This window comes from Scyliorhinus torazame, chromosome 26 (genome assembly GCF_047496885.1).
Source record: "Scyliorhinus torazame isolate Kashiwa2021f chromosome 26, sScyTor2.1, whole genome shotgun sequence".
Taxonomy (NCBI): Eukaryota; Metazoa; Chordata; class Chondrichthyes; order Carcharhiniformes; family Scyliorhinidae; genus Scyliorhinus; species Scyliorhinus torazame.
The window spans coordinates 20,097,110-20,169,198 of record NC_092732.1 but is presented as its reverse complement, the minus strand read 5'-3'; the positions used below and the strand labels follow the sequence as shown (position 1 = coordinate 20,169,198).

Here is a 72,089-nt window from a genome sequence, read left to right as displayed (position 1 = left end):
TTCTTCTCTCTCCTTTTCCTTTTCCTCTCTATCTTTCTCTTTCTTTTTCCTCTCTCTCTCTTTAGTATTCAAGCCGCTTTAACTCTTTCTAGTGTTCCGTTTGTTTAATTTGCAACTGAATTTTTGCCATTTCCAATGAGTCAAACGGTACCTCAGGCAACTTTAAATGCTTAACCACAGTCATAAGTACAACATCTTTTCGCATTTTGTCAGGTAATGTTAATTGCAATGTTTTCGCCGAATCTAACAGTCTGCGGTTAGTCTCGTTCCATAATGTACTAGATGTGACCGTCTCCATCCCCACAAACCTCTGAGCCTCTGAAAGAGCCATTGTCCACAACACACTTAAACTAAAAATGCGCACCGGAAAAACAACAATCCTTCACTATATTTAAGTCACAAAAGCCAATCCTTCCATGAACTCAACTTAACCTTTTAAATAAACATTGGATCACTTAACACCCCTTACTTCAAAGATAACCCCAAAAACCAGGGGCTGGTTTAGCACACTAGGCTAAATCGCTGGCTTTTAAAGCAGACCAAGGCAGGCCAGCAGCACGGTTCGATTCCCGTACCAGCCTCCCCGAACAGGCGCCGGAATGTGGCGACTAGGGGCTTTTCACAGTAACTTCATTGAAGCCTACTCGTGACAATAAGCGATTTTCATTTCAAATAGTACAACTCTAAATAATCCTTCCGTTATTCCTTTCAACATCCAAGAGGCTTAACACCTTTAAACAGAAACACATCAGGTTAAAGGCATTACTTTTATGAATATAAATTACCCACATGATCCAGAGATAGTCTTTCATGACAGAGATCACAGCATATCCAGCTCACTGCAAACAAAGACACCCCCAAGCTCTTTCAAACTGAAACTAAAAACTGAAAAACGGCTGATCTAAAGCCCAGCTCCACCCACACTCTGACATCACTGCATTTTTTAAAGGTACATTGCTTAAACATCCTTTTCTTAAAGGCACTCTTACATGTTAGTGTGGCCTGACTATAGTCCTATAGAGCTGCAACATGACTTGCCAATTCTGGCCAGTCTTAATTCACTCCCGGATATCTGTTATTCTATATATGAACCACCCGAAACCCTCGATTAGGTTCCAGTCTGTAACTCGCTCCCAGGTATCTGTTTGTATATATATAAACCATACCGTACCCCTTGATTAGATTCGAGCTTGTAACTGACTCCCAGTAATCAGTAATTCTATATATAATCCACCCCAAACACTTAGGTACCAGTCTGTATTGCACACAGACTGTGTGTCTATGAGTTGTCTATGAGTTTCTGTTTAAACCTTCCCAAAGTCCTCGATTCGATTCCTACTGGAACTCCTGGTATCTCTTCTTCGACATGTAAACCATGTCACGATAAGATTGCAGTCTGCAATTCACCTCCACATATCTGCGATCCTATGTCTAATAATAATCTTTATTGTCACAATCGGGCTTACATTAACACTGCAATGAAGTTGCTGTGAAAAGCCCCCAGTCGCCACATTCCGGCACCTGTTCGGGTACACAGATGCAGAATTCAGAATGTCCAAATTACCGAACAACACGTCTTTCTGGATTAGTGGGTGGAAACCGGAGCACCAGGAGGGAACCCACGCCGTCACGGGGAGAACGTGCAGACTCCGCACAGATAGTGACCCAATCCGGGAATCGAACCTGGGGCCATGGCACTGTGAAGCACCAGTGCGAACCCAATGTGCTACTGTGCCATCCATTCATTCCGCCTCGATGCCCTCAATTGGATTCCTCTCTCGAGCTCAGTCCTGCGTGTCTGGTTTTCGATATATAAACCATCCTGAAACGCTCGATTAGATTCAAGATGTTACACATTCACGGGTATCTGATGTAGAATAACAGGGGGCAGCACGGTAGCATTGTGGATAGCACAATTGCTTCACAGCTCCAGGGTCCCAGGTTCGATTCCGGCTTCGCTCACTGTCTGTGCGGAGTCTGCACATCCTCCCCGTGTGTGCGTGTGTTTTCTCCGTGTGCTCCGGTTTCCTCCCACAGCCCAAAGATGTGCAGGTTTGGATTGGCCATGATAAATTGCCCTTAGTGTCCAAAATTGCCCATAGTGTTGGGTGGGGTTGCTGGGTTGTGGGGATAGGGTGGAGCTGTTGGCCATGGGTAAGGTGCTCTTTCCAAGAGCCGGTGCAGACTCGATGGGCCGAATGGCCTCCTTCTGCACTGTAAATTCCATGAAATGAGAATCCCAACTGTGCCGAATGAGACCATTCGGCCGATCGTGTCTGTAAGGCTCAGTAATCTCCTCCCTAGCTTCCCAGAAAACCTTAGGATAAAACCCATCCGGCCCAGGGGACATATCTATTTTCACACTTTCCAGAATTGCTAACACCTCCTCCTTATGAACCTCATACCCTTCTAGTCTAGTAGTCTGAATCTCAGTATTCTCCTCGACAACATTATCTTTTTCCTGTGTGAATACTGACGAAAATTATTAATTTAGCACCTCTCCTATCTCCTCGGACTCCACGCACAACTTCCCGCTACTGTCCTTGACTGGCCCTACTCTTACCTTAGTCATTCCTTTATTCCTGACATATCGATAGAACGCTTTAGGGTTATCCTTGATCCTACCTGCCAATGACTTCTCATGTCCCCTCCTGGCTCTTCTTAGCTCTCTCTGTAGGTCCTTCCTAGCTAACTTGTAACTCTCGAGCGCCCTAACTGAACCTTCACATCTCATCTTTACATAAGCCTCCTTCTTCTTGACAAGTGTTTCGACTGCTTTCGTAAACCACGGTTCCCTTGCTCGACCACTATCTCCCTGTCTCACAGGTATATACTTATCAAGGACACGCAGTAGCTGTTCCTTGAACAAGCTCCACATTTCCATTGTGCCCATCCCCTGCAGTTGTCCTCTCCATCCGATGCATCCTAAGTCTTGCCTCATCGCATCATAATAGGCTTTCCCACAGATATAACTCTTGCCCTGCGGTGTATGCCTATCCCTTTCCATCTCTAAAGTAAACGTAATCGAATTGTGGTCACTAACACCAAAGTTCTCACCTACCTCCAAATCTAACACCTGTCCTGGTTCATTACGCAGTACCAAATCCAAAATCGCCTAGCCTCTCGTTGGCCTATCTACATACTGTGTCAGGAAACCCTCCTGCACACATTGGACAAAAACGGACGCATCTAAAGTATTCAAACTATAGCGTTTCCAGTCAATATTTGGAATGTTAAAGTCACCCATATCAACTACCGTGTTACTTTCGCTCCAATCCAGAAGCATCTTTGCAATCCTTTCCTCTACATGTCTGGAACTTTTCGGAGGCCTATAGAAAACCCCTAACAGGAAGACCACTCCTTTCCTGTTTCTAACCTCAGCCCATACTACCTCAGTCGACGAGTCCTCATCAAACGTCCTTTATGCCACCGTAATACTGTCCTTTACTAACAATGCCACCCCTCCCCCTCTTTTACCTCCTTCCCTGAGCGTACAGAAATATGTAAACCCCGGCATCTGAAACAACCTATCCTGCCTTTGCTCTATCCATGTCTCCGAAATGGGCACAACATCGAAGTCCCATGTACCAACCCATGCCGCAAGTTCTCCCACCATATTCCGGATGCTCCTGGCATTGAAGAAGACACACTTTTAACCACCTTCCTGCCTGCCGGTGCACTCCTGCAGCTTTAAAACCTTACTACAATTCAGGTTCCGAAGCCCCTGCTGAAGTAGTCTAAAACCTCCCGAAGAGCATTAGCAAATCCCCCCCCCCCCCCCTAGGATATTGGTACCCCTCTGGTCCAGGTGTAGACCATCCCGTTTGTAGAGGTCCCACCAACTCCAGAATGAGACCCAATTATCCAGTAATCTGAAACCCTCCCTTCTGCACCATCCCTGTCAGGAATCAGGAAGTTCAAACTTAAGAGGAGCATTTTGAGAGGAGTACGGAATTAAATCTTTAGTATGGACAGTAACATTCGGAATGCATTGTCTGCAAAAGTTCACCAATCCTAAAAAGGCTCGCACCTGCTTGTAGGAAATGGGGTCTGCTGTATAGGAGTAATGTGTTCCTGAGTAAGGGAGCGATCCGTAGCAATTATGAGGAAACTCAAAAATTTTACCTGCCGTTGGCCTTTATGAATTTTAGTGGGCGGGATCACATATCCCCATGAATGGAGACGGATGAGCAGGTAAATGGTATCACGCTGGTTAGCGATGAAGTCAGGGCTGGCAAGGAGTAAGTCATCAACATATTGGATGATGTTGGAGCCACCAGGAGGTGATAATGTCGCTAACTGGGAGTGCGAAAAGGGTTGGAGAATGAATGAAGCCCTGTGGGAGCCTAGTCCAAGTGTATTGGTTGCCCCTAAATGTAAAGACAAAAAAAATACTGTGATTCAGGGGCGAGGGGTATCGCAAAAAAGGCATGTTGAAAATCAACAGGGGTGAAAACAGTTGCTTCCGGCGGGACATTACTAAGGATGGTCGCCGGGTTTGGGACAATAGGATGTAAGGGTTCCACTATCTGATTAATACGTCGAAGGTCTTGGACCAAACGCCATTCGGCTGGCCTTCCTATCTTATGAACTGGAAGAATCGGGGTGTTACAGGGCGATTGGTATGGTATCAAAATTCCGTGTTGAAGGAACGATTGAATCATGACCGAGGCTCCTTCTTCAGCCTTGGGGCGCAAAGGGTACTGTGAAATCGAGGACAAGGGCTGTCGGGTTTAACTTTAATAACAACGGGAGGGACATTAGTGAGACCAACTTCGTGTTTGGAGGCCGCCCATAAATCTGTGGGTAGTTCAGAAGTCGCAGATCGGTCTGGGCGATGGTGTTGTAGTGTGCCGATGATGTAGATGTACCTTGTCGTCGGGGTGCTGGACAATCCCTAGCGTAGTGCCCTGTCCGTTAACAGTTGAAGCAAGTGACATTATATTTGGCAGGAGGACGACACGGAGGAGCGCTGTCGAAATCCTCCGTGTGTGGAGTAAAGGGGTAAGGGGCCTGTGAGCGGTAACCAAATTCAGGAGGGTCCGTGCAATCTTCGCGACAGTAGCGGGAATCTGTCTGAGAGTTCTGACCTTTAGGAGCTCTTCTTTGAGAGGGACGTTGGACGAATTTCGATGTAATTTTGGGTGAAGTGTCTTTGTAACAGGTCTCACGGTTGCGGCCATTGCTCCAATAATAAGACACAGCACGTTTCATTTGAGGTTGAGAATTGTCAGACCAGTCCATGTTATTAGTTTTAATACTGGATGCTACGCGGTCAGTAATGCATTAAATTGGGGAGACCGTGTGCCTGCATTGAAAGCAATGTCCCCGGAGTAAAGAGTGTACACTCCACAAAAGCGGTCAAAAAATTCTGGACCATCTTCCTTAGAAGTGGGGGTACATTCAAGGAGTTTGGCGATGTCAACGGGTTTACGGAGAGCCCGTTTTAGTGCGGGGAACATTAAAGTACGCTGATCGTCCTCCGTTTGGTGTGCGGCGCTGAAGGCCGTCCACGTGTCCCCATGAAGTCCTAATTCATTTTTCCATCTTTCCCCTAATTCTGGGGGAAGGGATGAATAAATCAGAGAATATTGATCACGTGTGGTAGCACCGTACATGGTCGCAGTTCTCCTTAAAAACTCAGTGAACCCCTCTGGGTCATCTTTGCAGGAGGGACATTGGGCCATGGTCAAACATAGCTCATTGGGTTTAAAAGCCTGCCACATCTCAATGAATGGGTCGTCATTATCACCAGCGTGGGGGTTAATAACACTCTTATTGGGATAATTTTCAGGGGGGGGGAGGGAGGTGGTGGCGGAACCATTCCCTCCTCCTTCGGTTGGAGTGATAAATCAAGAAAAGCCTGATTAACAGAGGTGAAGGGTTGTTCCATATTCACGGCTTGCGTACGTGGCCGAGTGCGTGTTGCTACGGGGGATGCGTCAGCAGGGGTTTCATTAGCAATGGGACCATAAGGGGGAGACTGGACTTGGGACGGTGGAATTATAGGATCGGGGAGTGCAGGATGAGGGTGGGGTCCAGGGGTCAAATCCTCCTCCTGTTCCGTATCGCTTGAATAGGGAAATATCGGCATGCCAGAGCATCTGGGAGGATCCTCCTTTCGTTTAATCTGATGGGCTAGCCCTCCCTGCATATTGGTTGGAGATTTTTTATTTTCGCCTTCTTGTTTATGCTTTCTATCCCAAAGCTCACATTCCTATGGTAAAGTCTCCCAATGTTTTGCTTTACCATCGACACAATCATCAATCCCTTTTGTACGGGCGTTATACGGGCGTTATCTCTCCAACTCATTAATAGTGATTGTTCGTGGCGCTTAATGGACTGTTTTTTCCACTCTGAAATTAAAAATTTCCATTTGAAGCCGGCGTTTTTCTGCCAAATGATTTTCTCAGCCGAAATGCAATTATCGTAGTTCCAAGTGCCCGCTAGTGGGCAAATATCGTTACCCAATTGTTTGTTCAGCGCTGCAGATAATCTCCGGAAATTACGTTCTTGAGAACGGTTTTCGGAACACATAAAAAATAAAGGGGAATTGCCCCGGTTTTGTCTAAACTCTGTCCCATAATGTCAAAAAAATGTGCCCCTGGCAACAAAAATGATCAAAAGATTCCCTGGTACCAAATCAAATTGCAGGGTCCCTCACCCAAACTTAAACCTGTATAACAAGAAGTCCCTGACCTAGGGCTCACCACAATTCGGGTCGCTAACCCTAAGTATTCTACTAACAGTACAATTTAGATTCGAGCACCGTCACCTGTTTAGTTACTTCCGTCAGGGATGAGAGGTCGAACTACCAATCCGAGAGAGAGAGATAGAGACCAAGGTTAATCTTACCTTGTGCCGGCGTCCGTCTCTTTCCTCCGGGTCTGGCTCGATCACTTCTTCAGTCCCCCACGGAATTTACTCAGGATCTTGATAACTGCTCGCTTGCGCCAAATGCTAAAGTCAATATTTTCCCATTTCTGTAGCAGAAAGATTCAACACGCTCGTTAAGACAAAATAACAAAGCTTTATTTTCGAAAAGACTGCATGCAATACTGGATGAAACGAAGTCAGAGAACAGTCAAATACACTGCTGAGTCTTTCGCAAGTTCCACGCTTTCGCAGAGAATTAGCTCAATATTTATACATTATCATGATAATTATCATTATCAAGCTTGTGTGACAACAGTTTAGTCAGGAATTTGATCGGAAATACAAACGGAACCATTGAACAGACCTTTTTGGGTCACATCGCTCATAACATTATCTTGTCTTTGGAGGGAACATTGAAAGGTCGGAATAGAATTATTTCTTCCTGAACTTATCTTGTTTAATTCCTACGGCCCTGGGTTATGACGAGTTCGTTTTATCAGGATTTGCCGAGGTCCGGTGTTTTGGACTGGCTCGAACTTCGCTGATCTTTCCAGACTTCAAGTTATGCAGAGTTGGCCTTATCAGTCTTACAGTCTGAAATGGTTAGGGCAGCATTTCTTACAGGGGACTGGTGAACTTTGAGCATTCTTTACATGGGCCTGGTGAGCTGGAATGATTGGTTCAGCCTTTCTTACATTGTATCAAACATTTTGACCAGTCTTCCCATTGACCAGTTTTCCCATCATGCCATTACGTAATTCGTACCATATCGACCCCCCCCCCCCCCCCCACTCCCCGAAGAGCTGCAGCAAATTTCCCTCCCAGGATATTGGTGCCCCTCTGATTCAGGTGTAACCCGTCCTGTTTCTACAGGTCCCACCTTCGCCAGAATGTGCTCCAATTATCCAAGTAACTGAAAGCCTCCCTCCAACACCATTCCTGTAGCCACGTGTTTAACTGCACTCTCTCCCTGTTCCTCACCTCGCTAGCACATGACACTGGCAGCAAACCGGAGATGACAACACCTCAGGAGGGCTAGAACGGGTCACGAAAAGTAATTGGCAAATAGGGTTAAGGAAAATCCCAAGGCTCTTTACACATACATAAAAAGCAAGAGGGTAGCCAGGGAAAGGGTTGGCCCACTGAAGGATAGGAAAGGGAATCTATGTGTGGAGCCAGAGGAAATGGGCGAGGTACTAAATGAATACTTTGCATCAGTATTCACCAAAGAGAAGGAATTGGTAGATGTCGAGTCTGGAAAAGGGTGTGTAGACAGCCTGGGTCACATTGAGATCCAAAAAGACGAGGTGTTGGGTGTCTTAAAAAATATTAAGGTAGATAAGTCCCCAGGGCCTGATGGGATCTACCCCAGAATACTGAAGGAGGCTGCAGAGGAAATTGCTGAGGCCTTGACAGAAATCTTTGGATCCTCACTGTCTTCAGGTGATATCCCGGAGGACTGGATAATAGCCAATGTTGTTCCTCTGTTTAAGAAGGGTAGCAAGGATAATCCCGGCAACTACAGGCCGGTGAGCCTTACTTCAGTGGTAGGGAAATTACTGGAGAGAATTCTTCGAGTCAGGATCTACTCCCATTTGGAAGCAAATGGACGTATTAGTGAGAGGCAGCACGGTTTTGTGAAGGGGTGGTCGTGTCTCAGTAACTTGATAGAGTTTGTCGAGGAGGTCACAAAAATTATTATTGCAGCTAGGGCAGTGGATGTTGTCTATATGGACTTCAGTAAGGCCTTTGACAAGGTCCCTAATGGTAGTCTAGTACAAAAGGTGAAGTCTCACGGGATCAGGGGTGAGCTGGCAAGGTGGATACAGAACTGGCTTGGTCATAGAAGGCAGAGTGTAGCAATGGAACGATGCTTATCTAATTGGAGGGCTGTGACCAGTGGTGTTCCGCAGGGATCAGTGCAGGGACCTTTGCTGTTTGTAGTATTTCAATGATTTGGAGGAAAATGTTACTAGTCTGATTAGTAAGTTTGCAGACGACACAAAGGTTAGTGGTATTGCGGATAGCGATGAGGGCTGTCAGAGGATACAGCAGGATTTAGGTTATTTTGAGACTTGGGCGGAGAGATGGCAGATGGAGTTTAATCCGGACAAATGTGAGGTAATGCATTTTGGAAGGTCTAATGCAGGTAGGGAATACACAGTGAATGGTAGAACCCTCAAGAGTATTGGAAGTCAGAGAGATCTATGTGTACAGGTCCACCTCACTGAAAGGGGCAACACAGTTGGAGAAGATAGTCAAGAAGGCATACGGCATGCTTGCCTTCATTGGCCGGGGCATTGAGTACAAGAATTGGCAAGTCATGTTGCAGCTGTATAGAACCTTAGTTAGGCCACACTTGGAGTATAGTGTTCAATTCTGGTCGCCACACTACCAGAAGGATGTGGATGTGGAAGCTGTAGAGAGGGTGCAGAAGAGATTTACCAGAATGTTGCCTGGTATGCAGGGCATTAGCTATGAGGAGCGGATGAAAAAACTCGGTTTGTTCTCACTGGAACGACGGAGGTTGAGGGGCGACCAGATAGAGGCCTACAAAATTTTGAGGGGCATAGACAGAGTGGATAGTCAGAGGCTTTTCCCCAGGGTAGAGGGGTCAATTACTTGGGGGCATAGGTTTAAGGTGAGAGGGGCAAGGTTTAGAGTAGATGTACGAGGCAAGTTTTTTACACAGAGGGTAGTGGGTGCCTGGAACTCGCTGCCAGAGGAGGTGGTGAAAGCAGGGACGATAGGGACATTTAAGGAGCATCTTGACAAATACATGAATAGGATGGGAATAGAGGGATACGGATCCAGGAAGTGTAGAGGATTGTAGTTTAGTCGGGCAGCAAGGTCGGCATGGGCTTGGAGGGCCGTAGGGCCTGTTCCTGTGCTGTACATTTCTTTGTTCTTTGTTTGTTTGTGAGACAGAAGGTACGAAATATAGGCCAGTTGGCTTTACATCTTATATGGGGAAAACATTCGACGTTATTCTTAAAGAAGGCGAAGAATGACACTTCGATCAATTCAATGAAATCATTCAAAGTCAACATGTTTTATGCAAGAGAAATCAAGTTTAACCGACTTGTAGATTACTTTTGGACAAGTATCATGTGCTGTGAATAAAAAGATTGGTGAGATACTTTGAGAAGAGATTTGATAAAGTGACGCCACACGGTATTACCGAAAATAAATAAATAACAAAACTGATGCTTTTGGGCAACATGTTGGCAAGTGTAGACATTTGGTTGGATAAAAGGAAGCATGGACTCGGCAGAACACGTTGGCAAGATGTAAGGTTTGGCTGTCAAAGGGAACTGTTCTGGGACCCCGACTGTTTACAATTGATACAAATGACTCGGCTGAAATGTTTGGAAGGGTGGTTGCCAAAATTACTGACAACTCAAAGATATGTCGGAAGGAAAGTTGTGAAGTTGACAAATGGAGGCAACGACAAATAAAGAGAAATTAAGGGTTTGGGCAAAGATCTGTTAGCTGGAGAATAATGTGGGGAAAATGTGAATTGATCCAGTTTGGGAGGAGAAAGAAAAGAAGAACACATTATCAAGATGATGAGAGATTTCAAATATCTGAGGTGCGATACATCTGGGTGTCCTGGCGAATGAATCACAGTGTGAAGGCAGAGCAAGTAATTGGGAAATCTAACAGAACGTTTTCATTTACTGAGAGGAGGCGTATTCAATGAAAAAGTAGTGAGTTTACACTTCAGTTGTACGAGCGATACCACATTTGGAATACTCTGGACAACATTAGTCACTTTAGTTCAGGAAGGATGTAAATGCGTTGGAAGTCATTCGCAGAAGTGTATCAGAATAATGCCCGTAATTTGTCCCATGACGAACAGTTGGAATGGTTATATGTATCATATCCACTAGAGTTGAAAGAGCAAGAGGCGACTGTATTGAAATGTATCAGATCCAAAAGGGTATTGAAAGGGTGGATGTGGAGAAGATGTTTTCTTTTGTAGGAAAATCTAGAATTGGGGGGGGGGGGGGGGTCACTGTTTAAAAATAATGGGTCGTCCGTTTAAAAGGAAAATTAGGATAATTTGTTTACTCTGAGAGGGTCGTGAATCTTGATAACTTCCTTCCTTTCAATGGCGGTTGAAGGAGTATCGTTGAAACTTTTTAAGGCAGAGATTGGAATGTCCTTGGTAAACAGGGAGTTGAGAGGTGATCAGGAGCAGGCCTTATGCAGAACTGAGGTTACTATCAGGTCAGACATGGTTTGATTAAACTGTGGAGCGGAATCGCGCGGTGGAAAAGCGCATTCCTGCTTCGTCTTCGTATTTTCGTCCTTAAAACAGATAGAATTCCGAAACGATTACCACAGTAACTGTTGGAAAGATGCGTCCTCTCGTCAGGGAATATTGAAGTAGGGAACACAGTTTCTGCAGTAAGAGGGGGACGAGGATGAATGTCTTCTCTCAGTGGCTCACTGGTGTTTGAAATTCCCATTCCCACAGAGGAGTGTGGCGGGGGTCATTGAATATAGTCAAGGCTGAATTAGAGCGGGTTGAATTAACAATGGAGGACAGGGTTGTAGGGAGGCAGACAGGAGGATGGAGATAAAATCAACAATCAGGTCAGCTATGATCTTGTTGTATAGCAGAGCAGACTCGAGGGGCCGAATTGCCTCTTCGTGTTGCAATTGGCTATGGCCATTTAGTCTCTGCTCAGTTAAGTAAAGACAATCGGAATTATTAACTCATCTCAGAATAAAACATGAAGGAACGTGGGAAATTTAAAGCATCAATACATTGGTTATGGCTTTGGGAATAAACTGAATTCTGAAACAGTTATAAATACAGAGAGAACACAAAGTACAAAACAACAAAGACAATTACAGCACAGGAACAGGCCCTTCGGCCCTCCCAGCCTGCGCCGATCCAGATCCTCTATCTAAAACTGTCGCCTATTTTCCAAGGATCTACTTCCCTTTGTTCCCCTCCCGTTCATATATCTATCTCGATACATCTTAAATGACGCTATCGTGCCCGCCTCTACCACCTCCGCTGGCAAAGCGTTCCAGGCACCCACCACCCTCTACGTAAAACACTTTCCACGCACATCTCCCTTAAACTTTCCCCCTCTCACCTTGAAATCGTGATCTTATGTAATTGACACCACCACTCTTGGAAAAAGCTTCTTGCTATCCACCCTGTCCGTACCTCTAATAATTTTGTATACCTCAATCAGGTCCCCCCCCCCTCAACCTCCGCCTTTCCAACGAAAACAATACTAACCTGTCTTCATAGCTAGCACCCTCCATGCCAGGCAAGATCCTGGTGAAACTCCTCTGCACCCTCCCTAAAGCATCCACATCATTCTCGTAATGTGGCGACCAGGAAAGCACGCAGTATTCCAAATGTGGTCTAACGAAAGTCCTATACAACTGCAGCATGACCTGCCGACTCTTGTACTCAATACCCCGCCCGATGAAGGTAAGCATTCTGTATGCCTTCTTGAATACTCTATCGACCTGCGTTGCCACCTTCAGGGTTCAATGGACCTGACCTTCCAGTTCCCTATGTACATCAATTTTCCCCAGGACTCTTCCATTGACCGTATGGTCCGCTCTCGAATTGGTTCTTCCAAAATGCATCACCTCGCATTTGCCTGGATTGAACTCCATCTGCCATTTCTCTACCCAACTCTCCAAACTATCTATATTCTGCTGTATTCTCTGACAGTCCTCCTCGCTATCTGCAACTGCACCAATCTTAGTATCATCTGCAAACTTGCTAATCAGACCACCTGTACCTTCGTCCAGATCATTTATGTATATCATAAACAACAGTGGTCCGTGCACGGATCCCTGTGGAACACCACTAGTCACCCTTCTCCATTTTGAGACAATCCCTTCCACCAATACTCTCTGTCTCCTGTTGCCCAGCCAGTTCTTTATCCATCTAGCTTGTACACCCTGAACCCCATGCGACTTCACTTTTTCCATCAACCTGCCATGGGAAACTTTATCAAACGCCTTATTGAAGTCCATGTGTACGACAGCCGTTCCCTCATTAATTAACTTTGTCACTTCCTCAAATAATTATATTAGGTTTGAAAGACAAGACCTTCCCTGCACAAAACTATGTTGCCTGTCTATTTTAGTCTATTTTCTTCCAAGTGTGAATAGATCCTTTCCCTCAGTATCTTCTCCCACAGTTTGCCTACCACTGGCGTCAAGCTCACAGGTCAATAATTCCCTGGATTATCCCTGCTACCCTTCTTAAACACTTGGACTACTTTAGCAATTCTCCAGTCCTCCGGGACCTCACCCGTGCTCAAGGATGCTCAAATATATCTGTTAAGGCCCCAGCTATTTCGTCCCTCTATTCCCTCAGCAACTTGGGATAGATCCCATCCAGACCTGGGACTTGTCCACCTTCATGCTTTTTAGAATACCCAAAACTTCCCCCTTCCTTATGCCGACATCCATCCCTAACCTCGACATCCGTCATGTTCCTCTCCTTGATGAATACCGATGCAAAGTACTCACATAGAATCTCACCCATTTCCTCTGACTCCACGCATAAGTTCCCTCTTTTGTCTTTGAGTCGGCCAATCCTTTCCCTAGTTACCCTCTTGCTCCTTATATACGAATAAAAGGCTTTGGGATTTTCCTTAACCCTGTTAGCCAAAGATATTCCATGACCCCTACTAGTCCTCTTTATTGCGCGTTTGAGATTTGTCCTACTTTCACGATATTCCTCCAAAGCTTCATCAGTTTTATGTCGTCTAGATCATATGTATGCTTCCTTTTTCATCTTAGCTAGTCTCACAATGCCACCCGTCATCCATGGTTCCTTAATCTTGCCATTTCTATCCCTCATTTTCACAGGGACTTTTCTGTCCTGCACTCTGATCAACCTTTCCTTAAAAGAATCCCAAATTTCAAGTGTGGATTTACCCTTAAACAGCTGCTCCCAGTCTACATTCCCTAGCTCCTGCCGAATTTGGTTATACTTGGCCTTTCCCCAATTTAACACTCTTCCTTCAGGAGCACTCTCGTCTTTGTCCATGAGTAATCTAAAACTTACGGAATTGTGATCGCTATTCCCAAAGTAATCACTGACTGAAACTTCAAGGACCTGGCCAGGATCATTCCCCAATACCAGGTCCAGTATGGCCCCTTCCCGAGTTGGACTATTTACAGACTGATGTCAGTGATGAGCTTTAAAAACACTTCGCTTACTGGCTTGTCGCTGTGGGGTCTGTTCATTCGGTTTTCTGAAATAATAAACGCAATTAGTACTTTAAACAATGGACATTAAACAAGCGTTCAGACAAATATCGGTGTTAATCATCAATATTCACCCGATCAGCCACAATATGAATTTCAAATCCAAATGAGGATGAATATTCTAGGCAGAATCATCCAGGCAGTTCCGGCAATGGATGAAAATGTACAATCCTGACAGAGAGAAAACAATTAGTAACTGCTGCTGGGTCAAATGATTCTTCATGGGAATATCTCAGAGGAAACATGACCCAATTCTGAACTCAAAGCAGGAAAATCTGTGCTGAAAATTCTCTTCAAGACTCCTCAGGAACCCAGGTCACGGAATCTTCAGCAGAATGGTGAGGAATGGAAGGTGGGAGACAAGAGCGAAATGCATTCCTGTTGTTGTCTGGTGGCAGGAATCACTGGCAGCATGAGTTACGAAATTAACTGTGCTCAGAGTTTGACCTTTTCTGCAGAAATGCTTGACCTTCCATGGCGAAGGAGCGGGGGAGTAGAACTTGCAGCAGAGAGCTGGTCTGGCAGCAACGAGGCGCATTGGCGGTGACCGCAGTTGTTTGCTTTGAGCGTTAAAATTACCTCGCCCACAGCCCATTTGGTCTGAATATCAGTCCCCGAGATTGTGACCACTCTCTGCTTGAGATGGAAAATATGTTCGAGCCAAAAGCGCTCTGTGGTTTTCCTGTTTTTACAGTTGAGGCGCTTCACCCACAGAACTGCCTTCAGAGGTCACATACTGGCATGCAATGTGAAACTGCAGACAGAATGCGGGGTTACCGCCCAGAGTGGATGCAGCTAAACAGAGAACAGGCTGGTGTACGATCATGCTCAGTAATAGTGTGTTTATTAATGTTATACCAATTTCCTATTTCTCTGCCCTTACCGGGATTTCAATAAAATTAACTGATTCCCAATTTTATTCACAATTGCACAATGCCTTCATCAGCGTCTCACTGGGATCGCACTGTGTAATATCGAAACACACAGAACACGGCAACACAGGAAGGGAGATGGGAACAAGACACCAATTGTCTTCCTAACCGCACACTGGCTTGGGACTTTATCGCCATTCCTTTCCTGTTCCTGGATCAAGCGCCTGGAGAAACAAGCCAAAGGTTGGTGTGCCGACACGCCATGGACTACAGAGGTGAACAAACCTGCCCCTCATCCCCTTATAAAAGAACAATGAAAAATACATAATCGGTCAGGCCCTACGGCGCTCCACCGTTCTGACCATGATGCCCAAACAAAAAAACTGCTGTCCTTAGTCGTATCCCTCTATTTCCCCTTCTTCATCTATCCATCCAGATGTCTCTTAAATTGTGTTAATGTGCCTGATTTCACCACATCCTCTCGCCGCGAGTTCCAGGCACCCACCGCTCTCTGCATGATAAACTCACTCCGCACATCGCCATTAAACAAAACTCCTCTCACCTTGAACCTGTGGCCCCTTGTCATTTGCAAGTCCACCCTTGGAGAAAGACTCTGAGTTTCCACCCTATCTATTCCTCGCATAATGTAGAGACAGTTATGGATGGGCAATTAATGCCGCCCTGACCAACGATGATCACATCCTATGAACGAACGAATATAAATTGATGACCTCTTCCTTTCATCAGAAGATAAATGCAAATCTTTGCATTTACAAAGAAATACATGGTACAACTTTCACTCTTAATTTTCCCCCACTAATGTGTTTCCATATTGCAGCTTCTAAGACATGTTCTCTGCCCGGAATGTACTGAATTTCCATGATAATGATATCCAAATATTTCCTGAGGCATATCTTTAGGAAAATGTGTGGCATAGCATTGGGAGTCGACCACAAGAAACGTTTATTGGCGGCTTTACGAACAGATGGCATGCAGGCTAAATTTACTCGAGTATCTCCCCTGTTCACCGTTTAATAATGTTGTCACTATTTTACCCAAAGGGGAAATGCTTTTAACTTAACCCTTTTGCTTGAAATTTTATTTTAAAGAGAAGCCACTCACTCAACAACAGAATGTGCGAGTGTGAATGCGGCTCAGAATCGAAATCCAACCCAGTTGAAGAGAGGCCCAGGGTTCTGACCTGTTCCTGATGCTACTCAAAAGATTGGTTTATTCGACCTGTGAATAATTCCAAAGCAACGCCCATTTCCATGATCATCTTGGTGATATTCACTAGAAAGACACATAGAAGGCTACAGAGGAAAATGATTCAAATTCTGTTGAATTGTTTTTATATATGGGTCCTTGTTTGGAAAACTTGTACTAATTGCAAATTTCTCGTCCCCTCCCTCCCATATTGGCAATGGAGCAAACACGATTTACAAGAGTGTGAGCTGGGCCGAAATGTCATAAATAACTAGAAATAGGGAACAGGCTGGGAATTGTTTAACTGGCGAAGACAAGGCTGAGGGGCGGATTGTTAGATGTCTTATAAGTTGGATCAGCAACATCATCCCAATGACAATCTGGGATGGATCACATTGAGTGAATTACTAACTGCTGTATTCAGCATAGATCCCTGCAGTTATTATTCCGCCCCGCCTCTGAACTACAGCCAATCAGATTGTTGTGAGCTCTTCTGTCCCTTGTGAGCTGTGACACCCAGGCGTCACGGCAGCGCAAATGAACGTCACATTCACCAAGACACTGTTCACAGAATGGTGTCATACTTTCCAGAGCACAGATCATCATCGTTTCCACCGGATCTGGCCCTGAGCTCTGGTCAGTCCGCGGTCACTCCGGCCACAGTAACAAGCGAGTGAGAGCGAAAACGGGGAGCAGGCTCCGACTCAAGATGGCAAAGGAACATTTCCCCCTCATACTCATTTTCCTGGTTCTGCGGAGTTACGGTGAGTAAACGGCGGTAGGAAATTTAACCGGAATTCCCTCCGTTCAGTAAAATGCGAGAATGATTGTTTCCTGAGATAAAACTGTGATCCAGTGATCAGGTGAAGGGATTTCACCAGTTAGTGTCAATATGTTTACTGCTTCCTCCTATAAACCGAAACAGAAATAAATTGAAGAATAAATCTCACCAAAAACTCTGTAAAACTACAAAGAGATTGTTCTTTAATTATAGCTGAAGCGTTTCAAAGCAGATGTTTCCAATCTCTCAATAATCATTGATAACGTAACAATAATCTCTCTGGTTACAGATTCCGAGACCTCTTTGTCTCAGAAGCCCTTCCCAATGACCGCTGAAGTCGGGCAGATGGTGGAATTAACCTGTCATTACATTTACGAAGTGGAATTGGAGTCTAGCTATGGCTGGTATAAACAAGGAGTGGATGAAGCCCCGAAAGCAATCAACATTTCATCCTGTAATGGGGCCGATTGTAAGTTCATTTCTAAAAAAGGCAACAGCAAAGAAGTCCTGATTCTGGAAATCCGCAATGTTCAGGCGAATGACTCGGGTTCCTACTACTGTGTTCATATAGCTAGCTATGCACCGCTCCAGAAAGCAGCTACATTATTGGTTGGAGGTAAGAGAACGAATGAAATGAATTCTGATCATGCACAGTTTTATCATTTTGTGTGTGTCATAGAACATAGAACATAGAACGATACAGCGCAGTACAGGCCCTTCGGCCCACGATGTTGCACCGAAACAAAAGCCATCTAACCTACACTATGCCATTATCATCCATATGTTTATCCAATAAACTTTGAAATGCCCTCAATGTTGGCGAGTTCACTCCTGTAGCAGGTAGGGCATTCCACGGCCTCACTACTCTTTGCGTAAAGAACCTACCTCTGATCTCTGTCCTGTATCTATTACCCCTCAGTTTAAAGCGATGTCCCCTCGTGCCAGCCATTTCCATCTGCGGGAGAAGGCTCTCACTGTCCACCCTATCCAATCCCCTGATCATTTTGTATGCCTCTATTAAGTCTCCTCTTAACCTTCTTCTCTCCAACGAAAACAACCTCAAGTCCATCAGCCTTTCCTCATAAGATTTTCCCTCCATACCAGGCAACATCCTGGTAAATATCCTCTGCACCCGCTCCAAAGCCTCCACGTCCTTCCTATAATGCGGTGACCAGAACTGTACGCAATACTCCAAATGCGGCCGTACCAGAGTTCTGTACAGCTGCAACATGACCTCCTGACTCCGGATTAGATTCGATCAATCTTGACTATGTCTCAATCTGTGTCCAGACAGTTCCACCTACAAGACGGCGGTGCTGATATTTGTGCCACGGGGTGAGGCGAATTCGAGTGAAACCGTCCCCTTGGTGTGTTGGGTCAGTGGACTTTCTTCGAACCGGATTGCTATTTTCTGGAATATTTCCGGCCTGGTAACCGAGGGATCGAGCGTTCCCGGTACAATGTCGGAGGACGGGACCTACAGCATCACCAGTCAGATCATGGTGCCGATGGAAATCTGGAGTAGTGGCGCTGTCTGTACTTGTATTGTTCAACTGGGGTCTCGAATCAAAAAATGGACAACGAGCGTGTCGTTCCCCAAATCAGCAGAGTCAAGGACAGGTGCGTTGGCGATCTTCACAATGATGGTTTGAATTCAAGTTATAATCAAGAAGAATGATAACTGGAATATAAGACTCTGAAGCATGTTACATAAAAACAAAGGCTCTCCAATCTTTACCCCGATAGCTCTGTCACATTTTCCCTTTAAACTAGAATCTGGTTTCCCTTTTCGAAGTTATTGAATCTGCAATAGCCGCCCTTTTTTCGGAGTAGACTTTGGAATGGACTTGTGACCAGTCCTATGCTGGATGGTCTTTACAAACAGAAACCAGACAAAAGTTGAAATTTTTGTCTAAAAATGACTTGTTTTCTGAGACATTCAGTTATTTTCTCTGAATCTCATTTTCCAGAACCCATCATCCGTGAACATCTGTGTTATTGGTTGAATCCTGCTTTCTGAGACATACAATCTTGTAGAACATTAAACTCTAGGTCTAGCATTTCACAGAAATGTCATTTTCAGAAATTATCCCAAGTGTATCGCACAGGTTTTACTTGGGCAGGGGAATCGGAGCTTTATTGTCACAAACCATTGACAGGGGCAGGGCGATTACTAATGCATGCAAAGCTCTTGACATTAGCAATAGGGCAGAACGTAGAACAAGAAGGGAGCTGTGATGAACATTAACAAAACTCTGGTTCAGCGTCAACTGGAGTATTAGTCCTATCTGGGCACCAGACTGTATGGAGAATGTATTAGAGACAGTGCAGAAAGGATTCAAGGCAATGGTGTCAAGGGCGGGAAAATTAATTCCCGTGCATTACCGATATACACTGATGCTGTTCTCCTCGGAGAAGAGAAGTTTGACCAGATATTTGATTGTTGCGTTTACAGATCAGGAGGGATCTGGGCTGAGTACAGAGTGCAAATCTGTACCCCGTGACCGAAGGATGGAGGGTCAGACGGTAGAAAGGTGCTGTGATTGGGAAAGTAATTAACTGCAATAATTTGGAGAACCCTTCTGTACACCGAATGTTAATCATTGGAACACACTGCCTGAGAGTGTGGTTGAAGCAGTTCAATCGTGGCGTTCGAAAGGGAATTGGAGAATGGTGAGAAATGGAAGAATGGGCAGGGGGAAGAGGAATTGCAGGCGAGTGGAATAAAGCGGGTTGTTGCTGCAGAGAGGTAGCAGAGAGTTGGTGGGCTGAATGGGCTCCTTATGTGCTGCAATTAGTCTCTGATTCAGTAATGTTTGGAGATGGAAATGGGGAGATAAATTAATGCTGGAAGACGTCCGCAATTATTGATTTTTTAAATTGAGGAATCGAGTCTAAAAGCAAGGGAGATGTGTTAATGCGCCAGAAAGCATTGGCTGGTCACGTTCACAGTATTGTGATCAGCTGCACACAGCTTTTTCGGGGTGGAAGTCACAAGTCTACCGAGAGAGCCGGGGAGATTTGTTGGGAACTGGCCACTTCAGTTAATGTGGAGAGACTGGAGAAACTTGGACTCCTGTCCTTACGGACGAGAAGGCTAAGAAGAGAAATGATCGAGGCGGTGATCAAAACCAGAACGTTTCGATGGAGCAACGAATAGGAACTGTGTACAATGGCAGGAGGTGAGCAGTCAAGGGGACACAGACTGAAGATAATCAGCAAAGAACTGCGCATCTTTGGAGAGTGTGATTTACAATGAAAGTTCATGAAATCTGGAACACGCAGCAAAATCATATTTACGAGTTTTTTTTCAGAAGGGGATCTGCAGAAATATTTAATGGGGAGCAATGTACAGGTCTATGAGGGAAAGCCGAGGGAGATTGACCCAATTTGGATAGAACTTTCAGAGTTGCCACGAGGACAAAGGGCAGCATCATTCACTGGCTCAGTTTTTCCACTATAGCATCAGGTGCTGTTTGCATCATACAAACTGATGCACTGTGAGTGTGACAGCATATTAATTGCACTTACCTGTAACGCACCGTCATGTAATCTCTTTGTCTGTGCTTGGCGGAGTTCGCCTAGGTATTAAAGAATGCAATATGAATTTAAATATTATGTTCTTCAACAGGCCTGTCAGATAGTTGATGTCCATGGTCTAACGTTGTGCACTCGAATACTCTAGCCATTTTCTTATTCGGAGATATTTCGAACACCTTTAACATAGTTACTTTTTCAAAACACTTCAACAGAGCGAAACCAAAGGGCGGCACGTTAGCACAGTGGTTACCACTGTTGCTTCACAGCTCCAGGGTCCCAGTTTCGATTCCCGGCTTGGGTCACTGTCTGTGCGGAGTCTGCACGTTCTCCCCGTGTCTGCGTGGGTTTCCTTCGGGTGCTCCGGTTTCCTCCCACAGTCCAAAGATGTGCAGGTTAGGTGGATTTACCATGCTAAATTGTCCTTCGAGTCCAAAAAATGTTCGGTGAGGTAACTGGGTTAAAGGGATAGGCTGAAGGGTGCTCTTTCCAAGGGCCGATGCAAACTCGATGGGCCGAATGGCCTCCTTCTGCACTGTAAATTCTTTGATTCCATTTCACGTTTTTCACTCAGTTCCCCGGGCTTTACTTTCCCCTTTCGCTCCCAAGGTTCAGATTCCGATTTTATAACTGATTTCCCAACTGAGAATGCCAGGAGATAGGGATGTGGCAGAGAAAACTGAGAATGCCAGGAGATAGGGATGTAGCAGAGAAGCAGATTCTAATTGTTTTGTCTCTGCAGGATGGTGCAGTCGGACGCTTCCCGCTTTCATCGCTGTCCTGGCGGTTCTGGTTCTCTTGTTGATTCTACTTCCCATTTGGATTTGTAAAGGCGGCAGATCAGGTGAGGAATCCTGTTCATGAGGGACATTGCCATGATTGCGTATCAAATGTCATTCCATTCTCCTGATTTTATTTTGCTAATTATAGTTTCTTCTTTCAGGAAAATGGGGCAACAAACGCCAAAATGAAAAGTAAGTGGCTGAGACATTTGCAAACTACATCACGGACACTCCCTTTGTGTTTAGCATTGTTTGAAGTCCAGTTCAAAACAAACTCTGACTTCAATGTTTCATGTTGACATTCTGTTCAATATTTGAAGATGAATCGAAAACTGCTGTACAATTAATTATTTTCTCAGCTACTTCTGGGACCTGGGTCAGGATTTGGATGGCCTAACACTTCATTTATACTTCTTGTCCTTGTTCAGTTTCAGTTTGAGCGAGACAACACAAAGACAGGGGCGGAAAGAGCGGCAAACGGGTAAGTTCCATTGGAACATTGGTACAGATTAAATATCAAATGGCAGGTATTGCTCTTATTAGCCTTAGTTTTATTCGCTCTAATTCTGTCACCTTTGCTCACGAGTCGCCATGTATCTTTCTGATACCGCCACATAGTTCAAGTTCAAGTTATGATTAATAATGCAGCACACCGCTTAGTAAGAATTAAATCAACGCTCATTTATTATATACAGCAATTAATACTTATACAATAATGCTATTTCTAGACTAATACCTACGACGAACAGGCCAATACTTAACTTTATGAATGGCCCACCAGGTCAGGGAAACGAATGGTCTTTCGAATTGGTCCTGAGCCCACAGGATTCAAAGGCTGATAAAGGTCGATGGTTAGGAGTGTCTATCGGGTAGCGATCGCTGGAGTCAAACTTACAGTTTCTTTGTCGAAGGTTCTTGCGAAGGTTGCGAGCAGGAAGAGAAGGGTCGATCTGAACTTGGCCCCTTACTCTTATAGTTAGCTAGGGTCTTCCCGCCTCTCGGGGCGGACTTTGACCCTGGTTCCAAGTGAATGTACTTGGCCCCAATCACTCGGTTCGATATGCTCCAATAATGGGGCATTCCTTGATCGGGGGGTGGTTGCCCACCTTTCTTTGTTTTAGCCTCTCTTGGTGCCGAGAGGTCTGGAGTAGCTTTACAATGCTAATGTCTCGCAATTGTTCCCGGGGATGGCTGTTCACTATGCAGATGGCTGGATTGTTGTGATGTTAATAGCTTCATGATTTGATCAGTCTGGCTTCCCCCAGAGGCGAATCCACTGTTTTACCTGCAGCCTTCCGTTTGTGTCCTGTTGGCTGATTTTCCCATCAGCCTCTGCCGTTCGCCATTTTGGATCGGGGTTTGATCAATTTAATCGGGAAGCAGCCATTTTACTTGGCTACATTCCCTCCTTGTGATCCTAATGCGAAGCGTGAATGATCACATAAATTTGTTTCTTCTATTCCCTGACCGGGGGTGGGGGTGGGGCGGGGGGACACCTGCTACATGGCCACTGCTCTGACCCTAGCTATGCACAAAAATTTTACCTAAAAATTCTAAGTGCGCTATGTCAGGCAGGGACATGCATTAAAAATTAAAAACTAGGAACCTCTAATTTTACCTTAATACACTATACTCACGAAACATTGCATTATCCTATCTTCCTAAAACATACAACAACAATCACAACATTTAATGTACTCTTTCCTGACTTGGCTCAGGATCATACATTTTTTTTTGTTCATGAAAAGTATTGTACATCTCTTTATTTACAGTAATAACGCAAGTGAATGCTCTTTATTATTTTTTTTATCAATCGCGGGGGTCTGGGGTCTGGTCATAACCGAATATAGTGGATCGGATCCGATATACCGGGGTTCGCGAGCGGTCGGCTCTCCTTCGCCATTTGCGGAGGCACATAGTCTGCACTGCACAGCAGAGTATTGCCAACGCTAACAGTGCTTCAATTACGTACGACAGGGAGTATCAAGTTATGAACTTGGCACACCAGGATTCTGCAGCGTGGCTGGTGACTGGGCCCTCGGTACTGCGGGGCAGTGAAACATTAACGGCAGGGGGCTTTGGAGTAATGGGGTCCGCGTTCCCACGCAACCAAATGTTCATCATAAAAATTTTGATCACGATAAAAGACGTCCTCCTGGCTGTCCTCTTTCTTTTTCTTTCCTCGTGTTCTGTTTTCCTCCGGTCCTGGAGCTTCTGGAGTTTTGTAAAACAAGCATAGTATCTGTAACTACCTTGGTATAATATCCGGTATTTTAGTGTGTCTGTCCTTCTTGGGGCCAATTAAACCCTTATAATTGGTCACTATATGTGACTCCCCCATTTTGTTTTTTTCAAAACAAATGTTAAGACACGGCACACTTCCCCATGGTGGACCAGTGCTAAGTTTATCATCCAAATGTTCCTGGATGTCAATATCATGAGGCAGCAACCCAAGGGTCGCCCAAATAAAGAAAACTGTTTTGAAAGGAAAAGTTCGAATGAGGTGCGTATGGGCCGCGACGGGTAAGATTTGGATGGAGTCCCTGGTTAGCACGGCTACCAATACCGTATGTCCCCTACCCGAGCGTTTTTGACCAGCGGCGGGGGGGGGGGGGGGGGGGGGGGGGGGGGGGCGTTCCCCAGGCAGGGCGGGTCTCACGCCGGTTCTCCACTGTCTGAGCAACCGACAAGAACGGGCAAAAATGTAGTCATCATGGTGGGGTTGCTGCTGTGATTCTACCGTCAAATTGTTTCCAATTGGATTCTCATTCAAAATTTCTTGCGTTCTCCCGGAGTGGTTTTCCACTTCTAGATCGGGTCCCACCAGAGTCGCCAAAATGTTGCTCTTATTAGCCTTAGTTGTGTTAGCTCTAATTCGGTCACCTTTGCTCACGAGTTGCCAGGTTTCTTTCTGATACCGCCACTTGGTTCAAGTTCAAGTGATGATTAATAATGCAGCACACCGCTTAGTAAGAATTAAAAATCAACGGTCATTTATTATATACAGCAATTAATACTTATACAATAATGCTACTTCTAGACTAATACCTACGACTAACCGGCCAATGCTTAACTTTAGGAATGGCCCACCAGGTCAGGGAAACGAATGGTCTTTCGAATTGGTCCTGAGCCCACAGGATTCAAAGGCTGATAAAGGTCGATGGTTAGAAGTGTCTATCGGGTAGCGATCGCTGGAGTCAAACTTACAGTTTCTTTGTCGAAGGTTCTTGCGAAGGTTGCGAGCAGGAAGAGAAGGGTCGATCTGAACTTAGCCCCTTACTCTTACAGTTAGCTAGGGTCTTCCCGCCTCTCGGGGCGGACCTTGACCCTGGTTCCAAGTGATTGGACTTGGTCCCAATCACTCGGTTCGATATGCTCCAATAATGGGGCATTCCTTGATCGGTGGGTGGTTGCCCACCTTTCTTTGTGTTAGCCTCTCTTGGTGCCGAGAGGTCTGGAGTAGTTTTACAATGCTAATGTATAACAATTGTTCCTGTGGATGGCTGTTCACTATGCAGATGGCTGGATTGTTGTGATGTTAATGGCTGCATGATTTGATCAGTCTGGCTTCCCCCAGAGGCGAATACACTGTTTTACCTGCAGCCTTCCGTTTGAGTCCTGTTGACTGATTTTCCCATCAGCCTCTGCCGTTCGCCATTTTGTGTCGGGGTTTGATCAATTTAATCGCGAAGCAGCCATTTTACGTGGCTACACAGGAATTCACCGATTGATAAGTGGACTTACCGCCATCAAAATATTCTTCAATCATCTCATTCCTATTGGTGCCAGAAAACGGCCAATTGTGGATTATTAAATCTGCCGCTAATATACCAGATGGGCAATGGATACGAGACAGGGCTTGTCCAGCCATTGGCAAATTGGACTCCATTGACGTTTTATCTGACAAGTGATGCATTGAGGGGCCGTTGATCGATTGGGGGAACACAGGCTTGTGTGTGAAGCTTTTGGATTGACTCGCATTGACAATTAGGGCCAATTGCGTTAAGGCCATTGGCGCATTGATTCGTTATTGTCTTCGTCTATCTCCAGCTGAATATCTATTCGCCGGAAGAACATAATATTTAAATTCATATTGTATTCTTTAATACCTAGGCGAACTCCGCCAAACACAGACACAGAGATTACATGACGGTGCGTTACGGGTAAGTGCAATTAATATGCTGTCAAGCTGCCCAGATAATTGCTGATTTTTGGAATAATGTGCACCCCAGCCCACGCTAGATATTTCACGTGGTTGGCAGAGCACATTCTAGAACACATTCATTTGTTTCAAATCACACTCGTCGCTTTAACTAAAATTAGAACATATTCCTCTGCGGGGGCAGGAGTGGAGGAGCGAGGGTGTTGTGTTGGGACTGGGGAGCAGGAAGCTCTCAGTGTTGACATCAATTCCCTCAACAAACATCCAAATAAAATAAATTCGCTGCGCCGTTATTAAATGTATGTTCTTGGAACACTATTGATTCCGAATAGGCTGCAGAATACCTTCATTGAAAGCTTTGATGAGTATTTTGAAAAGTTGCTGTAAAACGAGCAGGGTCTTGCATAGCCGTGAAAGGCGCAAAATAAGATCAGTGTGGGCTGTGCGACCTGATTTGGAGGTTGAGGCAGAAACATTTCATAAGGCACCTGGATCTTCACTTAAAGTGTTGGAATGTTTAAAACAACGGATCGGGAGATGGGCAGTGTGATAAGAATGGCCAGCGTGCTTTATGTTTCAAGTTATTTTGTTTAGGCACTGACAGCATGGTCTAAATGGCCTGTTGATGTGCCCCCACCCCCTTCTCTGCGATTCTTCGGTGTCAGTCTCTTTATTGTGTCTGTGTTTCTGTCTGGATCTGGATGTATCTGCCGGACCCTATAGATAGCACACGGGGAAACATGATCATCAGATTCGCTCTTTAACAATAAATATATCGAATCAAAGTAACAGTGACATCGCCCCAGTTGTCTGGTTATACATTGACGATGTCTGCTTTAATTTGCTTTCCAATTTCACGACTCTATCGCATATCATTTGTGCAGACAATTATTGCAGATACACATTAAGCTGCACCCTCGCAGATAGATATAGAGGGCACTGGAAGAAGATTCAACAGTTGTTTTCAAAAGGGAAGCTGTGACATGTTTGAAGGGAGGAGAATTGTTCAAGATATGGGGAATGTTAAAGTGAGGATTGCACATAATGACTAGCACTTTCAAGGAGCCAGTACGGATTGAATGGACAGAATGGTATCCTTCTTAGTTGTCTCGTTCTGTCACTTCATTAAAGTCGATTTCATTTCGGAATAATTTGACATCTATGTTATCTATTTTTGAATGTCAATGCTTCATATATTTCCCAGTCTCAGGGCGGACCTCTCTATGCCTCCCTGGACTTGGCCGCTTTGGAAAAGAGATCAAAAAAGAAGGCAGGTCGCAAATGAGAACCTGGACGATTTTTCCTTAATGAATCCTGGAGGAGACAGGATATGCCGAACAACCCGAAACTAAATGGAACTAAACATAGAGCCAAGGAGACTTCTATAAAGCAGCTAAACTCTCCCCGTGCATTGGGCCAAACACTGACTCCTTTGTTCAGTGTAGAGGATAACGTGTTGAGAATCATTTGTGATAATCCGCTGTAACCATGTCGCGAAGGTATGGCAGAATTGTAGAGCAGTCTAGTCACAGTGAGAACTCTCTGATGATTGGATAGTTCCAGCTACATTTCATTTCAAATGTCGATATGTAAATATAAACAAATTGATCGACCATTAAACGATGTTTCAATACGACCAATAATTGACAAATAATTGAATGTCATCTGCGATTTCTGTTGAGCTGAAAATATCAGTTCAGGATTCAGATGCGTTTCACGGGCTGAGATGTGAATTGGGGAAAGTGATCAAAGTAACAATAGCCCCAGATGACCACAGGCTGCTTTCCCCTTAGAGTGGGAGCTGACTGGTGGTGAGTTAACCTAAGGATCGCCACACCTCATGCGAGCGGCAATGGGCCAGGAGCCGGGGCCTTCATGAACAGCCTCAGCCAGTACGGGAGTTTATCTTCGTGAACAAACTGTTGAGCCAGATGGTGCAAACAGGCCTTTAACAGTCAGAGACAGATGTGGAGAGTGATGTATGAAATATCCCATGATTCCATCTTTCCTTTACCCAGGAAGTATTGATTGAAACCAACATGTCAGAGGTGGAAAATGCGTAGAGTATGTTTAGAAAGAAGGGATGCATTTGAAACTATGCTCTCGACAAGTGGTAGATTTCCTCGTTATGTCAGGACGAGTTCTGAACTAATTGTTAGGAATTCAGTCCATCATCTTAGCCCGATATTCAGATTCCATCTCGATGGACTTTTGTGTTGTTCTGTCTGGATATTCCAATTTATATCTCCATTCTGATTACTCCTGATGGGCAGATACTTTGTTACACTGAGTCACAACAAAGATATCTCCCGATATAAAGAAACTCTTTCGATATCAATCTCCCAGAAATTTCCCAACCAACATCTTGGTGATTGAAATTAACGCATAACAGCATTCTAATTGTTAATGTGAATTTAGATAGTGCGGCAGGATTAGAGGGAACGAATGGCCAGTTGCTTGCTGGAAATGGCCTTGCGATATTGCGAATGATGTAGAGGAATAATAATAATAGCGTTTAATTTCCCATGCAAAAGTGTACAATTGTATTTTGTTTCACATCAAATATAGCAGTAAATACAGTTCAAAAGAGTAAACATTGCTTGTATGCCACCATTCATACTTTTGCGAATATATGTCATGCATCCATACCACACACGCAGAACACATTTCACTAAATATATATGAAAAACAGCAAGTTAAGTTATAATTATGTTATTGAGTGCGCATGGTACTGGGATCAAAATATCCCTTGAGCCGATTGTTCCACGCCACAGGTATTATAAAGCATCGGCTCAAAGAGTGAGACGGACTACCGGTGATGGTCTGAACTTTCCCCTGAGCTACTTTGTGAAACAAATTTTTGAGCTGCGTCTGCTGTCTACCAACGGTTTTTCCTGAAGTGTTGTCAATTCTCGCGAGCTTACCTTTGCTGCTCACACTGAGGTAACCATACCAACTGCCATGTTGACCGTTAAAATGCTGTCTACCAGACCGTTGTATACCTTCTCTGAAGCATTATGATTCATTTCAAACACTTTTAGTTTCTAATTAAAAGCAAACACTGGCGGTGTTCTCTGTGAAGCTTAGCTTCTGGTCTATATATGTTCCGGACACTTGAAACACACTTCAAACTCTGCCGGTTGATCATTAAGATACACAGCGTCACACGTATGTAGGCCATGAATATACAAAAGTAGTGCTTCTACAAATCTGAAGAGAATTCAATTGGCGCGATTTCTGAAGAATAGTCACACATTCAAAGTAGAATCGAGGGTGAAAGTGGTAAATGGAAATTGGTGTTCAATTTCATCATTGGAAAGTCAAAATAACTTCTTAGAGTCATAGAAAAGTCACGGTACAGAAGGAGGCCATTTGGCCACATTATCCATGCCAGCCCGAGGACACTCAGATTCCATTCGTCATCCCACTATCTCCCGCCAGTCACATGTATTCTAAATACAGAGAGGGTTGACAATTCATTAACATAAAGATAGCTGTAGGAGATATCTTGGTCAGATAATTATACGTGGACATGGACTCTTAATTATAAAGCGATGACACAAAAGTAGTTTAATAAACGAGTGGTGTGTCCCTCCGTATCCCGCCCTGTAAACATTCCAGTGGATAGCAAAGGAATTGGATTCCAAACTCCTCACCAAGCACAGGAACAATCCTGGCAATTTAGCCTTTGCTGTAATAATGTGGGAGGTGATTAGGCAGCTGCTTGGGATGGGAAATTTCAGTTCGGTCACAAATGTACCTAAACTCCTGATTATTTAAGATTGAATCTCAAGTTTTCGCCGTGCAGAGTAAATTGGAGCCATTTCCACCCACCAAGGAGATCCCTCAGAGCTCCTTCCTTTCATAAATAAATGACAGAATCACTGTCATGGACACCCGCAATGATCAGAGCAGAGAGTCGATGTGTCCATACAAAGCCGTGTATTTTGTCATTAGATTAATCCCGGTGCTGCCGTTCATTCAAGCAGGTCGGAGATGCTGCCAAACAAGCCTTGTGATTGTGCACCTTTTAGGTAGTTCACTCAGAGAGTCTGAATTACCGGAGTCTGGGAAAAAAACTACCAGAGATACAATAACTGTGAGAGACAAAATCATTCACCAGTATTTATGTTGTAGCAGGGAAAGAGACAATATTCCCAATGAAGGATAGGGTGCAAGAGTAAACTACAAAATAGCCCATTCCCTCATCAATGAATCCAATTTGAATCAAATGCCAAGAGCAACAATTGAATCAATACCAGGACAAAGAGGGCAAGTTACACACTTCAGGACTAATGGAAAATATAGTCACGAGACCAGACTCGGATTTAAACAGCTTCAGCCGAAAAGCCTCATTTTAATACTATTTATAATAGTGCATGTTGCAATGTGGGGAAAGCTGCTCCCAAGTTTCGACAGAGCAAGAGCTCAAAATCAACAGTGTGTCAATGGCCAAGGTCATGTTTTTTTAATTTGTCTGTGTTCAGGTCCAACGAGGGTCTGAACACAGACACACACCGTTCTTCTGCTCAGAGGGAACATTGGTTCTATACAGGCCAGAAGGGCAGGCAAGACAATTCGATTTAATATCTCATACCAATATTATGGAATAATGGTAAGGGAGTGATTTCCTACACGGACGATATCAATTGCCCATCCCCTGCAATTGGACAATTCTGAATGAGGAATGAAGAGGTCTGATGCGGGAAAGAGTTGCTGCAGCGCACTAAATATTCCCTACCTGCATTAGACCTTACAAAATGCATTATCTCACATTTGTCCGGATTAAACCATCTGCCATCTCTCCGTCCAAGTCTCCAAACGATACTAATCCTGCTGTATCCTCTGACAGTGCTACACTCTGCCTTCTATGACCTAGCCAGTTCTGTATCCATCTTGCCATCTCACCCCTGGTCTCTTGTGACTTCACCTTTTGTACCTCTCTGCCATGAGGGACCTTGTCAAAGGTATTACTGAACTCCATATAGACAACAGCTACTGCCCTACCTGTATCAATCATCTTTGTGACCTCCTCGAAAAGCTCCAACAAGTTAGTGAGACACGACCTCCCCTTCAGAAAACGGTGCTGCCTCTCGCTAATACGTCCATTTGCTTCCAAATGGGAGTAGATCATGTCTCGAAGAATTCTCTGCGGTAATTTCCCTACCACTGATGTAAAGCTCATCGGCGTGTAGTGCCCTGGATTATCCTTCCTGCCCTTCTTTAAGAAAGGAACAACATTGTCTATTCTCCAGTCCTCCGTGATATGACCTGAAGACAGTGAAAATCCAAAGATTTCTGTCAAGGCCACAGCCATTTCCCCTCTAGCCTCCTTCAGTATTCTGGGGTAGGTCCCATCAGGCCCTGGGGACTCATAACAAAGAACAAAGAAAAGTACAGCACAGGAACAGGCCTGTCGGCCCTCCAAGCCTGTGCCGACCATGTTGCCCGTCGAAACTAAAATCTTCTGCACTTCTGGGTCCGTATTCCCATCCTATTAATGTATTTGTCAAGATGTCCCCTAAACGTCACTGTTGTCTCTGCTTCCACCACCTCCTCCGGCAGAGAGGTCCAGGCACCCACAACACTCCGTGTAAACAACGTGCCTCGTGCATCTTCTCTTACCCTTCTTCCTCGCACATTAAACCTTTGCCCCCACTAGCAATTGACCCCTCCACCCTGGAAAAAAGCCTCTGACTGTGCATTCTCTCTTTGCCCCTCATAATTTTGTAGATCTCAATCAGGTCGCCCCTCAACCTCCGTCATTCCAGTGGGAACAAACCGAGTTTATTCAACCTCTCCTCACAGATAATGCCCTCCATACCAGGCTACACCCTGGTAAATCTCTTCTGCACCCTCTCTAAAGCCTCCCCATCCTTCTGGTAGGGTGGCGACCAAAATTGAACACGGCACTCCCAAGTGTGGCCTAACTAAGGTTTTTTACAGCTGCAGCATGACTTGCCAATTTTTATGCTCAATGCTTCGGCCAATGAAGGCAAGCATGTCGGATGCCTTCTTGACTACCTTATCCATCTGTGTTACCCCTTTCAATGACCTGTGGACCTGCACAGCTAGATCTCTCTGACGGCCAATACACTTGAGCTTTCTACCATTCGCCGTATATTCCGTACCTGCATTAGACCTTCCAAAATGCATTACCTCACATTTGTCCGGATTAAACTCCATCTGCCATCTCTCCGCCCAAGTCTCCAAATGATCTAAATCCTGCTGTATGCTCTGACACTCCTCATCACAATCCGCAATACCACCAACATTTGTGTCGTCTGCAAATTTACTAATCAGACCAGTTACATTTGTCGCCTCAGCCAATTTGTGATCGTTTGTACTGCCTGATAGGACAGTAAGAAGTCTTACAACACCAGGTTAAAGTCCAACAGGTTAGTTTCAAACATTAGCTTTCGGAGCACTGCTCCTTCCTCAGGTGAATGCACAGGAAAGCCAATCAGGAGCACCATCCTCTGACTCACAGAGGCTGAGCCAAACAGGGATATTACGGACTGAACGTTCTATCAATCAGAGATTCGACTTTCGGACTGACAGCTGCTGTGGTCAATCAGATAATCTGATTAAAGATTGACAGCTGTCGCAGCTAATCAGAAAGTCCGCCTGCAGGTCGACAGCCCCTCAGCCAATAATAAACGCCTCATCTGCCGCAGCCAATCAGAGGTGCCCCTTTTAGACTGCTAGCTTCTCCAACCAACCAGAGACTCCGCTTGAAGACCGTGAGCTGTTGCAGCCAATCAGGGGGCGCGCAGTTCTCGCTCACTCTCTTTAATGTCTCTCGATCTCTCATATTATCTTCAACTCTCTTTATGTTCTCTGAACCTCTCTTTAAATTCTCTCTAACACTGTTTAGGTACTTTGATTTAATTTGATTTATTATTGTCACAATACAGTGAAAAATATTGTTTCTTGCATGCTGTACAAACAATGCATACCGTACATAGGGAAGGAAAGAGAGACAGCAGAATATAATGTTGCAGTTACAGCAAGGTGCAGAGAAAAGATCAACTTAATCTCTTTCTCACTCTTTAAATTCTATTTAACTCTCTTTAAATTCTCTTTCACGCTCTTTAAAGTCTCGCTCACTCTCTTTGAAATCTTTAGAATTCTTTAGATTATCTATAACTTCTCTCTGTCTAAACTCTCTTTTTCTGACTATCTTTCTAGCCCTCTTTCTCTCTCATTTAACCCTCTCCCTCTCTCACTCTTTCTGACACTCTCTCTGTTTCTAACCCTAGCTCTCAGCTCTCTCTTTTAACCTTCTCTCTCTTTCTAACATGTCTCTCTATTTAACCTCTCTCCCTCTTTATAACCTCTCTGTCTTTCTAACCTCCCTAATTTCTCCATCTTTCTCACCACCCTCTCTCTCTGTCTTTGTCAACTTTCTCTCTGACCTCACTCTCTCTGTCTTTCCAACCAATATCTCTCTCCCTTCCTCTCGTTCTCTCTCTTTGCACAGTGGGATAAACAGCTGGCTTGTAAAGCCGAACAAGGCAGCATACCGGTTCAGTTCCCGTACCAGCATCCCCGAACAGGCGCTGGAATGTGGCGACTCGGGGCTTTTTACAATAACTTCATTGAAGCCTACTTGTGACAATAAGCGAATATTATTATTTATCGCTCTCTCGCACACTCTCTCAATCTGTCTTTCTACCCCTAACCTCTCTCGCTCTGCCTTTCTAACCCTCTCTGTAACTTTCCAACCTCTTTCTCTCTGCCTTTTTAAGCTCTCTCTCTGGTTTTCTAGCCTCTCTCTCTGGCTAACCTCTGTCCCTCTGCCTTTTCTTTTTACATTTAGAGTACCCATTTCATTTTTTCCAATTAAGGGGTAATTTAGCGTGGCCAATCCACCTGGCCAGCACATCTGAGGGTCGAGGGGGCGAAACCCACGCATATACAGGAAGAATGTGCAAACTGCACACGGACAGTGTACCAGTGCCGCGATCGAACCTGGGTCCTCGGCGCCGTGAGGCAACAGGGCTAACCCACTGCACCACCGTGCTGCCCCTCTCTCTGTCTTGCTAACTTCTCTCTATGTCTAACCGCTCTCTTTCTGCCCTTCTAACCCCCCCCCCCTCTTTCGCTGTCTTTGTAACTTCTCTCTCTGTCTTTCCAAGCCCGTCCCCAACCCCTCATCCTTCTCTCTCTATGTTACAGGGCCCCATATCGGCTCCCCGCTTGGTTCACTGTGTGTGCAGAGTCTGTACGTTCTCCCTTTGTCTGCGAGGCAGGGGGTTGGGAACCGATGCTGGAAGTCGGAGGAAAGTAAAACGGGGCCAGAAGCAAAAAGCAATAAGAGGGGAAATTGTAAGGTAGAGAAGCCATAGTCAATGATCACAAAGGGCCACAGTACAGTATGCAGTGACTGAGGAGAGTGTGAAAAGGGAGGTGGCCAATGCAGGATTGAGGGTGCTGTACCTAAATGCGCGCAGCATACAGAACAAGGTAAATGAGCTTGTTGCGCACATTGAAATTGGCCGGTCCGACGTTTTGGCCAACACAGAGACGTGGCTGCAAGGAGATTAGGGCTCGGATCTAAATATCCAAGGATATATGTCCTGTCAAAAGGATAGACAGATGGGAAAAGGGGGCGGGATTACATTGTTAGTAAGGAATGAAGTTAAATCTCTCGCAAGGAGCGATATAGGAAAAAGGCATTGAATCTCTGTGGGTAGTGTTGACGAATCGCAAAGGTAACAATACCCTGATGGGAATTATGTACAGGCCCCCGAGCAGTAGTCAGGATGTGGGGCAGCAAATAAATCAGGAGATACAAAAGGCAATATTACCATAATCATGGGGGACTTCACTATCCAGGTGTACTGGGAAAATCAGGTTGGTAGTGGATCCGAAGGAAAGGATTTTGTGGAATGTCTAAGAGATGTTGTCTTGGAGCAGCTTGTGACAGAGCCTACTAGGAAACAGGACATTCTGGATTTGGTGATGTGTAATGAACGAGACTTTTCTCTTTTTAATAAACATTTTATTGAGGTATTTTTGGTATTATAACAACAATACACTTATCAATGTACATGAAACTATAAACAAAGTGCAAAAGCCGTCTCCCTCCCTTACAGCTCTCATCTTTATTAGCCCTCTATTCTAAACTAAACTAATCCCGCCCCCCCCCCCCCCCGCCCCACTTCTGCTGACCATTAATTTTCCGTGAAGATGTCGACGACCAGTTTCCAGCTCCATGGCGAACCCTGTCAGTGACCCCCCTCAAGGCGAACTTAATTTTCTCCAAACAGAGAAAGCTAGCCATGTCCGATAGCCAGTTCTCCGACTTCGGGGGCTTTGTGTCCCTCCAATTTAGTAGTATCCGTCTACGGGCTACCAGGGAAGCAAAGGCCAGAACGTCCTCCTCTTTCTCCTCCTGGTTTCTCGGGGCTTCTGATACCCCGGAAATCACCACCTCGGGACTCAGTGCCACCCTTGTTTTTAATACCTTGGACATGAAACCCGAAAACCCATGCCAAAATCCCCTAATCTTCGGACATGCCCAGAACATGTGGACATTGTTCGTTGCTCCTCCCGCACACTTTGCACAGCTGTCTTCCACCCCAAATAATCTACTCATCTGGGCCACTGTCATGTGCGCCCGATGAACAACATTGTATTGTATCAGGCTGTGCCTAGCACATGTTGCGGACGCTTTGACACGACGTCCGCCCATAGACCATCCTCTAACTCCCTTCCCAGCTCCTCCTGCCACTTACGCTTCAGCTCCTTGGTCTACATCTCCTCTGACCCCAGAAGATACTTGTAAATGTTAGAGGCGCTCCCGTATCCTACCCACCCTCTGGAAACTACCCTGTCCTGAATCACCCTTTACGTTAGGAGCGGGAAGGACAGCTCCAATCACGGGGCTGGTGGAGCAGCGTGCTGGCGGTAACGGCAGAGGCGCAGTTCCCAACGCCCCCAGACTGGTGCCCTTGCATGAAGCCGCCTCCATACGCTCTCATGCCGACCCCTCCCCCACCATCCACTTCCTGATCATGGCTATATTCGCCGCCCACTAAAAGTTACTAAAATTTGGCAGCGCCAGCCTGATCTCCCTGACTCCGCTCAAGCATTACCTTCCTTACTCGCGGGGTCTTGCCCGCCTAAACAAAGTCAGTGATCACTTTGTTCGCCTGTTTAAAAAAGAACCACGGAATAGAGATGGGGAGACATTGAAACACGAACAGGAATCTCGGGAGGTCCGTCACCTTCACCGTCTGCACCCTCCCAGCTAATGACAACGGGAGCACATCCCATCTCGAAAATCGTCCTTCATTTTGTCTACTAGTGAGCCAGATTTAATTTATGCAGCCGGTCCCATTCCCGCGCCACTTGAATGCCTATGTACCTAAAGCTTCCACCTAATAATCTAAATAGCCAATCCACTAACGCCTCTCCTGCCCCCTCGCCTGACGGCAAACATCTCACTTCTCCCCATAGAACATATAACATAGAACGATACAGCGCAGTACAGGCCCTTCGGCCCACGATGTTGCACCGAAACAAAAGCCATCTAACCTACACTATGCCATTATCATCCATATGTTTATCCAATAAACTTTTAAATGCCCTCAAAGTTGGCGAGTTCACGACTGTAGCAGGTAGGGCATTCCACGGCCTCACTACTCTTTGCGTAAAGAACCTACCTCTGACCTCTGTCCTATATCTATTACCCCTCAGTTTAAAGCTATGTCCCCTCGTGCCAGCCATTTCCATCCGCGGGAGAAGGCTCTCACTGTCCACCCTATCCAACCCCCTGATCATTTTGTATCCCTCTATTAAGTCTCCTCTTAACCTTCTTCTCTCCAATGAAAACAACCTCAAGTCCATCAGCCTTTCCTCATAAGATTTTCCCTCCATAACCAGGCAACATTCTGGTAAATCTCTTCTGCACCCGCTCCAAAGCCTCCACGTCCTTCCTATAATGCGGTGACCAGAACTGTACGCAATACTCCAAATGCGGCCGTACCAGAGTTCTGTACAGCTGCAACATGACCTCCTGACTCCGGAACTCAATCCCCCGACCAATAAAGGCCAACACTCCATAGGCCTTCTTCACAACCCTATGAACCTGGGTGGCAACTTTCAGGGGTCTATGCACATGGACACCTAGATCCCTCTGCTCATCCACACTTCCAAGAACTTTACCATTAGCCAACTATTCCGCATTCCTGTTATTCCTTCCAAAGTGAATCACTTCACACTTCTCTACATTACACTCCATTTGCCACCTGTCAGCCCAGCTCTGCAGCTTATCTATATCCCTCTGTAACCTGCTACATCCTACCACACTATCGACAACACCGCCGACTTTAGTATCGTCTGCAAATTTACTCACCCACCCTTCTGCACCTTCCTCTAGGTCATTGATAAAAATGACAAACAGCAACGGCCCCAGAACAGATCCTTGTGGTACTCCACTTGGAACTGAACTCCATTCTGAACATTTCCCATCAACCACCACCCTCTGTCTTCTTTCAGCTGGCCAATTTCTGATCCACATCTCTAAATCACCCTCAATCCCCAGCCTCCGTATTTTATGCAATAGCCTACCGTGGGGAACCTTATCAAACGCTTTGCTGAAATCCATATGCACCACATCAACTGCTCTACCCTCGTCTACCTGTTCAGTCACCTTCCCAAAGAACTCGATACGGTTTGTGAGGCATGACCTACCCTTCACAAAGCCATGCTGACTATCCCTGATCATATTATTCCTTTCTAGATGATTATAAATCTTGTCTCTTATAATCCCCTCCAAGACTTTACCCACTACAGACGTGAGGCTCACTGGTATATAGTTGCCGGGGTTGTCTCTGCTCCCCTTTTTGAACAAAGGGACCACATTTGCTATCCTCCAGTCCTCTGGCACTATTCCTGGAGACAATGATGACATAAAAATCAAAGCCAAAGGTCCAGCAATCTCTTCCCTGGCCTCCCAGAGAATCCTAGGATAAATCCCATCAGGACCCGGGGACTTATCTATTTTCAGCCTGTCCAGAATTGCCAACACCTCTTCCCTACGTACCTCAATGCAATCTATTCTGTTAGACTGGGTCTCAGCATTCTCCTCCACATTATCTTTTTCCTGAGTGAATACTGACGAAAAATATTCATTTAGTATCTTGCCTATCTCTTCAGACTCCACACACATCTTCCCATCCCTGTCCTTGACTGGTCCTACTCTTTCCCTAGTCATTCGCTTATTCCTGACATACCTATAGACAGCTTTTGGGTTTTCCTTGATCCTACCTGCCAAATACTTCTCATGTCCCCTCCTTGCTCGTCTTAGCTCTCTCTTTAGATCCTTCCTCGCTACCTTGTAACTATCCATCGCCCCAACTGAAACTTCACACCTCATCTTCACATAGGCCTCCTTCTTCATCTTAACAAGAGATTCCACTTCCTTGGTAAACCATGGTTCCCTCGCTCTACGCCTTCCTCGCTGCCTGACCGGTACATACTTACAAGAACACGCAGTAGCTGATCCTTGAACAAGCTCCACTTATCCAGTGTGCCCAACAGTTGCAGCGTACTTCTCAACCTTATCCCCCCCCCCCCCCCCCCAAGTCACGTCTAATGGCATCATAATTGCCCTTCCCCCAGCTATAACTCTTGCCCTGCTGTGTATACGTATCCCTTTCCATCATTAACGTAAACATCACCGAATTGTGGTCACTGCCCCCAAAGTGCTCTCCTACCTCCAAATCCAATACCTGGCCTGGTTCATTACCCAAAACCAAATCCAACGTGGCCTCGCCTCTTGTTGGCCTGTCAACATATTGTGTCAGGAAACCTGTCAACATATTGTGTCTCCTACACACATTGTACAAAAACGACCCATCTAATGTACTCGAACGATATCTTTTCCAGTCAATATTTGGAAAGTTAAAGTATCCCATAATAACTACCCTGTTACTTTCGCTCTTATCCAGGATCATCCTCGCCATTCTTTCCTCTACATCCCTAGAACTATTTGGAGGCCTATAGAAGACTCCCAACAGGGTGACCTCTCCTTTCATGTTTCTAACCTCAGCCCATACTACCTCGGAAGATGAGTCCCCATCTAGCATCCTCTGTGCCACCGTAATACTGCTCTTGACGAACAGCGCCACACCTCCCCCTTTTTTGCCTCCTTCTCTGAACTTACTAAAACACCTAAACCCCGGAACCTGCAACATCCATTCCTGTCCCTGCTCTATCTATGTCTCCGAAATGGCCACAACATCGAAGTCCCAGGTACCAACCCATGCTGCCAGTTCCCCTACCTTATTTCGTATAATCCTGGCATTGAAGTAGACACACTGCAAACCACCTACCTGAACACTGGCCCCCTCCTGCGACGTCAAATCTGTGCTCCTGGTCTCTCTACTCTCATTCTCCCTTACCCTAAAACTACAATCCAGGTTCCCATGCCCCTGCTGCATTAGTTTAACCCCCCCACCCCCCCCAAAGAGCACTAACAAATCTCCACCACCCCCAGGATATTTGTGCCCCTCAGGTTCAAATGTAGACCATCCTGTCTGTAGAGGTCGCACCTTCCCCAGAAAGAGCCCCAGTTATCCAGAAATCTGAATCCCTCCCGCCTGCACCATCCCTGTAGCCACGTGTTTAATTGATCTCTCTCCCTATTCCTCATCTCACTATCACGTGGCACGGGCAACAACCCAGAGACAACAATTCTGTTTGTTCTAGTTCTGAGCTTCCATCCTAGCTCCCTGAAAGCCTGCCTGACATCCTTGTCCCCTTTCCTACCTATGTCGTTAGTGCCAATGTGGACCACGACTTGGGGCTGCTCCCCCTCCCCCCCGAAGGACCCGGAAAACACGATCCGAGACATCACGTACCCTTGCACCTGGGAGGCAACATACTAAACGTGAGTCTCTCACGCTCCCACAAAATCTCCTATCTGTGCCCCTGACTATCGAGTCCCCACTTACTAATGCTCTGCTCCTCTCCCCCTTCCCTTCTGAGCAACAGGGACAGACCCCGTGCCAGAGGCCGGTACCCCATGGCTTACCCCTGGTAAGTCCCCCCCCCCCCCACAAGTATCCAAAGCGGTATACTTGTTTCTCAGGGGAGCGCCCGCAGGGGATTCCTGCACTGACTGCTTCTTCCCAGTCCCTCTTACAGTTACCCATCTATCTCCAATCTTAGGTGTAACTAATTCCCTGAAGCTGCTATCTATGACCCCCTCTTCCTCCCGAATGATCCGAAGTGCTTCCAACTCCAACTCCCTAACACTGTCTTGGAGGAGCTGGAGATGGCAGCACTTCCTGCAGGTAAATCAGCAGGGACACTAACGGCATCCCTCACCTCAAACATCCTGCAGGAGGAACATTGCACTCCCTTCCCTGCCATCCCTCTAACTTTCTACCAAGATCTGGCTAACAACTAAATTAAATTAAAAAAAATAATAATAATAAAATATGGTACTTACTTCACACCAATGGGTTTTATTATTAGGTTAGAGGAGGAGGGCGGGTGGGAGACACTACACGTGTTGTGTCTCGGGTGTCCTCTCCACCAGAATTTATTGGTGAGGGTCGTCCCAGAAGTCCGCGGGTCGAACTTCCTGTTCCCGCCTTAAACACTAAAATTTAAAAAAAAAAACAGCAAAGAGGGACCGAAAACGGGACCAGGTAAGTGTTTACTGCTGAAATTGACTAGCCTGCTCCTGTGAATGTCTCCCAGAAATCAGTAACGCACCGCTCCCGCTGAAATCGACATCACATATTTAGCTTATGTGCCGAAAACCGGCCAAATTCCCCTAAAATTCTCATGATTTCTTCCATCCGATCTATTGGGTCATATACATATAGAAGCAGGTCATCTGCATAAAGCGAGACTCTGGACTCGATCCCTGCCCGGACCAGTCCCTTCCAGCCCCTTGAGGCTCTCAGAACAATTGCCGAGGCTCTATAGCTAGCGCAAACTATAGTGGGGAGAGGGGCATGCCTGTCTCGTCCCCCGCTGCAGTCTAAAATAGTCCGATGTTGTCCTATTCGCCCGTACGCTTTCCACAGGAGCCTGATACAGCTACCTGACTGAGTCAATAAAGCTCCGCCCTAATCCGACCGTCCCTATACCTCCCACAGATACTCCCATTCCACCCGCTCAAAAGCCTTTCCTGCATCCATTGCAATCACAACCTTCACCTCCCTATCTTCCGGGGCATCGTGATCACGTTAAACAACCTTCTTACATTGGCCACCAACTGCCTATCCTTAACAAATCCCGTCTGGTCCTCCCCAATAACGTCCGGAACACAATCCTCAATCCTGATGGACAGCATTTTGGCCAGCAGTTTGGCGCCCACATTCAACAGGGATATCGGCCTGTAGGACCCACACAGCTACAGGTTCTTGTCGCGGTTCTGTATCAGCGAAATCGTGGCCTGTGACATCGTCGGGGGCAGCACCCCTCTTTTCCTTGCTTCATTGAACATCCTCATCAACACCGGCCCCAATATCCCAAGATAACTTTTTATAAAACTCCACTGGGTACCTGTCCGGCCCCGGAGCTTGACCCGATTGCATGGCCTTCAGACTCTCCGCTATATCTTCCAACCCGATCGGGACCCCAGCCCTTCTATCAATTCCCCGTCCACCTTTGGGAAATTCTGCCCACCCAAGAAGTGCCTCATCCCTCCGGCTCCATAGGGGGTTCCGACCTGTACAGCCTACTGTAGAAATCCCTGAACACTTTGTTCACCCCTGCTGAATCTCCAACCAGATTCCCAGCTCCGTCAATTACATTCCCTATCTCCCTGGCTGCCTCCCTCTTCGTAAGCTGCTGTGCAATCATTCTGCTGACCTTCTCTTCATACTCAAAGATCGCCACCTCGCCTTTCTCAGCTGCTCCACCTATCTCCCCGTGGTCACACTCACATAACTGGTTGACAGTTAAGTGTCAGTCACTTTAATCTACTTTGATCTGAAAGCACCTGCGAGGGGGAGGGGAGTCAATTCAGGACAGTATAAAAAGAGCCACTTGTAAACTCACTCCCAGTGAGTTCTCCCAGTGAGCCAGAGAGAAGACAGAGCCAGAAGTGAGACACAGCAAAGAGTGAGTTTGGGAATTTGAATCGAGGTGGGAATTCGAAGCTGGGTGGGAGGAAGTGCTTTTTATCTCTGGTAAGTAGTGTTTCTGTTTTTCTGATTCTTTTCATTGGTATTTATTTATTTTTTTCTTTGTTGTTTATTTATTTATTTAAATGTTTTGGGGGGAAATTGTAATTGTTGAAGTTAACCGAAGGTGTCAGACATGGCAGGAGATCTCAGACCCATGTCATGCTCCTCGTGTGCGATGTGGGAGCATAGGGACACGTCCACTGTCCCTGGCGCCTTCACGTGCAAGAAGTGTGTCACGTTGCAGCTCCTGTTAGACCGCTTGACGGCTCTGGAGCTGCGGATGGACTCACTTTGGAGCGTCCGCGATGCTGAGGACGTTGTGGATTGCACGTTTAGCGAGTTGGTCACACCGCAGGTGAAAGGTACTGAGGGAGATAGTAAATGGGTGACCAAAAGACAGAGCAAGAGTAGGAAGGAAGTGCAGGTGTCCTCTGCGGCCACCTCCCTGCAAAACAGATATACCGCTTTGGATAATGTTGAGGGAGATGGCTCACCAGGGGAAGGCAGCAGTAGCCAGGTTCATGGCACCGTGGTTGGCTCTGCTGCGCAGCTGGGCTATAGTGAATGGCAGGGCTATTGTGATAGGGGACTCAATTGTAAGGGGAATGGACAGGCGGTTCTGCGGACGCAATCGAGACTCCAGGGTGGTATGTTGCCTCACTGGTGCAAGGGTCAAGGATGTCTCGGAGCGGCTGCAGGACATTCTGGGGGGGGGGGGGGGTGAACAGCCAGCTGTCGTGGTGCATATAGGCACCAACGATATAGGTAAAAAAACGGGGCGAGGTCCTACAAGCTGAATTTAGGGAGCTAGGAGTTAAACTAATAAGTAGGACCTCAAAGGTAGTAATCTCAGGATTGCTACCAGTGCCACGAGCTAGTCAGAGTAGGAATGTCAGGATAAAGAGGATGAATACGTGGCTCGAGAGATGGTGCAAGAGATAGGGATTCAAATTCCTGGGACATTGGAACTGGTTCTGGGGGAGGTGGGACCAGTACAAACCGGACGGTCTGCACCTGGGCAGGACTGGAACCGATGTCCTAGGGGGGTGTTTGCTAGAGCTGTTGGGGAGAGTTTAAACTAATGTGGCAGGGGGGTGGGAACCGATGCAGTCAGTTGGAAGGTAGTAAAACATGGACAGAAATAAAAGGCAGTAAGGGGGAAAGTGTAAGGCAGAGAAGCCATGGTCAAAAATCAAAAAGGGCGACAGTACAAGGTACAGTGACTGAGGGGAGCTCAGTGAATAGGACCAGGAATACTAAAAGAAATAAAACGAGAAGTGAAAACATTAATGGTAAGTGACGCGGCAGGTTGTTACATGAAGATATGGGTTCAACAACAAGGAAAATTAGGAGAAAGGTTAAGAGGAAATATAACTTAGGAGAGGTTACTGATCGAGGTGTTAAGATTCAGAACAGAGGTAAAAAAGCCAACATAAGTGTACTTTACCTGAATGCTCGTAGTATTCGGAATAAGGTAAATGAGTTGATGGCGCAAATCATCGTGAATGACTATGATTTAGTGGCCATGACTGAAACATGGTTGAAGGATGTTCACGACTGGGAGTTAAATATCCGAGGGTATCAAACCTTTCGGAAGGACAGAGTGGATGGTAAGGGAGGTGGTGTAGCTCTGTTATTTAAGGATGACATCCGGGCAACAGTAAGGGATGACATCGGTTGTTGAATCCATTTGGGTGGAAATCAGGAATAGCAAGGCGAAAAAGTCACTGATAGGGGTAATCTATAGGCCACCAAATAGTAACATTATGGTGGGGCAGGCAATAAACCAAGAAATAACAGATGCTTGTGGAAATGGTACAGCAGTTATCATGGGGGATTTTAATCTACATGTTGATTTATTTAACCAGGTCGGTCAAGGCAGCCTTGAGGAGGAGTTTATAGAATGTATCCACGATAGTTGCCTAGAACAGTATGTAATGGAACCTACGAGGGAACAAGCGGATCTAGATCTGGTCCTGTGTAATGAGACAGGATTGATTAATAATCTCATAGTTAGGGATCCTCTCGGAAGGAGCGATCACAATATGGTGGAATTTAAAATACAGATGGAGGGTGAGAAGGTAAAATCAAGCACTAGAGTTTCGTGCTTAAACAAAGGAGATTACAATGGGATGAGAGAAGAACTAGCTAAGGTAGACTGGGAGCAAAGGCTTTATAGTGAAACAGTTGAGAAACAGTGGAGAACCTTCCAAGTGATTTTTAACAGTGCTCAGCAAAGGTTTATAACAACAAAAAGGAAGGACGGTAAAAAGAGGGAAAATCGACCGTGGTTATCTTAGGAAATAATGGAGAGTATCAAATTGAAGGAAAAAACATACAAAGTAGCAAAGATCAGTGGGAGACTAGAGGACTGTGAAATCTTTAGGGGGCAACAGAAAGCTACTAAAAAAACTATAAAGATGAGTAAGATAGATTATGAGAGTAAACTTGCTCAGAATATAAAAACAGACAGTAAAAGTTTCTACCAATACATAAAACAAAAAAGAGTGGCTAAGGTAAATATTGGTCCTTTAGAGGATGAGAAAGGAGATTTAGTAATGGGAGATGAGGAAATGGCTGAGGAACTGAACAGGTTTTTTGGGTCGGTCTTCACAGTGGAAGACACAAATAACATGCCAGTGACTGATGGAAATGAGGTTATGACAGGTGAGGACCTTGAGAGGATTGTTATCACCAAGGAGGTAGTGATGGGCAAGCTCATGGGGCTAAAGGTAGACAAGTCTCCTGTACCTGATGGCATGCATCCCAGAGTGCTAAAAGAGATGGCTAGGGAAATTACAAATGCACAAGTAATAATTTACCAAAATTCACTAGACTCTGCGGTGGTCCCGGCGGATTGTAAATTAGCAAACGTGACACCACTGTTTAAAAAAGGAGGTAGGCAGATAGCGGGTAATTATAGGCCAGTGAGCTTAACTTCGGTAGTAGGGAAGATGCTGGAATCCATCATCGAGGAAGAAATAGCGAGGCATCTGGATGGAAATTGCCCCATTGGACAGACGCAGCATGGATTCATAAAGGGCAGGTCGTGCCTAACTAATTTAGTGGAATATTTTGAGGACATTAACAGTGCGGTAGATAACGGGGAGCCAATGGATGTGGCATATCTGGATTTCCAGAAAGCCTTTGACAAGGTGCCACACAAAAGGTTGTTGCATAACATAAAGATGCATGGCATTAAGAGGAAAGTAGTAGCATGGATAGAGGATTGGTTAATTAATAGAAAGCAAAGAGTGGGGATTAATGGGTGTTTCTCTGGTTGGCAATCAGTGGTGTCCCTCAGGGATCAGTGTTGGGCCCACAACTGTTCACAATTTATATAGATGATTTGGAGTTGGGGACCAAGGGCAATGTGTCCAAGTTTGCAGACGACACTAAGATAAGTGGTAAAGCAAAAAGTGCAGAGGGTACTGGAAGTCTGCAGAGGGATTTGGAGAGGCTAAGTGAATGGGCTAGGGTCTGGCAGATGGAATACGATGTTGACAAATATGAGGTTATCCATTTTGGTAGGAATAACAGCAAAAGGGATTATTATTTAAATGATAAAATATTAAAACATGATGCTGTGCAGAGAGACCTGGGTGTGCTAGTGCATGAGCCGCAAAAAGTTGGTTTTCAGGTGCAACAGGTGATTAAGAAGGCAAATGGAATGTTGTCCTTCATTGCTAGAGGGATGGAGTTTAAGACGAGGGATGTTCTGCTGCAATTGTATCAGGTGTTAGTGAGGCCACACCTGGAGTATTGTGTTCAGTTTTGGTCTCCTTACTTGAGAAAGGACGTACTGGCACTGGAGGGTGTGCAGAGGAGATTCACTAGGTTAATCCCAGAGCTGAAGGGGTTGGATTACGAAGAGAGGTTGAGTAGACTGGGACTGTACTCGTTGGAATTTAGAAGGATGAGGGGGGTATCTTATAGAAACATATAAGATTTTGAAGGGAATAGATAGGATAGATGCGGGCAGGTTATTTCCACTGGTGGGTGAAAGCAGAACTCGGGGGCATAGACTCAAAATCAGGGGAAGTAGATTTAGGACTGAGTTTAGGAGGAACTTCTTCACCCAAAGGGTTGTGAATCTATGGAATCCCTTGCCCAGTGAAGCAGTAGGGGCTCATTCATTAAATGTTTTAAAGAGAAAGATAGATAGTTTTTTGAAGAATAAAGGGATTAAGAGTTATGGTGTTCAGGCCGGAAAGTGGAGCTGAGTCCACAAAAGATCAGCCATGATCTAATTGAATGGTGGAGCAGGCTCGAGGGGCCAGATGGCCTACTCCTGCTCCTAGTTCTAATGTTCTTATGTTCTTATGTTAACAAGTCGAACTCCACCTGTAGCCTCCGCCCCTTAAAAGCCCTGACTCTGGGGTCTCCACATAGCCCCTATTGATCTGTAGTATCCTCTTTACCAATCGGTCCGTCTCTGCGCTGTCCACCTTCTTCCTATAGGCCCGTATCGAGATTAGCTCCCCAGACCACGGTTGCTGAAATTTCCTGCGTGTCATTGACCTGCATGTAGGTCTGCATACATTTCCTGAAACGCTCGCACACCCCTTCGTCAGCCAAAAGCCACACATCTAACCTCCAGTGCAGGCGCTGATTACTGCCTTTACTAACCTGCAGGTCACCTAGTGCGGAGCATGGTCTGAGATTGTGATCGCCGAGTACCCCATGTCCACCACCCCAGTCAGCAAGGCCCTGCTCAAAATAAAGAAATCAACCCGGGAGTACACGTTATGCACGTGTAAGTATCAGGAGAACTCCTTCACCCTCGGATGCCCAAATCTCCATGGATCCACCCCTCCCCACCTGTTCTCTGAACATTTTTAGTTCCTCTGCCATTGCTGGCACCCTGCCCGTTTTCGAGCTTGATCGGTCTAAGCCAGGGTCAATAACTGTGTAAGTCCCCTCCCATGACCAACCTGTGCGAGTCCAGGTCCGGCTTCTTCCCCAGCATCCTTTTTATAAACTCCATAACATCCCTATTTGGCGCATACACATTTACGAATACACCTGCAGCCCCTTGGTTCCCACTGCCCAGAATGTACTGACCTCCGACATCCGTGACTATTCTACCCATCTCAAACATCATCCGCTTATTGATCAGGATCGCGACCCCTCTGGTCTTTGAATCCAGTCCAGAGTGAAAGATCTGACTGACCCAGTCTTTCCTCAATTTAATCTGGTCAGCTACTCTAAAGTACGTCTCCTGCAACATTACCACGTCCACCTTCAGTCCCCTAAGATGCGCGAACACACGTGCCCTCTTTACCGGCCCATTTAACCCAGGTGGTCAGCCTACTTGGGTGGGGGGGGGGGAGGAGGGTGAGGGGGGGGGGGGGATCATCGCCCCTCCCCTTCGCTGATCAGCCATCCCCTTTTGTGGGCTCCAGCCCATGCTCCGCGTCTCCTCCAGGCAGCCTCCGCCCCAACCTCCTCTCTGTCCCCTAGCCCAAGCCCCTCGTCAGCAGAACATTTCTCCCCTACCCCCCTAGTAACAACACTCTGTAACCCAAACCCTTTAATAAACCGATCATATGCACACACCACACTGCGCTTCCGTGAGCTAGCCCGCCCAACTAGCTTGGTGGCCCCCATCTCTGGCGCCGGATAGTCTTCCACCTATTGTTTCCCCCCTTCCCCCCCCACCCTCATGCAAACATACTCCAACATCAAAAAACCCCCATACAATTGCCCGACAGAAAAACACCAAAATCTAAACAAGCACACCTCCATCCCCCAACATTGCAAATGAAAACATTAACTCACACAGCTCTGCCACTGGTCCCAAATCAATAGAGAAGGCATTACAAACAACCTCGACAAAACGAAAAACGTGAAGCATTTTTTTCAAAGAACAGAAAAACGAAAAACAAACATGAACGTTGCTGCAAAGTTTCAAAGTTCTCAGCCCACCACCAGTCCTTTCCCTTTCACGAAATCCAGCGCGTCCTCAGGCGACTCAAAATAAAAGTCATATTCCTTGTACGTGACCCAGAGACGGGCCGGATACAGCAGTCCGAACTTCACCTTTTTCTTAAAAAGGATCGACCTAATCTGGTTGTAGCCTGTTCTCTTCCTGGCCACCTCAGCACTCAGGTCTTGGTAGACCTGCAGGATCCCAATGACAGCTCAGTGGCTGCTTGGCCCACTGTAAAATGCGGTCCTTATCCAAGTACCTGTGGAATCTCACCATCATTCCCCTTGGGGGGTCTCTCTTTCGCTGCTTCCTCGCGAGTGCGCTCTGAGTCCTGTCCACCTCCAAGGGTCGGGATAATGCCCCATACTCCAGCAGCTTCTCAAACATATTTGCCATTTATGCCCCAGCGACCGCTCCTTCGGATCCCTCCGGGAGCCCAACGATTCTCAAGTTCTGCCGGTGGGACCGAGTCTCAAGGTCCACCACCTTCTATAGGAGCTTGTTCTGCTGGTCTCTCAGCATTCCAACCTCCAACTTCACCGCAGTTCGATGTTCCTCCTGCTCAGCCAGCGCCTTCTTAGGCATCCAACCTAAGTTCCAGCCACTCAATTGACTATTTTATCGGGTCCAATCAGTCCCGTTTCTAGTTATAAAAGCCTTGCTGAATAACTTGCATCAGCTGCCCCGTTGACCGCTGGGTCGACAAACCCATGGCCCGTTCCTCCGCCATGCTGTCTCCTGCTGCAGCTTCAGTCCACGCATTTTCTGTCTTTCTGTTTCTGCCTTTACAAGCACGTCTCGTCCTTCTCTCCATGCACCGATGTGGGAAATCAGTACACAACTGCCTCTGCCATCAGTTTTCCAATTCAAGTCCGGTAGAAAACCGGGGGAAAACGTCCAAAAGTCCTACCCGCGGGGGAGCCACCAAATCTGCCAATTCCTCCTTCATAGCCGCCATCGGAAGTATTAATGAGTCAGACTTGATGAGGGAACTTAAGGTGAACGAACCCTTGGGGAGCAGTGATCACAATATGATCGAATTTACCGGCAATTCGAGAGGGAAAAGCTGCAAACATGTGCAACAGTATTACAATTAAATAAGGGTCTACAAAGACACGAGAGAGGAGCTGGCCAGAGTTGATTGGAAAAGGAGCCTAGCAGGGAAGACAGTGGAACTGCAATGGCAGGGGCTTTGGGGGTTATTAGTGAAGCACAACGGAAGTACATTCCAAATAGGAGGAAACAATCTAAGGGGAAAACAAGCCATCCAGGGCTGAGGAGGGATGTCAAGGACAGACAAAGAACACAGAAAAGCATACCACAGGAAGAGGCCTTGCGGCCCTCTTAGCCTGTGCTGACCATGCTGCCGTATAAACTAAAAATGTCTGCACTTCCGGTGTCCGTTTCCCTCTATTCCCATCCTACTCATGTATTTGCAAAAGTGCCCCTTAAATGTCACTGTCGTCCCTGATTCCACCCCCTCCTCCGGCAGCGAGTTCCAGGCACCAACTACCCTCTGTGTAAAAGACTTGCCTCGTACATCTCCTCTAAACCTTGCCCCTCGCACCATAAGCCTATGCCCCCTAGTAAGTGACTTCTCTACCTGGGAAAAAGCCTCTGATATCCACCCTGTCTCTGCCCCTCATAATTTTGTAGACCTCTATCAGATCGCCCCTCAACCTCTGTCATTCTAGTGAGAACAAACCGAGTTTATTCTCTTCCTAGCTAATGCCCTCTATACCAGGCAACATACTGGTAAATCTATTCTGCATCCTCCCTAAAGCCTCCACATCCTTCTGGTAGTGAGGCGACCAGACTTGAACACTATACTCCAAGTGTGGCCTAACTAAGTTTCGATACAGCTGCAACATGACTTGCCAATTTTTATACTCAATATCTCGGCCAATGAAGGCAAGCATTCCCGAATGCTTCTTGATTACCTTCTCCACCTGTGTTGCCCCTTTCAGTGATCTGTGGACCTGTACACCTTGGCGGGTGGCCGGGGGGGGGGGAGGGGCGTTCTACCATTCACTGTACATTCCCTACATGCATTAGACCTTCCAAAATGCATTACCTCACATTTGTCCGGATTAAACTCCATCTGCCATCTCTCCGCCCAAGTCTCCAAACGATCTAAATCCTGTTGTATCCTCTGACAGTCCTCATCGCTGTCCGCAATTCCACCAACCTTTGTGTCATCTGCAAACTTACTAATCATAAACGCTAATGAAAAAGCATGCAAGGTGGCGCGGTTTAGTGGGAATACAGAGAATAGCGGAGCCTTTAAAAGCCAGCAGAGGACAACTGAAGAAGAAGTACGAGTGCAAGCAAGCTTGTAATATAATGGAAGCTGGGAAGAGTTTTTCAATATATGAAAGGTAAGGGAGAGGCAAAAATAGACATTGGACCACTTGAAAATATGGGTGTAGAAGAAATAATAGGAATCAAATAAATGGCAAACGAACTAAATAGTTACTTTGCATCAATCTTCACGGTGGAAGACACCAAAGGGATTCCAGAACTCAAGGAGAAACAGGGGACAGAGGTGAGTGCAGTGACCATTACTCAGGAGAAGTGTGTTTAGGCGATTATATGTCTCTGTGGGTACATGTTTGTGGTTGTCAGTGTGGGTGTGTGCGAGAGAGTGAGTTTAGTAATGTAATTCTGGGTGCGTGGGAACGTGTGTGTTGGATGACGTGGGTGCATGTTTGTATGGATGTGTGTGGTTGGGTGTTGTGTGTGTGTCTAGGTGTGTGTGTCTGTAGGTATGTGTGTTTGTGATGTGTGTGTGTGACTGTTTTTGTGCAGGTGAATGTGTGTGTGGATGCGTGTGTGGATGTGAGGGTGGAAGAGAGTGGGTCTGGTTGTGTATGCCTGTATATCTCCGTAAGTCTGAATGTGCATTTGTGGTTGCGTTTCTGTTAGGGTGTGTGGAACGGGTGCGTGTGGGTGCCTATTTGAATGTCGGTGTGGCGTGAGTGTCTGTGTGGGTGTGTTTGTGTGTATTGGTATGCGTGCACATCATTGATGTGTGTATGTGTGTTGGGTGTGGGGGTCAGTGTGGTTGTGCTCGTGTGTGGAGCTGTGTCGGAGTGGGGGTGAATGTGTCTGTGTATTTGTTGGTGCGAGAAAGTCTGAATGCGTGAGTGTGATTGGATGAGTGTTGTGTTGCATGTGTTTCTGGATGTGTGGGTATTATTGGCTACAGGAATAGTGCCAGAGGACTGGAGGATAGCAAATGTGGTCCCTTTGTTCAAAAAGGGGAGCAGAGACAACCCCAGCAACTATAGACCAGTGAGCACCACGTCTGTAGTGGGTAAAGTCTTGGAGGGGATGAGAAGAGACAAGATTTATAATCATCTAGATAGGAATAATATGATCAGGGTTAGTCAGCATAGCTTTGTGAAGGGTAGGTCATGCCTCACAAACCTTATCGAGTTCTTTGAGAAGGTGACTGAACAGGTAGACGAGGGTAGAGCAGTTGATGTGGTGTATATGGATTTCAGCAAAGCGTTTGATAAGGTTCCCCACGGTAGGCTATTGCAGAAAATAGGAAGGCTGGGGATTGAGGGTGATTTAGAGATGTGGATCAGAAATTGGCTAGATGAAAGAAGACAGAGGGTGGTGGTTGATGGGAAATGTTCAGAATGGAGTTCAGTTCCAAGTGGAGTACCACAAGGATCTGTTCTGGGGCCGTTGCTGTTTGTCATTTTTATCAATGACCTAGAGGAAGGCGCAGAAGGGTGGGTGAGTAAATTTGCAGACGATACTAAAGTCGGTGGTGTTGTCGATAGTGTGGAAGGATGTATCAGGTTACAGAGGGATATAGATAAGCTGCAGAGCTGGGCTGAGAGGTGGCAAATGGAGCTTAATGTATGTGGTGATTCACTTTGGAAGGAATAACAGGAATGCGGCATATTTGGCTAATGGTAAAGTTCTTGGAAGTGTGGATGAGCAGAGGGATCTAGGTGTCCATGTACATAGATCCCTGAAAGTTGCCACCCAGGTTGATAGGGTTGTGAAGAAGGCCTATGGAGTGTTGGCCTTTATTGGTAGAGGGATTGAGTTCCGGAGTCAGGAGGTCATGTTGCAGCTGTACAGAACTCTGGTACGGCCGCATTTGAGGTATTGCGTACAGTTCTGGTCACGGCATTATAGGAAGGACGTGGAGGCTTTGGAGCGGGTGCAGAGGAGATTTACCAGGATGTTGCCTGGTATGGAGGGAAAATCTTATGAGGAAAGGCTGATGGACTTGATGTTGTTTTCGTTGGAGAGAAGAAGGTTAAGAGGAGACTTAATAGAGGCATACAAAATGATCAGGGGGTTGGATAGGGTGGACAGTGAGAGCCTTCTCCCGCGGATGGAAATGGCTGGCACGAGGGGACATAGCTTTAAACTGAGGGGTAATAGATATAGGACAGAGGTCAGAGGTAGGTTCTTTACGCAAAGAGTAGTGAGGCCGTGGAATGCCCTACCTGCTATAGTAGTGAACTCGCCAACATTGAGGGCATTTAAAAGTTTATTGGATAAACATATGGATGATAATGGCATAGTGTAGGTTCGATGGTTTTTTTTTCGGTGCAACATCATGGGCCGAAGGGCCTGTACTGCGCTGTATTGTTCTATGTTCTATGTTCTATGAGCCAGGGTTCAGAGAACAACAAAGTATATCATGAAGTTCCCCTGACCCGCAACTTTAAATATATTTTGGTTATGTGGAGCACAAAGGCCCACTTTACAGGTGCAGTGCAACAGAGAGCTAAAGTATGTTTAAAACAAAACAATGTTTATTCTATGAATCCAGTTCACATTTTAGAAACGCACAGGAACCAGTTTATCAAGTATAAACACTGACACTTTCCCAAATACAATATTCTATAGATAATCCCTCAGCACTTCCCAAACAACATCCATAACTTAAATCATTTTAAAAATAAAGACAGCAGGTTTAAATGCTCTGCAGAAGCAGGTATCACTTTAAAATTATCAATGATCTGGACACACTCCTTAGCTTGTAAAGAACGAGATCATTATATAGCTGCTTGCTTTGAATGCAGCAAACCACCTCTGAAAACGAAACCAAAAACCCACTGCAGCTGCCAGTTCAAAAACGAAAGTAAAAGACAGAGAGACAGCCCAGCTCCACCCACACACTGACATCGCTGTCGCTATTTGATTAAAGGTATTTCTTAAAGGTATATGCACTTGACACCTCCCAAGAAAAAATAAGTAAACAATCGACTTCAAGATGGTATTATTTTTCACCTTTTCAGTTCCCGTTAAGAAATATTAACAGTGAATAAACTTTTTTTAAAACAAAACAAAACACGCAAACATTTATAATAACTTAATCCATTTTAGTCCTTCTTCAGCCAACTGGAATTCCTCTTGATTGACATTCTCTTTGGACAAGAAGATCTCTGTACGATCCATCCATTTCTCTACACCTCAGCATTTTTCTTTAAAGTCAGATACTTTAGTTCAATCCGATCACAAAGCCACTTGGAATTCTCCAACACAGGAACATGGGTTAACACAGCCTTCGGGCTGTCAAATGCCTGTTGACACTTCGTTGTCGACTAAAATTTGTTGCGTTTCTTCAGCAGGTCCATCAATCGAGCTCAAGTTCGGCACAAAGTTCCGGTAAAATCCACTCATTCCAAGAAATCGCATTATTTCCCTTTGTGTCGAGGGTATTTCAAACTCCCCAATAACTTTTGTTTTCACATCCCGTGGGACCATTCGACCCTGTTCGATTTTATGGCCAAGGAAAGTGTCTTGGACTTTTCCAAATTCACCTTTGGTTAGGTTTACCACCAGACCCGGCTCCTGAAGTCAATCGAATAAGTCCACCGGGTGCTTTAACTGTTCTTTCCATGGTTGACTGAAAATTACCAGATCGTCGATGGATCCCGCACAATTGACTAATCCTAAAACGTGGGATAGGATAAGAGTCCGTTATTGTAACTGCATTATCCTTTCTAAAGTCCGCACACAACCGTTGGGTAACCTTTGGTTTTGCTACAATCACTATGGGTGAGCTCGATTGGCTGCAACAAACTTTAATAAAGCCATTTCTAAGCATACTTCCAATTTCCTTGTTAGCCTGTGCCAATTTTAAAGGGTTAAGTCTATATGGGTGTTGTTTATTTGGAACAGCATTACCCACATCTACATCATGTATTGCCATTTCAGTGCTTCCCAAATTTTCACAAACTTGTCCGTGCGATATCAATAATTCTTTTAGGTCAGTTCGTTTTTTCTCTGGAAGGTAACTCAACAATTTATCCCACTTGTTAAGAATTCCTCGATTTCCAATTTCATTTGACGGATATCAAAATCAAAGTCATCTTGATTCGGTTCTTCGCTTTGAGTTAAAATAATTAAAATCTCGTCCTTTTGCTCGCCTTCCCTTTCAAAGAACATTTTCAGCATGTTCACATGACACACACGGTGGACTTTCCATCTACCTGGCGTTCTTACCACATTATTCACCTCACTTGACTTTCTGTCAATCTGATAAGGTCCACAAAACCTTACTTTTAAAGGTTCACCAACCACTGGTAACAACGTTTTCTCCACCGGCATAACTACGAACTTTTGCTTTCTTGTCGGCTACCGTTTCATCACATTTTGTGCAACTTTTACATATTGTACAGCCAATTCCCCTGCTCTACCTAATTGTTCAATTGTCCTAAAATTTGACACGTAATCCAATAATGTAAGTTCCGACTGCGCACTCACCAATTTATCCTTATTCAATAAGTGGTCCTCTTACCACATGACCAAAAATTATTTCAAAAGGACTGAATTTGTGTCACTCATTAGGTGCATCCCCAATTGATAACAATACGAAGGGAATTCCTTTATCCCAATCCTCTGGATAAGCGTGATAATAAGCCCTCAGCATTGTCTTTAATGTGTGATGCCACCCTTCTAGCCCTTCCTGCGATTCTGGATCGTTCGCAGTTGATTTAAATTGTTTTATTCCGCAGCTATCCATATCTTCTTTGAATAACCTTGATGTAAAATTTGATCCTTGCTCCGATTGTATTTCTGTGGTAGTCCATATCTACTAAAGAATTTAAGTAACTCCTCCACACTCTTTTTAGCTGTAATATTACGTCCTGGAATGGCCTCTGGAAAGCTAGTAGGCACACCCATTATAGTCAAAAGATATTGATTCCAATTTTCGTTTTAAGAAGCGGTCCTACACAATCAATTAAGAGTCTTGTAAAAAGTTCCTTTATTGCAGGAATGGGGATTAAGCGCGCTGTTTTTTTCCACTGCTTGTGGTTTGCCTATCACTTGACGTGTGTGACATGATCGACAAAATTTAACTCCATCTTTATGTAGCCCAGGCCAATAAAAATGTTTTCGTTTTTTAGCTTGAGTTTTCCTTCCCCCCAAATGACTTCCCACTGGTACCCCACGTGCTACTGGCAATGCCACCTTTCTAAACCCTACCGGCAATACCACTTGATGAACTTTTGCCCACTTTTCATCTGCCTGCATATGTCAATGTCTCCGTGTTCTCATGAAGACATCATTTTTACAGTAATAACTTTTTGGTATATACTCAGATTCATCTTCCGTGTATGCTTTCTGACACATCCTTCTTATTTCTATATATTTCTGCTGTAACTCCGCTAATTTTCCTGAACGAAAGATATCCGCCTCATCCTCCACCTTGTCTTGCTCTTTTCCAACCTTCCGATCAAAAATCGTTTCTGATAATTGAACTTCAAATTTATCGTCACTCTTTGATTCTCCTCTTGTCTTAATCTGTGACTGTGCGACCTTGTTACTAAATAATCCGGAAAAATCCCAGGATATTTGTCCTTAAATACTTCAGTTGTCTGCTTTTTCACTGGTTATCAACCACAGGAGGCATCACTCCCGCCTGCGATCCAGCGATATAATTACCCAAGATAAATTATTCCTGGACAAGATAGTTTCTCTATTACGCCTACTACGACTTCACCATTCTTCACTGGACTTTCCAACCCTACCTTTATTAATGGAGCACTACTTCTCACCCTGAATTCCACATATTACCATCTTTTCTGGCAATATTCTTCCCAAACTACATAACTCTTCATCTCTTACCATTAAAGATTGACCAGCTCCCGTATCTCTTATAATTGTGACGTTTTTACGCGCTGCTTCTGGTAGACCTGAGTAAACCTTACTCACACAAGTAAATGAATGAAAGAGATCTGATACCTTCTTATCAATCACCTCTTGATCAGGCTGTATAATCCTTTGCACCTCCTCCTTCACCACTTTAACAAATCCTACTGTCTTATCTTGCTCTGAGAGCTTCATACGTTTGGTCTATTTTCAACGCCCTTATCAACCTATCAAAATTACTCTGTTTGATCATTTGAAACTCCATCTATGTTTGACAAGGTTCTTTCCTTAAATTTGTAAACCTTTGTCTGTAGGCTTGAAGCACGAGTTCATATGCACCTAAGATGGATTTTTTCAGCTCCACGTACGTCGCAGATACCTCTGGTAGTGATACAAAAACTTCACTAACCCTAGCTACCAGCTTTGTTTGAATCAGGAATACCCACATGTCCGATGGCCATTTCATTTGTTTAGCCACCTCCTCAAGTGAAATGCAAAAGTCTTCTACCTCATTCTCATCAAACCTTGGCAATGCTTGGACATATATAGAACATAGAACATTACAGCGCAGGACAGGCCCTTCGGCCCTCGATGTTGCGCCGACCTGTGAAACCATTCTAAAGCCCATCTACACGATTCCCTTATCGTCCATATGTCTATCCAATGACCATTTGAATGACCTTAGTGTTGGCGAGTCCACTACTGTTGCAGGCAGGGCAATCAGCGCCCTTACTACTCTCTGAGTAAAGAACCTACCTCTGACATCTGTCTTATATCTATCTTCCCTCAATTTAAAGCTATGTCCCCTCGTGCTAAACATCACCATCTGAGGAAGAAGGCTCTCACTGTCCACCCTATCCAATCCTCTATTTAACTAGATCCGCACAAAGCATTCGACTATGACGCTATTTCTCTTCATCCTCATCAGTCTCCTAAAACTTTACATTTCCCTTTGCATCTGCCAAGTTTAACTGACTGTCATGTTTCATGGCCATTTTCTAAAGTTCAAACTCTCTCGCTCTTTCCCTTTCCTCTCTTTCTCTGTCTTTTTGTTCTCTAGGGCTATTCTTTCTTTGTTTCTTTTGTCTCTCTCCTTTTCTTTTTCCCTGGTCTGTATCTTCCTTTCTCTCTCTCTTTTTCTTTCCTCTCTCTCTTTTTCTTTTTCCCCGATCTGTATCTCCCATTCGCTCTTGTTTTCTCTCATTTCGTATTCAAACTGCTTTAATTCTTTTCCATGTTCAAGTTGCTTGATTTGTAACTGAATGTTTGCCATTTCTAACGAGTCAGACTGTATCTCAGGTAATTTGTAAATGATCAGCTAGCGCCGTAATACTTCTTCTTTTTGTGTGCTGTCAGATAACGCTGACTGCAATGTTTTTGTCAAATCTAAAAGCCGTGTTTTCGTCTCTGTTCGTAAGTTACTGCGTATGACCTTCTCAACCCCCCAAAACTTCCGAGCCTGTGAAAGAGCCATTATTCACAACGCACTCACTACTTAAACTGATATACCACAATACCACAGTACCACACCTGAAAAGCAAGCACAAATATGCTCACCCCTCAATGTCTTTAAGTTCATTAAACCAACCCAGTCACGAAAGATAGACTTGTATCCCGGACGATCACCCAGTTTATTATGGGCCAGGGTTTAAAGAACCCTAAAGTATATCATGGAGTTCATCTGACACACAATTTTGAATATATTTTGGTTGTGGAGATCACAAGGGCCTACTTTCCAGTTGTGGTGCAACAGAGAGGAAAAGTATGTTTAAAACAAAACAATGTTTATTCTATCAATCCAGTTAACATTTTATAAACACACAGTCACCACAATATCTACTACAACTACTGACACTTTCCCAAATACAATATTCCATAGGTAACCCTTAATAACTTCCCAAACAACATCCATAAGTTAAATCCTTTTAAAATAAAGACAGGAGGTTTAAATTCACTGCAGAAACAGGCATTACTTTGAAATCATCAATGATCTGGAGACATTCGTTAGCTTGCAGAGAGTGAGGTCATTATGCAGCTGCTTACTTTGAATGAAGCGATCCACCTCTGAAAACGGAACCAAAAACACACTGCAGCTGTCAGCTCAAAAACTATAATCAAAGACAGACAGACACCCCAACTCCACCCACACACTGACATCACTGCACCTATTTAATAAACACTCATTTCTTAAAGGTACATCCACCTGGCAGGGGAGCGTTTGGTTATGTGCGGGGTGTGTATTTCGCTGTTTGTGTGGGTATGTCTATATGTAGGTATGTGGGTGAAATTGTGTGTGTGTGCATATGTCTGTGTGTGCCTGCGCCTGGTTGAGTGTGTTTGTTTATGTGACTGAGTGTTTGGGTCTCCGGGTGTGTGTGCGTGTGGGAAGGGGGGGGGGTCATGGTTGTGTGTGTGAGTGGTTTGGTGTGTGCGTTTGTGTGTCTGTGTGTGTTGGCTAAGTGTGTGTGCCCACATTTGTGTGAGCATTTGTATGTAGCTGAGTGTTTGTGTGTGTGGTTGTGTGTGGGTGTGAAGGTCAGTGCAGGTTATACATGAACGTGTGGGAGTGTGTGGGTACTTATGTATATGTGTGGGCTTGACTTATGTGGGTGTGATCATGTTGCTCTGTGTATGTGCGTGTGTGCAGGTGATTGTATGTGTACATGTGTGTGTATGTGAGTGGATGTCAGTGTGTCAGAGCCTCGTCCTGAGTGTGTGGGTGTGTATGTGTGCGTGTGTTGGTGAGTGTATGGGTTCATGTGTGTGCGTCGGTGTAAATGTGTCAGTGTGTGGGCGTGTATATTTGTGGGCGTGTTTGGACGCATGCGCCTGGGCGTGGGTGTGTATGTATTCTGTGTGTGTGACTGGATGTGTGCAAGTGTCTGTGCGTGGACTGGTGTCTCTGTGTTTGTGTGAGTATATATATTTGTGTCTCAGTGTGCCTGTGTCTCTGTGGCTATGAGCGTGTACATTTGTGTTTCTGTGTATGTGTGTGTATTTGTGACATTGAATGCGTGTACTTGTGCCTCAAACAAAGAACAAAGAACAAAGAAATGTACAGCACAGGAACAGGCCCTTCGGCCCTCCAACCCCGTGCCGACCATGCTGCCCGACTAAACTACAATCTTCTACACTTCCTGGGTCCGTATCCCTCTATTCCCATCCTATTCATGTATTTGTCAAGATGCCCCTTAAATGTCACTATCGTCCCTGCTTCCACCACCTCCTCCGGTAGCGATTTCCAGGCACCCACTACCTTCTGCGTAAAAAAACTTGCCTCGTACATCTACTCTAAACCTTGCCCCTCTCACCTTAAACATATGCCCCCTAGTAATTGACCCCTCTACCCTGGAGAAAAGCCTCTGACTATCCACTCTGTCTATGCACCTCATAGTTTTGTATACCTCTATCAGGTCTCCCCTCAACCTCCTTCGTTCCAGTGAGAACAAACCGAGTTTATTCAACCGCTCCTCATAGCTAATGCCCTCCATACCAGGCAACATTCTGGTAAATCTCTTCTGCACCCTCTCTAAAGCCTCCACATCCTTCTGGTAGTGTGGGGACCAGAATTGAACATTATACTCCAAGTGTGGCCTAACTAAGGTTCTATACAGCTGCAACATGACTTGCCAATTCATATACTCAATGCCCCGGCCAATGAAGGCAAGCATGCCGTATGCCTTCTTGACTACCTTCTCCACCTGTGTTGCCCCTTTCAGTGACCTGTGGACCTGTACTCCTAGATATCTTTGACTTTCAATACTCTTGAGGGTTCTACCATTCACTGTATATTCCCTACCTGCATTAGACCTTCCAAAATGCATTACCTCACATTTGTCCGGATTAAACTCCATCTGCCATCTCTCCGCCCAAGTCTCCAAACAATCTAAATCCTGCTGTATCCTCCGACAGTCCTCATCGCTATCCGCAATTCCACCAATCTTTGTGTCGTCTGAAAACTTACTAATCAGACCAGCTACATTTTCCTCCAAATCATTTATATATACTACAAAGAGCAAAGGCCCCAGTACTCATCCCTGTGGAACACCACTGGTCACAGCCCTCCAATTAGAAAAGCATCCTTCCATTGCTACTCTCTGCCTCTATGGCCGAGCCAGTTCTGTATCCACCTTTCCAGCTCACCCCTGATCCCGTGTGACTTCACCTTTTGTACTAGTCTACCATGAGGGACCTTGTCAAAGGCCTTACTGAAGTCCATATAGACAACATCCACTGCCCGACCTGCATTAATCATCTTTGTGACCTCCTCGAAAAACTCTATCAAGTTAGTGAGACACGACCCCCCCCCCTTCACAAAACCATGCTGCCAATCACTAATACATCCATTTGCTTCCAAATGGGAGTAGATCCTGTCTCGAAGAATTCTCTCCAGTAATTTCCCTACCACTGAAGTAAGGCTCACCGGCCTGTAGTTCCCGGGATTACCCTTGCTACCCTTCTTAAACAGAGGGACAACATTGGCTATTCTCCAGTCCTCCGGGACATCCCCCGAAGACAGCGAGGATCCAAAGATTTCCGTCAAGGCCTCAGCAATTTCCTCTCCAGCCTCCTTCAGTATTCTGGGGTAGATCCCATCAGGCCCTGGGGACTTATCTACCTTAATATGTTTTAAGACACCCGACACCTCTTCTTTTTGGATCTCAATGTGACCCAGGCTATCTACACACCCTTCTCCAGACTCAACATCTACCAATTCCTTCTCTTTGGTGAATACTGATGCAAAGTATTCATTTAGTACCTCGTCCATTTCCTCTGGCTCCACACATAGATTCCCTTGCCTATCCTTCAGTGGGCCAACCCTTTCCCTGGCTACCATTTTGCTTTTTATGTACGTGTAAAAAGCCTTGGGATTTTTCTTAACCCTATTTGCCAATGACTTTTCGTGACCCCTTCTAGCCCTCCTGACTCCTTGCTTAAGTTCCTTCCTACTTTCCTTATATTCCACGCAGGCTTCGTCTGTTCCCAGCCTTTTAGCCCTGATAAATGCCTCCTTTTTCTTTTTGACGAGGCCTACAATATCTCTCGTCATCCAAGGTTCCCGAAAATTGCCGTATTTATCCTTCTTCCTCACAGGAACATGCCGGTCCTGAATCCCTTTCAACTGCCACTTGAAAGCCTCCCACATGTCAGATGTTGATTTGCCCTCAAACATCCGCCCCCAATCTATGTTCTTCAGTTCCCGCCTAATATTGTTATAATTAGCCTTCCCCCAATTTAGCACATTCATCCTAGGACCACTCTTATCCTTGCCCACCAGTACTTTAAAACTTACTGAATTGTGGTCACTGTTACCGAAATGCTCCCCTACTGAAACATTTACCACCTGGCCGGTCTCATTCCCCAATACCAGGTCCAGTACCGCCCCTTCCCTCGTTGGACTGTCTACATATTGTTTTAAGAAGCCCTCCTGGATGCTCCTTACAAACTCCGCCCCGTCTAAGCCCCTGGCACCAAGTGAGTCCCAGTCCATATTGGGGAAGTTGAAGTCTCCCATCACCACAACCCTGTTGTTTTTACTCTATTCCAAAATCTGTCTACCTATCTGCTCCTCTATCTCCCGCTGGCTGTTGGCAGGCCTGTAGTAAACCCCCAACATTGTGACTGCACCCTTCTTATTCCTCATCTCTACCCATATAGCCTCACTGCCCTCTGAGGTGTCCTCTCGCAGTACAGCTGTGATATTCTCCCGAACCAGTAGCGCAACTCCGCCTCCCCTTTTACATCCCCCTCTATCCCGCCTGAAACATCTAAATCCTGGAACGTTTCGCTGCCAATCCTGCCCTTCCCTCAACCAGGTCTCTGTAATGGCAACAATATCATAGTTCCGAGTACTAATCCAAGCTGAGATATACAAAGTGAGTTTGTATATTTGTGTTCTGAGTCCATGAGTGTGTATTTGTGTCCCACTGTGTCTGTGAGTGGGTATTTGTTTCTCTGTCTGTGATTGTGTATTTGTGTTGCACTTTGTCTGTGATTGTGTTGATTTGTGTCTCTGTGTGTCTGTGTGTGGATTTGTGTGTCTCTTTCTGTGTGATTGTGTATTTCTATATCTCTGTGTCTGGAAGTGTGTGTATTTGTAACTGTGTGTGTGTGTACATGTGGCTCTGTGTCTGTGAGTATGTCTTTGTATGTCTTTGATAACACTAAATCAACCAAACGGGCAATACCTTCCCCAGCCTGATGTATAATTTCATTCTTTATTTCCTTTTCTCACAGTGAACCTCATCACAATTATTATCCTGAAGAGAAAAAATTGTGGGCTGGCCAAATTTGTCACTTGTTACCTAGTGGCCATGGCAGCGGGGATCTACTGGTCGTTATTCTCGACCTGATATTGAGACAGGTTCACATTGGTTTTATTGAACAGTTTGATTTCCTGAGGTCCATCCCCGTGTGTAATATCCAAGCATTACTGCTTTCTGCAGCCACTGACTGTTCTGTCTGGTTCACCGTCACATTCACTTTTGATCGATTTGTGGCCATTTGTTGCCCGAAGCTCAAAAGTAAATATTGCAGCGAGAAAACGACGGCTGTGGTTCTGGGAGCAGTGACTGTGCTGAGCTGTTTCAAGAACATTTTCTGGTATTTTATGTTCTCGGCAAGGTATCGGATGACGAACACTCCCTGGTTTTGTGATGTCCCTGATTATGTTTATTACTCTCCTGTCTGGGGTGCAATCGATTTCCTCCACAATATTCCAGCTCCGTGTGTTCCACTTGACCTGATTCTGCTGCTCAGTGTTCTCATGGACAGACACATTGTCTTGAGCAGCATGCCGACAGGAGTCTCCGGGCTCACAGCAGTGGGGAGAGTCCCAGAGACCCAGAGATGGAGAGTGTAAGGAAATCCATCATTTTACTGTTTAATATCTCAGCCAATTTCATTCTGTTGTGGTCAATGTTCATGATTTCTTCTATATGGTATCGGATGCTTTATTTGGAGGACAATTCTATACATTTACCTAATTTTGTTATGGAATTGGGTTTCATGCTGCAGTTCTGAGCTTCTGCACAAACACTGTGATTTACACCGTGACACAGACTCAGTTCAGACAGCAATTGAAGAATGCTTTGAAATTCCCCTTCACATCATTTCGTCAATTCATTAAATCCTGAGAGGAAACCTCACCAACACGGTATCTCTCTACTCCCATTGGCCACTCAAACTGCACATCACCAAGCATGCCATTGGCCATCTTGCATTGCCAGGGGAGACATTAGGCGCCATCATGCCTTGCCGGGCAAACATTGGGCCGCCATCTTGCGGTGCCGAGGAGACAGTGGGTCGCCATCTTGCTTGACGGGGAGGCACTGTAATGAGCTGTGACCCGCACGGTAGAAGCGACGGCGCCTGTGCCGCCCGCCCTCCGTTTTTAGATAAACATGACATTTTGTTTATTTTGTTTTTTAAATTGACTTTCAGGCCGGAGTTTGTGCTTTTTAGAATTTCTGTCACTTTGACGCCATTTCAAACGAGTCGCTTCTTCCTCTTTATTTAAAATTAATGGTACGAAGTCTTACAACACCAGGTTAAAGTCCAGCAGGTTAATTTGGAATCACGAGCTTTCGTTTATTCACCTGATGAAGGGGCAGCGCCCCGAAAGTTAGTGATTGCAAATAGACCATTTGGACTTTAACCCGGTATTTTAAGACTTAATACTATGCCCACTCCAGTCCAACTCATTAAAATTTGCGGTTGGTGGTGGGAGGTGCAGGGGCCGGCCGTGATACCACGCCAACGCCTCCTCCTCAGGAACCTGAATGTTCCAGCCAACAACCAGCGGGCGGTTGGGGGTGCGGGGCCAAGGTTTGACACCGAGAGAACCACTGCACGGCAATCTGCAGCGGCTCCTGGCGCCCGGGAGGAAGAGGAGGAACAGCCACAAAGGGAATAAAGACTGGAAAATATCACAAAAGAAATAAATCCACTTACACAAAGATTATTACAATATCGTTAAAAAATATTAAAATAGCCAAATATGTGAATTGGAGAAACCTCCCTGTTCAGAAAAAGAAAACGCGGTGTGTGTGTGCGTGTGTGTGTGGAGGGGGGGGGGGGGGGGCGTGGTGGAGGGGGGGAGATGAGGGATAGAGTTCACTGACTGTGTCCCTAGTAAACGGAGGGGGAGGGTGAATGAGGGAAGGAGTTCACCGACTGTGTCCCTAATAACGAGGGGGGAAGGGGGATGGATGAGGGGCAGAGTTCACCGACAGTGTCCCTGTTAAACGGTGAAGGGGGGCGGGGAGGAACGGAATTCACCGACGGTGTCCGAGATAAGCGGGGGGGGGGGGGTGACGGAACGAGTTCACAGACAGTGTCACTGATAAATAGGGGTGGGCGTGGGGGCTGAGGGACAGAGTTCACAGACAGTGTCCCTAATAAATAGTTATGGGCGGGGGGGGAGGGTGTTGGGGGGAGACTGAGTTCACCGACAGTGTCCCTGATCAACGGCGAGGGGGGAGACATGATTGATTGATTGCTATTTACTTTCACATGCACAGATTTACAGCAAAAGGTTTTTTTCTACCTGACTATTAGAATCATAGAATCAAGTAATCATAGGTTTACAGTGCAGAAGGTGTAAATTCGCCCCATCGAGTGCACCGGCCGTTGGAAAGAGCACCCTACTTAAGTCCACACCTCCACCCGACCCCCGTAACCCAGTAACCCCACCCAACATTTTTGGATACTAAGGGCAATTTAGCATCGCCAGCCACCTAACCTGTACATCTTTGGACTGTGGGAAGAAACTGGAGCACCCGGAGGGAAGCCACGCAGTCACGGGGACAACGCGCAGAATCCGCACAGGCAATTACCCAAGCCGGGAATCGAACCAGGACCCTGGAGCTGTGAAGCAACTGTGCTAACCACTGTGCTTCCATGGACAAAAGATTCATCCGCCTCTTCCTTCTCCTGCAGAAGGAGCTGTGCTCCGAAAGCTAGTGATTCGAAACAAACCTGTGGGACTTTAAGCTGGTGTTGTAAGACGTCATACTGTGCTCACCCCAGTCCAACGGTGGCATCTCCACATCATTAAAATTAACGGTTGGTGGAGGAAGGGGAAGGGACCGGTCGTGATGCCCCGCCTATACCATCTCCTCAGGGCCCCGGATGTTCCACACAACATGCAGCGGCCGGGTTGGGGGTGGAGGGGCAAGAGGTGACACCGAGCGTAACATCGGACACTGCACTGAGAGCTTTAGCGGCCCCTGGCGTCCGGAAGGAGGAGGAGGAACAGCCACAAGTGGAGTAAAGCCTGGAAAATATCTCAAGAGAAATAAATCCACTGACACAAAGAATATTGCAATGTTGTTAAAAATATTCAAATAGCCAAATATGTCAATTGGAGAAACGTCCCTTTTCAGTAAAATAAAAAGCCTAGGCAGGGGTGGGGTTGGGGGGGGGGGGCGGGGTGAGGGACAGATCTCCCCGACAGTGTCCCTGATAAACGGGGGCGGGGAATTGACCGACAGTGTCACTGATTAACGGAGGGGTGGGGGTGAGGGACAGAGTTCACAGATAGTGTCTCTGATAAATGGGGTTTGGCCGGGGTGTGTTGGGTGAGGGGCAGAGTTCACCGACAGTGTCCCTGATAAACGGGGTGTTGGGGTCGTGGGGGGGGAGCTGAGGGACAGAGTTGACCGACAGTGTTCCTGATATACGGGGGTGGGGAATGAGGGGCAGATTTCACAGACAGCGTCACTGATAATGAAATGAAAATGAAATGAACATCGCTTATTGACACAAGTAGGCGTCAAATGAAGTACTGTGAAAAACACCTAGTCGCCACATTACGGCGCCTGTTCGGGGAGGCTATTACGGGAATCGAACCGTGCTGCTGGCCTGCCATGGTCTGCTTTCAAAGCCAGCGATTTAGCCCTGTGCTAAACGGCGGGGGAGGCGGAGGGGGAGGGATAGAGTTCACAGATAGTGTCCGTGATAATTGGGGGTGGGCGGGGGGGGGACAGGTGAGGGACAGAGTTCACCGACGGTGTCCCTGATAAACGGCGGTGGATGGGGAGGGACAGAGTTCACTGACAGTGTCCCGAAAAAACGGGTGGATGGGGGGGGGGGGGGTGAGGGACATAGTTCACCGACTGTCTCTCTGATAAACGGCGAGGGGGGAGAATCGATTGATTGCTTGATATTTATTGTCACATGTACGTGTGTACAGCAAAACGAATTTTTCTACCTGACTGTTAGAATCATTAATTCAGGTAATCATAGATTTACAGTGCAGAAGGAATCCATTCGGCTCAACGAGTGCACAGGCTTCTGGGAAGAACACCCTACTAAAGCAGACACCCCCATCCCATCCCCGTCACCCAGCAACCCCACCAAACGTTTTTGGACACTAAGGGCAATTTATCACGGCCAATCCAACTAACCTGCACATCTTTGGACTGTGGGAAGAAACCGGTGCACCTGGGAGAAACCCATGCAGACAGGGGGAGAACGTGCAGTCTCTGCACAGACAGTGACCCAAGCCTGGAATCGAACCCGATACCATGGGCAGCACGGTAGCATTGTGGACAGCACAATTGCTTACAGCTCCAGGGTCCCAGTTTCGATTCCGGCTTGGGTCACTGTCTGTGCGGAGTCTGCACATCCTCCCCGTGTGTGCGTGGGTTCCCTCCGGGTGCTCCGGTTTCCTCCCACAGTCCAAAGATGTGCAGGTTAGGTGGATTGGCCGTGATAAATTGCCCTTAGTGTCCAAAATTGCCCTTAGTGTTGGGTGGGGTTGCTGGGTTGTGGGGATGGGGATGGAGGTGTTGACCTTGGGTAGGGTGCTCTTTCCGGGAGCCGGTGCAGACTCGATGGGCCGAATGGCCTCCTCTGCACTGTAAATTCTATGTTAATCTATGATAATCATGGATCTGTGGAGCAACTGTGCTAACCACTGTGCGTCCGTAGAGCAAATATAAGAGTACATTGGTAAATGTACGTCAAAAAATAGTGTTCGGTTACAGTGCTGAACAATGGGCCGAACAAAGCAAATACATGAGGAAGAGCAGCATAGGGCGTCATGGATAGTGTTCTTACAGGGAACAGATCAGTCCGAGAGGGAGTCGTTGAGGAGTCCTGCAGCTGTGGGAAAGGTGCTGCTCCTATGTTTGGACGTGTGGATCTTAAGATTTCTGTATCGGTCTAGAAGAAGGCAACGCCTAGGTGTGAGGGATCTCTGCCAATGCTGTCTGTCTTCCTGAGGAAGCGGGATGTGCAGACATAATAAATGTGGGCGTGGCAAGCTTGCAAGATGCGTTGGGCTGAGTTCACCACACTCTGCAGTTTCTTGCGATCTTGGGCCGAGCAGTTGCCATACCAAGCTGAGATGCAGCTAGATAAGGTGCTCTCTTTGGCAGATCAGTTGAAGGACAGACTTGACCTACAATGTCCCTGATAAACGGGGGAGGGGTGATGAGCGACAGAGTTCACCGACAGTGTCTCTGATAAAGGGGGCGGGGTGAGGGACAGAGTTCACCGACAGTGTCCCTGATAAACTGCGATGAGGACGAAATTGATTGATTGATATCTACTGTCACATGTACCGATGTACAGCAAACGTTTTTTTCTACTTGACTGTTAGAATGATTTAATCATAGATTTACAGTGCAGAATGAAGCCATTCGGCCACCGAGTCCAACGGCCCTTGGAAGGAGCACCCTACTTAAGCCCACACGTCCATCCGTTCCGGTAATCAAGCCCCCACCGAACGTTTTTGGATACTAAGGGCAATTTAGCATGGCCAATCCACCTAACCTGCACATCTTTGGAGTGTGGGAAGAAAGAACACAAGAACATAAGAACAAGGAGCATGAGTAGGCCATCTGGCCCCTCGAGCCTGCCCCGCCATTCAATGAGATCATGGCCGGAGCACCCGGAGGAAACCCACGCAGACACGGGGAGAACGTGCAGAGTCCGCACAGTGACCCAAGCCGGGAATCAAACGCCGGGCGCTTGGTCAGTGAAGCAACCGTGCTAACCACTGTGCTACCGTAGACAAAAGATTCATTCTCCTCGTAATTCTCAAGCGGAAGGAGCAGTGCTCTGAAAGGGAGTGATTTGAAACAAACCTGTTGGACTTTAATCTGGTTTGTAAGACTTCTTACTGTGCTCACCCCAGTCCAATTCCGGGATTAACACATCAGTAGAATAATCGACAGAGTACATTGACAAACGTACATCAAAAGTAGTGACCGGCTACAGTGCGGACCAATGGGCCTAACAAAGCAAATACATGAGCGAGAACAGCAGAGGGCGTCATGAATAGTGTTCTTACATGGAACAAATCAGTCCGAGGTAGAGTCGTTGAGGAGTTCAGCAGCTGTAGGGAATAAGCTGCTCCTATGTCTGGATGTACGGGTCTTAAGAACATTCGAACATAAGAACTAGGAGCAGGAGTAGGCCACCTGGCCCATCGATCCTGCTCCGCTATTCAATGAGATCATGGCTGATCTTTTGTGGACTCAGCTCCACTTTCCAGCCCGAACACCATAACTCTTAATCCCTTTATTCTTCAAAAAACTATCTATCTTTATCTTAAAAATATTTCATGAAGGAGCCTCAACTGCTTTACTGGGCAAGGAATTCCATACATTTAGAACCCTTTTGGGGAAGAGGTTCCTCCTAAACTCAGTCCTAAATCTACTTCCCCCTAATTTGAGGCTATGCCCCCGAGTTATGCTTTAACCCACCAGTGGAAACAATCTGCGGGCATCTATCCTGTCTATTCCCTTCATAATTTTAGATGTTTCTATAAGATCACCCCCCCCCCCACACCCCCCCCGCATCGTTCTAAATTCCAAAGAGTACAGTCCCAGTCTCCTCAACGTCTCCTCGTAATCCAACCCCCTCAACTCTCGGATTTACCGAGTGAATCTCCTCTGCACACTCTCCAGCGCTAGCACCTCCTTTCTCTGGTAAGGAGACCAAAACTGAATACAATACTCCAGGTGTGGCCTCACTGGCACCTTATAGGATTGCAGCATGGCCTCCCTAGTCTTAAACTCGATCACTCTAGCAATGAAGGACAACATTTGCCTTCTTAATCACCTGTTGCACCAGTATACCAACTCTTTGCGACTCATGCACTAGCACACCGAGGTCTCACAGCAGCATAATATTTTATCATTTAAATAATAATCCCTTTTGCTGTTACTCCTACCAAAATGGATAATCTCACATTTGTCAACATTGTATTCCATCTGCCAGACCCTAGCCCATTCAGTTAACCTATCCAAATCTCTCTGCAGACTTCCGGTATCCTCGGCACTTTTTGCTTTACCATTCATCTTAGTGTCGTCTGCAAACTTCGACACACTGCGCTTGGTCCCCAATTCCAAATCATCCATCTAAATTGTGAACAATTGTAGGACCAACACTGATCCCTGAGGGACACCACAAGGTACTGATTTCCAGCCAGAGAAACACCCATTAATCCCCACTTTGCTTTCTATTAATTAACCAATCCACTACCATGCTACTACTTTACCCTTAATAGAACATAGAACAATACAGCGCAGTACAGGCCCTTCGGCCCACGATGTTGCACCGAAACAAAAGCCATCTAACCTACACTATACCATTATCATCCATATGTTTATCCAATAAACTTTTAAATGCCCTCAATGTTGGCGAGTTCACTACTGTAGCAGGTAGGGCATTCCACGGCCTCACTACTCTTTGCGTAAAGATCCTACCCCTGACCTCTGTCCTATATCTATTACACCTCAGTTTAAGGCTATGTCCCCTCGTGCTAGCCATTTCCATCCGCGGGAGAAGGCTCTCACTGTCCACCCTATCTAACCCTCTGATCATTTTGTATGCCTCTATTAAGTCTCCTCTTAACCTTCTTCTCTCTAACGAAAACAACCTCAAGTCCATCAGCCTTTCCTCATAAGATTTTCCCTCCATACCAGGCAACATCCTGGTAAATCTCCTCTGCACCCGTTCCAAAGCCTCCACGTCCTTCCTATAATGCGGTGACCAGAACTGTACGCAATACTCCAAATGCGGCCGTACCAGAGTTCTGTATAGCTGCAACATGACCTCCTGACTCCGGAACTCAATCCCTCTACCAATAAAGGCCAACACTCCATAGGCATTCTTCACCACCCTATCAACCTGGGTGGCAACTTTCAGGGATCTATGTACATGGACACCTAGATCCCTCTGCTCATCCACACTTTCAAGAACTTTTCCATTAGCCAAATATTCCGCATTCCTGTTATTCCTTCCAAAGTGAATCACCTCACACTTCTCTACATTAAACTCCATTTGCCACCTCTCAGCCCAGCACTGAAGCTTATCTATATCCCTCTGCAACCTGCTACTTCCTTCCACACTATCGACAACACCACCGACTTTAGTATCGTCTGCAAATTTACTCACCCACCCTTCTGCGCCTTCCTCTAGGTCATTGATAAAAATGACAAACAGCAACGGCCCCAGAACAGATCCTTGTGGTACTCCACTTGTGACAGAACTCCATTCTGAACATTTCCCATCAACCACCACCCTCTGTCTTCGTTCAGCTAGCCAATTTCTGATCCACATCTCTAAATCACCCTCAATCCCCAGCCTCCGTATTTTCTGCAATAGCCTACCGTGGGGAACCTTATCAAACGCTTTGCTGAAATCCATATACACCACATCAACTGTTCTACCCTCGTCTACCTGTTCAGTCACCTTCTCAAAGAACTCGATAAGGTTTGTGAGACATGACCTACCCTTCACAAAGCCATGCTGACTATCCCTGATCATATTATTCCTATCTAGATGATTATAAATCTTGTCTCTTATAATCCCCTCCAAGACTTTACCCACTACAGACGTGAGGCTCACCGGTCTATAGTTGCCGGGGTTGTCTCTGCTCCCCTTTTTGAACAAAGGGACCACATTTGCTATCCTCCAGTCCTCTGGCACTATTCCTCTATCCAATAAAGACATAAAAATCAAAGCCAATGGTCCAGCAATCTCTTCCCTGGCCTCCCAGAGAATCCTAGGATAAATCCCATCAGGTCCCGGGGACTTATCTATTTTCAGCCTGTCCAGAATTGCCAACACCTCTTCCCTACGTACCTCAATGCCATCAAATCTATTTACCTGGAGCTCAGCATTCTCCTCCACAACATTATCTTTTTCCCGAGTGAATACTGAAGAAAAATATTCATTTAGTATCTCGCCTATCTCTTCAGACTCTACACACAACTTCCCATCCCTGTCCTTGACTGGTCCTACTCTTTCCCTAGTCATTCGCTTATTCCTGACATACCTATAGAAAGCTTTTGGGTTTTCCCTGATCCTTCCTGCCAAATACTTCTCATGTCCCCTCCTTGCTCGTCTTAGCTCTCTCTTTAGATCCTTCCTCGCTACCTTGTAACTATCCATCGCCCCAACTGAAACTTCAAACCTCATCTTCACATAGGCCTCCTTCTTCCTCTTAACAAGAGATTCCACTTCTTTGGTAAACCACGGTTCCCTCGCTCGGCACCTTCCTCCCTGCCTGACCGGTACATACTTATCAAGAACACGCAGTAGCTGATCCTTGAACAAGCTCCACTTATCCAGTGTGTCCAACAATTGCAGCCTACTTCTCCACCTTATCCCCCCCAAGTCACGTCTAATGGCATCATAATTTCCCTTCCCCCAGCTATAACTCTTGCCCTGCGGTGTATACTTATCCCTTTTCATCCTTAACGTAAACGTCACCGAATCGTGGTCACTGTCCCCAAAGTGCTCACCGACCTCCAAATCCAACACCTGGCCTGGCTCATTACCCAAAACCAAATCCAATGTGGCCTCGCCTCTTGCTGGCCTGTCAACAACCTGTGTCAGGAAACCCTCCTGCACACACTGTACAAAAAACGACCCATCTAATGTACTCGAACTATATCTTTTCCAGTCAATATTTGGAAAGTTAAAGTCTCCCATAATAACTACTCTGTTACTTTCGCTCTTATCCAGGATCATCCTCGCCATCCTTTCCTCTACATCCCTAGAACTATTTGGAGGCCTATAGAAGACTCCCAACAGTCTGACCTCTCCTTTCATGTTTCGAACCTCAGCCCATACTACCTCGGAAGATGAGTCCCCATCTAGCATCCTCTCCGCCACCGTAATACTGCTCTTGACTAGCAGCGCCACACCGCCCCCTCTTTTGCCTCCTTCTCTGAGCTTACTAAAACACCTAAACCCCGGAACCTGCAACATCCATTCCTGTCCCTGCTCTATCCATGTCTCCGAAATGGCCACAACATCGAAGTCCCAGGTACCAACCCATGCTGCCAGTTCCGCTACCTTATTTCGTATACTCCTGGCATTGAAGTAGACACACTTCAAACCACCTACCTGAACACTGGGCC

At 45.9% G+C, this 72,089-nt stretch overlaps 1 long non-coding RNA gene across 1 annotated transcript; it reads left to right on the top strand.

Annotated features, from left to right (window-relative positions):
- Positions 1 to 21,275: 21,275 nt before the first annotated feature.
- On the top strand, positions 21,276 to 26,994 carry LOC140403069 (uncharacterized). Its single transcript, XR_011938243.1, has 5 exons — positions 21,276 to 21,379; positions 21,479 to 21,509; positions 21,746 to 21,798; positions 25,431 to 25,480; positions 26,684 to 26,994. It is a non-coding gene; the product is annotated as an uncharacterized lncRNA (long non-coding RNA).
- The last annotated feature ends 45,095 nt before the right edge of the window (positions 26,995 to 72,089 follow it).